The sequence below is a fragment of the Ursus maritimus genome, unplaced genomic scaffold, assembly GCF_017311325.1.
Source record: "Ursus maritimus isolate PB19 unplaced genomic scaffold, ASM1731132v1 scaffold_5, whole genome shotgun sequence".
In the NCBI taxonomy this organism is placed as follows: domain Eukaryota; kingdom Metazoa; phylum Chordata; class Mammalia; order Carnivora; family Ursidae; genus Ursus; species Ursus maritimus.
Genome location: NW_024426663.1, coordinates 78,266,649 through 78,337,496, shown reverse-complemented (window position 1 = coordinate 78,337,496; position 70,848 = coordinate 78,266,649). Strand labels below are relative to the sequence as shown.

The following is a 70,848-nucleotide window of genomic DNA, read 5'->3' as shown; positions in this document are numbered from 1 at the left end:
CTTCTGGTTATCTGTTTTTTGTTTCCTGGGATTGGGTAGATTGTATCTTTCAAGAAAATTTCCCATGTCATCTAAATTGTCAATTGATTGGCATGAAGCTGTCTGTGACATTTCCTTATTATTCTTTTGATATCTTTAGAACTTGTATTAATATCCCCCTCCCATTTGTGATATCGGTAATTTGTGTATTCCCTCTTTTTTTCTTGATTAGTCCTCCTGGAAGTTTATTAAATTGTTGATCTTCTCAGAAAATCAGCTTTTTGTTTCATTGTTTTTCCCTATTGTTTTTCTGTTACATAGATTGATTTCTGCTCTGAATATTATTTTCTTTCTTCTGCTTATTTGGGTTTCATTTACTCTTCTTGATCTAGTCTCTTAAGGTAGAAGCTGAGGTCATTGATGTGAGTATATGATTTGAGATCAATTTTTTCTAATATAGGCATTTGCTGCTGCAACATTTCCTCTAAGTATCATTTTAGCTGCATCCCACATATTTTGACATGTTATGTTTTCTTTTTCATTCAGATCAAAATATTTTTAATTCCTTTATTAATTTTTCTGTTGCCCCAATAAGTTATTTAGAAACATATTTTTTCGTATCAAAATGTTTGTTAATGCTATCTAGTTTAACTCCATTACGGCCAAAGAATGTACTTTCTATGACTTGAATGCTTTTAAGTTTACTGAGATTTTGTTTTATGGTCCAGAATATGGTCTGTCTAGTTAAATATGCATGTGTATTCTGCTGTTGTTGTGTGAAGGGTTCTATAAATATAAATCAGATTAGGTTACTTGGTAATGTCCCAATGTTAAATATTCTTCCTGACTTTCTGCCTACTTGTTCTGCCCATTATTGGGTAAGAGGTGTTAAAATCTCAACTGCAGTTGTCATTATGAAATGACCCTCTTTATCTGTTATAATATTCTTTGCTCTGAAATCTGTTTTGTCTGATAATAATGTAGACATACCAACTTTCTTTCCTTTTCTCACCTCTTTACTTTTAACCTACTTGTCTTTATATTTAAAGGGGGGTTCTTGTAGACAGCATCTGTGTGGTTCTTGCTTTCCTATCCAATCTGAAATTTTCTGGCTATTGATCAAGTTGTCTAGACAATTTATATTTAATGTCATCATTGACATTTCATTTAAATCACCTTGCTATTTATTTATTTTTTAAGATTTATTTACCCATTTAAGAGAGAAAGAATGGCAGGGGAAGGGCAGAGGGAGAGAGAATCCCAAGCAGACTCCCCGCTGAGAGCAGAGCCTGACATGGGGCTCAATCCCACAACCCCGAGATCATGACCCCAGCCGAAGCCAAGAGTCGAACGTCCAACCAACTAAGCTACCCAGGTGCCTCATATTTTTTTATTTGTTTCATATGTTCTTTTTTCCTCTTAGCTTCTTTTTCTGACTTCTTTTAAATTAATTGGGTATTTTTAATAATCCCATTTTTACCTCTTTTGTTGACTTATTAGATATATTCTTTTGTTGTATTATTTTAGTGCCTGACTTAGGTATCATAATATACATTGTATCACTTTGCTGCTGCTGCTGCTGCTGCCTTAAACATTAAACCAATCTGAGGAGCATAAGACAATAAATATCTATTATTTTAGAGTTTCCATGAGTTAGGTTCTAAGGACCGCTGAGCTGGGTTCTCTCCTCAGAGTTTCACAAGTCTGAAGCTGGGGTCTCCCCTGAGGTTTAGGGCCCCCTTCCAAGCTCATGAGGATGGTGGGAGAACTTATTTTGTTGCAGCTATAGCTCCCATAGCAGCTTACGTCTTCAAGGACCCCAGCAGAGCTGTATTAAAAACACCTTCTTTTAAAGAGCTCACCTGATTAGGTCAGGCTCACCAAGGATCTTCTTGATTGGTTCAAAGTCCCCTGATTAAGGGCCTAGTTAAATCTGCAGAATTCCCTTCACCTCTGCCACGTGACATAACCTAATCACGGGAGTGCCATCGATCACACTCACACTCAAGGAGAGGGGATTACACAGCTGTGGGGATCTGGGGGAGGGGCGTGCCTCCTCGACTTCTTGCCGCCACAACATTTTTAACTTACTGCAGTCTTCCATCAAGGGAGATTGTACTACCTCGGATGTAGGACGAGGACCTTATGCTGCGTGCTTCCGTTCTCCCTCCCAACCCCTGTGCTCGCACGTGTTTCCTAGGGCTGTGTAACAACGCACCACAAACTGCGATGGCTTAAAACCACTGACATTTCTTCTCTCACAGGGTAGAAGTCCAAAGCCAAGGTGCCGGAGGGCCATGCTTCCTCTGAGCCAAGCCTTCCTTGCCCCCCTCCTTGTTTTCTTAACCAGAAGTCTTCGACATTCCCCTGCTTGAAGCTCCTATCTGTCCCTTCAATGTCACCCAATGTTCTCCTGGTGAATCGGTGTCTTCAAATGGCCATCTTCTGAGAAGAACACCGGTCATATGGGATTAGGGGCCCATCCTACTCTAGTATGACCTCATCTTCGCTGATGACACCTGCAGAGACCCTGGTTCCCAATAACGTCGCATTCTGAGATACTCGGGGTTAGGACTTCAACATATTTTGGCTGGGGGGCGGGGGGGGGACACAATTCAACCCATAACGTTGCTATATTGTTATTATATATTGCTGTCCACGTATTTACAAACCCCACACTATGTTATTTTTGCGTTAAACAGTTATATGTTGAAGATATTTAAATGAAAGTCTTTCTATAATTTACACATGTGGTTCCCATATTCTTGATCCTTCGTGTAGATCTGGGTGGGGCTGAGGCTGAGCGGGCCCGGCGCACTCCGGGCAGCTGCCTCCTGACCGCCAGCGATGGGGGGGTCAGAGAGAAGCCCGAGCCCCTTGTGCAGCCGACCGCAGCCACATGGGGCCAGACATGCAGGGCCCGGCTCATCTCTCTCCTGTGTTTATTGCAAGTGTCTCTCTGGGGACGGCCTGTCTCAGGCTTTGGGTTTTTCAACAGCGATGGTTTCCCTACATGGTGATCCCTCTTCCTTTTTGTGTCTGTCCAGATGAAATTGAGGGTTAGTGAAATTAAGAAGCCCAGGCTGGACTTCTGGGGAGCTGGAAGCGTGCTGTTTCTCCACCTGGGTGCTGGTGGCACAGGTGTGTTTGCTTTGGGAGAACTCACCTGGCCACCCACCTCAAATGTGTGTGCATTTCAGGATAGCTGCTATATACTTCAGTGAAAAGTTAAAAAAAAAAATCAAAAATTGAAACAGGGGCGTCTGGGTGGCTCAGTCGGTTAAGCGTCGGACTCTTGAAATCAGCTCAGGTCATGATCTCAGCGTCCTGGGATTGAGCCCCACGTCGGGCTCCGTGCTCAGTAGGGAGTCTGTTGGAGGGTTCTCTCTCCCTCTCCCTCTCCCTCTGCCCCTCCCCTGCTTGTGTGCACGCGCTCACTCGCTCTCTCTAAAATAAATAAATACATCTTTAAAAAAACACGAACAAGCAACTCACTAAGGCTGAAAGAGAAGCTGAGGACCCCAGAGGCCCTGCTTGCGCAGGTGGACTTGGCTGTCCACTGGCAGCCAACGTGGGACTACCACGGGGCCGGGACTTAGCTCCCTGAGCCTGTGGGCAGGGACCCAGGACCTAGGGGTGATGACATCTGTGAAAACTATCTGCAAACTATAAAGTGCTTGCACGTGCCCATCTGAACCCCAAATGGCAGTCTGTCTTCCGACTACTGTGGGTTGTGGAACTCACGTCCGAGAGCAGTGGCAGCGGCTCTGGTTTTAGAAAACAGGCGGCCTTGCAGCTGTGTGGTGTGTGTGGAGGCCACAGCCAGGCCACCCTGGACACCAGCCTCTGCTTGGACAGATGACTTGGAATCCGTCATCCCTGCCTTCTGTGAAACCCAAATACGCCCTCCATGCTTCTGCATGTTATTACCTCCGCAGGCTGACAAATGGCTACAGAGAGATGAGACTGCGTGCATTGCCTTTCAGTGGACATGCCTGGTTCCTCCCCCTCACCCCCACCCAGCAGCAGACAGGTGCGGCCCCAGCAGGTGGCCTCCTCCCGCAGGGTGCCCAGCACCCCGGCCCACCCGCGGCACCACACTTCACACCCACCCTCGGTTTGCTTTCTCCTTTGTTTCTGAAAAAAAGAAAGAAAGAAAAAATTCAGAAATGCAGAAAGGGGTAAAGCAGAAACTAAAACCGCTCCCCTGCCCATGAGATGATTACAAGAATCCCAGTCGTCATGAAAATCCTAACGCATTGTCTCGGGGCGCGTGGAGGTATCATTTTCTTTTGCGAAGATCTGTTCGTATTAAGCAGAGCCTGAGTTATAACTGGCTTTTCTCACTCCGTAGCTGGCAGACACCCTCCTTGGGATCTCTTGCCTTCCTCTGACAACCGGTGGTGTTCCCTTGAAGAGCGGACCCACACTTTGTTAACCAGCACCCTGTTTTAGGCGCTCCCCATTTTCAGTGCAGGGCGGTGCTACTGATGCTTATACTGGCCCTGGATTGGGTCCCGAGTAATCGCTGGGTCTAAGGTCAAAGGCGTTGATCCAGGCCGGCTTCTGCCTTCATGCCATCCACCAGCTGCTCTTCAGAGGGTCCTCGAAGCCTCAGGCATCACCCATGGAGTCACTGCCTTGTGCTCCTCTGCCCCTCTCTGGACCCAGGGCCCACTGATCGGCCCTTCCGTCCTGCACTGCCCCGGTCTGGGCCTCCAGGACCCCTTCCCCGAGCATTCTCCTGCTGTGCCCACCTCCCCCTAACCCCCCAATCTCTTCTCCCTATAATCTCCCTCATCCTCATTACGTCCCGCAGGAGGTCCAGTGCTACCCGAGTAGCTGAGCGCCCTTCCCATCGGCGATGCCCCTGCCATCCAAACACCAGCATAGCCTGTGGGCGTCACCTTCCCGATCTGTCCAGAATGCAGCCACTTCTCTCCACCCCCTGACTCCAGCTCGGTCCACACCCCTGGCTCTCCCTCCACCCACTCTTCTCCCAAAGTCAGAGACCCTCCAGGGATAATCCTGCAGCATCTGACCAAACCCGCCTCCTCCACAGCCCAGGTCCTGCCTCCCCCTCCTGAGCCCCATGGCGAGAGTCCTTGTCACCCTGCTACAGCCACAGCAGCCTTGCTCTTCTCGGCCTGCTGCCTCCTCTGGGCCTTGGCGCTAGCTGGCCCCTTACACACACCCTCCTCCCACTCCCAGGATGTCCCCCCCCCCATGGCTAGTTCTTCCTGTCACTGAGTTGGACCAGGTGTCACCTCCACGTGTCAGCCTGGGAGATGTGGTCATTAGACCCATTTTACAGACAAGAATGTGAGAAGGAAAGTTGCCTCCTCGGGGTGTCCCAGGCAACAAGGACCAAGTCCACATCCGCCCTCTGGTCCCATAGCCCATTGCCAATTCAACATAGCTCCTGCCGGCTGGTGATGGCATAGTCCGCCCCTGTCAAGAGTCTGCGGCATTATGATTCTTTCTATTACACGTGCAGAAACTCAACTCATTCAGACTTAAGCTCAAAGGGAGAATGTGTTTGTGTCTGTAAATTAAAAGCCCAGGGGTGGACTTCAGGCATGGCCAGATCTAGGACACAGTCTTAGTCTCTCTGCCGCTCAGCTCTGCTCTCTCCATGTGGGTTCCTTTTACAAGGAGGCCCCAGTAGCTTCATACGTATTTCCTATGCTTTCCTCAACCTGAGCAGAAAGACGTGTTGCTAATGAATCATCGAGCCTTACATCGGAAACCGGGGAAAATAAATAAATAAATAAATAAATAAATAAATAAAAGAAAGACGTGTTGCAATAATAAATGTTAATAAATGTTCCAAGAACTGAGTCTGGGTAACATGTCTACCATGAACCTGTTCCAAAGGTTAGAGGGATGAAATGCACTGAGTGGCCAAGCCTGGGTCCTATGCCCATCTCAAACCACTGTAGGCCAAGGCAGTTCTGCCCTGGGGGGCTGGCTACCAGGGCCATGTGCCCTTCTACCCCAGGCAAGGGAGGGAGGACAAACTGGGTTTTATTAACAGAAGAAGGAGGGACAGATGCTGGGCAGGAAGAAGCCGCAGAGGCTGGTGACCCTGGGCAGCTGCTGCTGGGCCAGCCTTGGCTTGGAGCCCAGAGGCAAACCCAGTCTCCCCCTGGCACGTCAGTGCCGGCTGTGCCCTGGCCTCGCTCTGTCCACCTGCTGCAGCTTGGCCAAAGGGATCGTGCAGGCACTCACCTGAGGGCCCTCACTGGGGCTGCCGGAGCTGAGATGAGGCTAGAAATGGAGCCAGTTAACACCTTGCTCCCTTGAGGAAATTGCTAGGCCAGCAGAGCCTAAGCCTTCAGTGCATTCAGCTTGAGTAATAAGGGACTCGGGCAGACCAGCCCCTGCGCCAGGTGGGAGGCAGGCCCCAAGAGGGACAGGATGAGGGCTGCTGAGCCAAGGGGTCTGACGTGCAGCTGGCCCCAAAGACATCCTTTCCCCTTAGTGGATGTTTCTGGAAGTAGCCCCATTCACTCTGTGGCCCTTAGGCCAGCCTCCCCAGCCCTGCCTCTCACCCAGCCCCTCCTCCTCCTCACTGTGAGTGTCTCCCCGCCCCTCACCCTGGCCCCCACTTGCTGGCAAAGTTGCCATCCCCGGGCAGCCCCCTCCTCCAGGAAGCCAGGTGGACCAAGGCGAGCCGGGAAGAGACGCGGGCAGGACTGGCTTCTGCCAAGCCCCGAGGGCTGCTGTTCCCAGAGCAGTCACATTTTCACAGCATCTGGGGGGCTGCAAGCCCGAGAAAGCCAGGGCCCCCTGTCCCCGGAGCAGTGGGGCCCATCGGTAGCCAGCAGCCATTCTTCTCTGGTGCAGCTGGACAGGACGAGGAGCTATGACAGGTGACACCTGGCCTGGCCTGCAGCCCGGCCGAGCCCTGATGACAGGAATGATGGCAGCCCAAGCTGAGTCTTTGGGAAACTGAAGCAGGCACTCAGCATGGCTGGATCACCCAGCGCCCTCATCGGCTCTCCGTCTGCAGGAGTGCACAGAGAGTGGGGAGGGCTGCAGGGGGCGAGGGGGGCGGTATGGCCTTGACCTCAAGGGCCACCTGCTGCCTGAGGGTGTGACCCGCTGAGGCCCAGGCTTCCTGCCAGGCTCAGGCGTGTGAAGGAGCCGTCTTGCTTTGCCTAAGAGACCGCAGGGTAGGAGGGCCCGGGATCTACCCCACCCGACAGCCATGTGTCCTTGGGAGCCAACGATGTGCCCTCTTCGGCGGAATGAGGATTAAACACAGCAATGTGTTCGCTTGCCGTTCAGTTATCGTTACGTGTGGATGTGTTTATTGTAACATTTTAAAAAGCATATAGCCAGCACATTAGAGCCATGAGGTCGTAGATATTGTTGGTAAGCACGATGCTAATTTGAAAACGTGAGTCGGTATGAGGGACGTGATTAGCCAAGAGCTGCCCTGGGAGCAGTGGGCCTTGCAGTATCCTGAAAGTGACCCTGGAGTGCCTCGTTCAACGACAAGGACATGCAGGGTTTCCTGCCCCAAAGGCCCTGAGCCTGAGGCCGGGCTCTTTCAGGGACCCGAGGGGCTGCCCAGGACAGGGGCGGCACCCACCAGAACCTGGCATACAGGTGTCCCCGGTCTCGGGAAGGCTGCTCCTCCTGGGGGGTGTCCTCGCTCCTCCAGCACCCTCGGGGACCCTACAGGCCGATGCGTGTGGCCCAGAGCGGGGGTGAGCTGGGCTCTGGGTCACACTCCACCACGGCCCGGCTCCCTCGTGGGCAGGGTTTCGAGTCACCGTGGTTGTCTCCTGGGAAACAGGCAGGAGAGCAGCTGGGTGCAGGTGGACAAGGACTGAGCGAGCCCGCACAGGGGACAGCCAAGCCTGGGGTCACACGAGGGGACGCTCACGATTACCTCCCCCTCACGACTGCTGGAAGTTCTGCTAAATCTGGGAGGGAGAATGGGCCGTCCCCTTTGTGCCAAGGCACCGCTGTGCTTTCCGATAGTCACGTGTTCATGTGTTAACCGTGCTTGGACTGGGGGTCTTGCTGGGGCAAAGTGGCCGGCTCACGCCCGTACCCTCCCCTCCACCGCGTGAGGCAGCACGCTGGTGTCCGCTTGATCCGGAAGCTCTGCAGGGGCTCCGTGGGTGCGGGTGGTGGAGCAGGTCTGTGGGTCCTCAAATCAGGGACTTCCCTGCATGAAGGATCCTGCCAGCCTGAGCAGGGGAGGTATGTGGACTGACCAGGAGCTGAGGCATCTCTGAACCCCCCTGGATGCGGAGAGCAGAGGCGAATGTCCAGCGCCTGCAGCTGACCAGCGGCGAGCAGTCCTGGACTCCGAGGCGGGGGCTCGCTGGCTTGGGCAATGGTGCACGTGGCCACGTGGCCTTTTAGGCAGGGCTTGGGGCCTAGCATCATGGCCTCCTTGCCCGTCTTTCCGCAGGGTGGCTGGGGAGACCTCTATTCTGCCCGGGTCGCTGGGGTTGACCCTGCGCAGTGGGGAAGGCCCTAGGGTCTGTGGTTCGCGTAGCCTGCCATCCAGCCAGGGCCCCTCCGTACACGGGCTGCCTGGGTTCTCCCTGCGGAGACCCTCCCAAGTCAGAATCCGTCCCTGCTTCGGATGATTCCGGACCCATTTGCCAAAGATGGTAAAAGCACAATGATCAGTTTGAAAACTTGGATGCAGTGGGGGCCATTCTGTCCGCCCTCACCTTCTAGCTGGGTGACCCTAGCACAGGTCAGGTCCTCTCTCCGAGCCTCGGTTTCCCCTTCTGTGAAATGCAGATAAGAACAAAACTGCTTTTGGCCAAGTCTCAAGGGAAGCCGATTCACAATGGTACCTTTGTGCACACGAAGCCCGGGTGTGGGCCGGGGATGACGGCCCGGCTGTCCCAGAGGCTGCGGCCCAGGACGGGGACTGAACCCACAATCGCAAGGGGAGCCGCCAGCCTGGGGGGTGGGTGCAGACACACATGCACACATCTTCCCAGCCTTTCCGACAACGGCCTTTTCTCTGTCTGCTGGATGTTCCTGCAAGCAGCCAGAGAGAAACAGTATGTTTCTTTGTTTTATTATAACACTGATGACTTCATCGTCCCTTGTTCTTCCCAGAAAAGACGATGACGAATTTGTTAAAGTTCAGCAGTGAGAGCCCCCTCTTAGAGCAAGAATGAGAAGTATTTAAAGGCAGCTTCTTGCATCTTGGAGTTGTTTTCAGACAAGTGGCCCCGCTCGGTGTCCCTTGGTCCCCCCTCGGGCTCACGGGGAAGAAGGCCGGGAGCACCTGTCCTGGACCCCCAGCTCCCCGGCCCTCCGGGACCACCCCCCACATCTGGGCCCCGCACTTGTGTCCCAGTCACGGGGCACTGTGAACAAAAAGCTGGGCAGTTTTCAACTCCCCCCAGATTTCCAAAGTGAGGGCAGAAATGAACTGATTTCTCTGTCCTGTAAGATTGTCCAGACCCTTGACAGGCATCTCCAGCCAGAAGGAAATGAACGGCTCCAGGAAATGAAGGCTGTGCAGCCTCCCCTCTGTACTCACTGGTGGCACCCCTGCACCTCTGGCCCCACGTCCTTAGCCACCCTGTGGTCCCCGGGGCCCTGACCGGGACAGCGCCAAGTGCATGCATCCAGGCTCTGAGAGAGGACAGAACACGAGTGGCGATGGAGGGCCGGGCAGGCTGGGCTGGGGGCAAGTCCTGCCTTGGGGGCGGGGAGGCGGGGAAGCAGGCTGGGGCGACGGTACAGCTGTCTGGGCGTGATGAGGGCCTCAGTGTTCCCTGTGGTGGAGAGGGTGGCTCCCTGGTCCTCCTCGGCCCAGCCTCAGGTGCAGCCGGGCAGCGTGGGGTGTTGTGGGCAGGACTCACGGATGTGGCATTGACTCTGCTCCCAACCCAGTAGGTGGGGTATAATCAACCCACTTTACAGATGCGGAAACAGGCTTGGCCAGTGAGCACTCCCCCACCCGCCACAGAGCCAGTCTCTGCCGCACAGGCTTGCCTCCCCAGGCCATTCTTTGAAACAACCCCCAGGAGCTGCAGGGAGAAAACAAAGCATTTATTTTTGCCAACTGTTCCCCCTCCCTGAACGCGCCTGAGAGGTGTTTGTCAGGAGGTGTGGGTGACTCATGCAGACGCTATTTTTGCCCCAGACTCCCGCACGCCTTGCGCAGCATCCCTGGGGGGGCGGACGGGTTGCCCAGGCTGACCCACCGCGGGGAGACGGGGCAGTGGAGTCCATGCGCCCTGTGCCCTAAGCATTCCTGAAAGCAAGTCCCCTGGGCCCAAAAGGCAGGCTGAGTTCGCTGGGGGTGCTTGTTGCCTCCAGGGCTCCTGCCCTCCCAGGGGCGATGGGGGCTCCAGGCTGCGGAGGGAGGACTGTGGACCCGTTCCGCCTTTCTGCAGTGTCTGAACGGAGGCACCCCCTGCCCTGCGCACGGCAGTCTGCGCCCCCAGATGGCTCACACTCTCTTCCAGACCCGCCTCGGCCGGGTGGGTTTGTGGGCGCAGCTGTGGGACCCCAAATCCCCAGGCTCTTGCAGCTCAGGACCCACACAACGTGAGCGGAGAAGAGGTTTTCTGCCCTGGGCCCCACGGGTTGCTCCCTCCCTGAAGAAGTTAAGGGTGTGCGTGCCTAGATTGCAGGGTCATGGCCAGGGTCTCACTGTGCGGGGTTGCGCCACATCCTGGAACCAGGGCCATGGCCTTCTGACCCCAGCTGTCCCCCGTTTTCTGGGACTCAAGGGCTTCTTCAATGTGGAGAGGCTTTGTGGTGCTTCCAAGAGCCCCTTCGCTCCAAGCCCCCACCAGGCAGGAGCCACGGGGAGGGGGGGATCATCCTGACCCTACCGGCACACTGAGGCTGGACTGGAGACAGATCCCACAGCTGCCGACACATTGGAGACTCAGTTGTGAGGACGAGGGGAGCAGGAGAGGAGGGTGACCTGTGAGCAGGTGCCACACAGGGGCTCGGAGCCAGAGGAGGCAGGCGGCCTGCAGGGCAAGGGGAGGGCGGGGCAGGGGGAGGTCTGGGTGGCCCTGGTACAGGATGGGGAGGAGGGACAGCACCAAAGGAGGGCTGAGGCCATAGGAGCCCACGCAAGGTTTGGCAGGAGAGGAACCTATGAGCAGCTGACCCTGGGTGCTCGCAGGAGGGTGGAGAGCCCAGGCAGGGCAGGGGTCCCACAGGGAGGAGGCGGGCAGGGCTGGCCCAGTGGCCTAGCAGGGGGCTCAGGGAGCTGCAGGAGTCTCATCGGAGGAACAGTTAGTGCTTTCATCTCTGGTGCCCCCTTCACAAGTCTCAGTGGCAAATGTGTTCTCCACACATCTGGTATTCGTTCTCCGCGGTAAATAAGACACTTGTGTCCCCTCACAAAACAGGCCATGTTGGTCCCTGGCAGCTGCTGCCGGGCTGGCCAGGCCACCGAGCAGCCTGGCCACCACTGTCTGCCTTGGCTGGTGGCCAGACACAGCCGAGCACTTTCTCCACCCTCCTCCGTGCTCCCAGTGACTGTCGATCCTTCAGCCAGCCAGCCAGCCTTCCACCCAGCCAGCCTTGATTGACTGAGCCCTGCTCCAGATGCTGGGGGCGCAGCTGTGAGCAGGAATGACAGAGCTGTGCCCCGGAGGAGCTCACGGCTCCGTGGGGGGACGGCAGAGGAGCAAGTAGATAAAAGACACGTGATAATGTCAGTACTTGGATAAATGGCGCAGGACATGAAATGAGGCCTCGGGTGCAGTGAGTGGGCAGCGGCCAGGGGAGGCTCTGCTGGGGGGTATCAGGGAGTCATCCAGGGGAAAGCCTGGAGGACTGGCATTCCCAAGGGAGCACAGCAAGCACAGAGCCCCGGGGTGCAAGTGAGCACAGCCTGTGTGAGAGGGGAGTGCAGGGAGTGAGGGGAGAATTACAGACGAGGTCAGAGAGGTCGTCTTGGAGCCCAGTCGGTGGGACCTCACGGGCCATGAGAAGGACTTTAGGGAAGGGCCTGGACCTGTCACGGGATGTAGCCGATGATGGTGCTGACCAAGTCCCAGCACCATGCTGGGCACATTCACTCACAACCTCTCTGAGCTGACACAGGCATGTTAGCCCCCTGGTGCGTGGGGGGAAACTGAGGCACAGGGAGGCGCCTGCACACTTCCTTGCTGCTCACATCCACCTGCCACGGCTCCTCCTCTCCCAACAGGCCAGCCCTCGGACATGTCCCCTTCTGGGACCCATGGCTCAGAGGACCCTTTCTGCATCCTCCCAATGCATTGGCCCCAGCCCCCCGTCTGCTGCCGTTCTGAAGGTCTCTCCCAGGAGGGGACCCTGCAGCTGGGCCTCCAAGGGGACCAGGAGAAGGGTGTTCTAAAACAGAAGAGACAGTGAAAAGCCTGACTCAGAGGAGGCAGTGCAGACGGCATGTCTGGGGCACAGCAAGCAAGCAGATAGGTCTGGCATCGTCTTGCTATGGTTTTTGTTTGTTTGTTTGTTTGTTTGTTTGTAAAATCAATTCATTTATTTAAATGAATATATTTTGTGACGAAATTTTATGTAACGGGGTGCCTGGGGGCTCAGTCGCTTAAGCATCTGCCTTTAGCTCAGGTCATGATCCCAGGGTCCTGGGATCGAGTCCCGCATGGGGCATCCTGTTCATCAGGGAGCTTGCTTCTCCCTCTGCCTCTGCCCCTCTCCCTGTTGATGCACACGTGCTCTCTCACTCTCTCAAATAAATAAAATCTCTATAAAAAGTTTTTTAAATTCATGTAACAAAAATAAGTATTAATTTTTTTTAAAGAGTTTATTTATTTATTTGACGGAGAGAGAGACAGCCAGCAAGAGAGGGAACGCAAGCAGGGGGAGTGGGAGAGGAAGAAGCAGGCTCCCAGTGGAGCAGGGAGCCCGATGTGGGGCTCGATCCCAGGACTCTGAGATCATGCCCTGAGCCGAAGGCAGATGCTTAACGACTGAGCCACCCTGGCGCCCCTAATTTTTTAAAAGAATAAAATTACAGAACAAAATATAAGCACCAATGTTCCGGTTCTAGGTCGGTTCCGCTCTACCTCTCCCACTGAACACAGCTAAAAATCTGACAGAAGGCACGGAGCAGCTATTTGGGCACTTGGGAAGCTAAGTCACTACAGGCAGCCTGGGGAAGAAGAGCACAATTTGAGGCACCACCAAACTGACAGTGGGTTCACCATTTTCCCTCTGTGGGTGCTCCCTCCACCGGAAACCACGGAGGGACCTTGGTGCCAGGAGAGAGCTGCAGGACAGACCCTCTGGTTCTGGCTCAAAGAGCAGGAAAGGGGTCTCTTATTAACTCAGACAGAGTCTGAAAATCTGCATTCTTAAATATCTTTCTTCCACTTTTTGAGACTCCCAGTCCCGGGGAGCATTGCCTGGGTTCTGCAAGAGCCTGACCCCTAAAAGAAAGGAACCTTCCTCTCCCAGCACAGGAGCTGTTGTCTTCCAGAAGGCACAAGGAACCCGCTGCCTTTCTCGCTCTCTCTGTCCTCCTACCACTGGATGCAGGCATAGTTATGGGGAGTGCACAGCAGAACGGGGTGAATAAAGCCCTAGCTTTCTGGCTGGCCGACCGAAAAGGGGAGCCCCCGGAAACTGCAAAATACCATAGAGTTTAGAAAGGGGGTGCTCAGAAAAGCAAGGACCTGACATTGCTGATGACCTCAAATCATAGAAAGCAAAGATATATAAACAAGAATATATAATACATATTTAATCAAGAATATATAATGTAATTATATTTTATGTAACATATAAAACGTTTAATCAAAACATATAAACAGAAGAACCTCTAGACACTTAGACATTAAACAGCACGTGTCTAAATAGTCCACAGAGAAGAAAGGAAGTCCCAGGGCGAATTGGAAAACATTTTGAACGGAATGAGAATGAAAACATAACGTTTGAATGTGAGAATTTGTGGGATGTGCCTAAAACAGTACTTAGAAGAAACTGATAGTATCCAATTCTCGCATTAGAGGGGGAGAAAGGTCTTATATAATTACAAATTTCACCTTAAGAAGCTAGGGGAAAAAAGAGCAAAATCGACCCAAAGCAGGTGGAAGGAAGGAAATAATAAAGATAAATGTCAAAATCAATGGCATTAAAAACATATCGGGTCATGGGCTGGAACACTATCATTTCTCCCCGAATTCATCTACACGTTTACTGCAGTTCCGGTCCAAGTCCCAGCAGGGTTTTTGGTAGATCGAGACAAGGTCATTCTGAACCGTATCCGAGAAAGGCAGAGGAATCAAAATAGCTTAAAACACCAACACGTGAGTCGCAATAAACGTACATCAGCTTGCAATTGCACGTGCCTGTAAAAAAGCACGCTCGCCCTGAGCGAGACAAGGGGCATCACGTATCCAACTCACTAATGAGAGGCCGTCTGGCTCTGTTGCTCAGGGTGGCACAGAGGGGATCGAAGTCAGGACGAGGGTTCCGTCCTCTGGCTCTGAGAATCTGAGACTCCCTCTTGTGTCTGCTCTGCACACTGGCCCGTGGGCTGGGGACCCTCGGGGCTGATGGCCAGGGTTTGAGCATGCAGTGCAAATATCCGGATTTTTCAGGAAGCAGGCAGGGCCCTAGCACTGGAAGCCAGGCCTCAGTTGACTTTGGACAGTCCTTGTGCCCCTCGGCAGACCAGAGCCAGACAGCCCCCCCCCCCAATCTTCCCAGCTCAGTCCTTCGAGTTCAGTGAGGAAATGAGGCCCAGAGAGGGGAAGCGAAATTTCTAAGGCCACACAGCAGTGACAGGCACTCACTGTCATGCAGGCATTCACCCATTCCGACGTGTTCCAGACGTGTTTTGGGGTGCCCACCAGGCACAGCCCAGGCCCTGGGGAGGCTGCAGTGGATATGATCTCTAGGGAGACAGAAGAACGAAGTAAGCTAACAGACTGAAAACCTCAGCAGGGGCAACGATGTGATATGGAGGGGCCACCAAAGGTCGGTCTGCGAGGCATGACCTGAGAGGGTCACTTCCCACCAGCCGGGCATCCACGGTGTGACTCTGCGCTCCCACCATCTGCCTGGAGACAGGGTCAGACCCCAGGGGTCAGGGGCTCCCTCCGCCCCACAGGGCTTCCCCCAACCCCCACCACCCCCTGCTACAAGTCAAAGTCCGGTTTGCCACCATGCTTCTGATAGACTGACTATATACATCAGAGGTTCCCCTGACACCCACCTCGGGTTCAATTAACTTGTTAGAGTGGCTCCCAGAACTCAGAGAAACAGTGACTTACATTTACCTGTTTACTGTAAGAATATGGGGAAGGGTGCCCACGAACAGCCAGGTGAAGCCGTCTGGGCAAAGTCCCGCAGGTTCCTTGCTCTGCCCAAGGACGTGACTGTCCCAATCTCTGCGTGTTCACCAGCCTGGAGGCTCTCTGAACCCTGTCCTTCTGGGCTTTATCGGGGGCTTCATTATGTAGGGATGATTCATTAAATCATTGGCCCTGCCGCAGCTGGTTCAACCTCCAGCCCTTCTCCCCTCCCCCAGTGGTCAGGGGGCGGGCCTGAAAGTTCCAACTCTCCAATCACAGGGTTGGCTCCGCCGGTGAACACCGCCCCCCACCTCCTTGGGCACATTTCAAAGGTCATCTCATTAACATAAACCAGGTGTCGTTGAAAGGGGTTTATTGTGATGATCTCAACACCTGTATTGCTCTTATCACTTGGGACATTCAAATGGTTTTAGGAGCATTGTGCCAGGAACTGGTACGAATATATCGCTTATTAGAAATGACCATATCATAGGGGTCCTCTCTGGGAGAGGCATCCCGGCAAGCTCCGAATGATGGGGAGTCCGCCAGGAGAAGTGAGGGAAGGGCGCTCCTGGCAGGTGGTGTTCTGAGGTGAGGCCAGACAGGGTCTGATTGACCTCCTTTGCCCTCCAGCTGTTCTTCCGAGTCCTGGAACTCCCCACCCTCCTGGGAGAGCAGATCCGGGTCTGTATGGACATCTGCCCTCCCAGGCTGCATCCAGGACACTGAAGTGTGGGAAGCTAGGATCTGACACTTAGTGTCAGAGGCCCCTCAGGCTGGGGATGCCCGTGGCCCCATCTGGGCGGTGTAAGTGAACCACGATTCAGGCCCCACGGTTCTCTGCACCCCTCCCTCCCTGCAGCCGTCCCTCTCCCCCAACTGCAGCCCCTCCCCCTCCCCCAAGCCTGGGAGAGTCCCTTTCTCTGCTTCTCGGCTCTCTGCGGCCACTTCCTTCCCTGGGCTCAGCACACAGGCTGGTGGGGGGATGGGGGCCGCAGGCAGGGAAGGGGACACTGGGGAAACTGGTTACTCTCTTTGGTGATGCCCCTCCTCCTTTCAGTATCCCCGACTTTCCAGGCGAGGGGGCTGACCTGGCAGGTCCTTAAACTGTGGGTGGATTATCGCTGCCCTTATGGAAGGAGTTATTTCTTCTCAAATCCGCCCCCCCCTTTGTGCTCCTAGCTAGAGGGTAACTTTCTGTTTGTCAGCTTTAAAGGCATTTTTAAAACCTTTCCTAACACCGTGTCATCCAAGACAGGCATATTGTATATGGCTTATCTGCAGTAGGGAGCCAGGTTTCTTCTTCACAGAGACGAGGCTGACCTGGATGATGGGGACAATGCTGGAATTGTATTAGGACGGGAATCTGCGGGAGGGTCGCTTGAGGGCCTTTAGCCAGGTGGAGGGGCCCCAGGTGGCCAGTGTGAGTCACCAACACAGAGGACATTCTTCCCAGCATGGAGCCTCCCCCTTGCACAGCCTGGAGAAAGAGGTCTCAGCCCACAGAACGACATGCCCTGTTGCATGGGAAGCAGGGGGTGTCCAGTCTGGAGGCACCAAAGGCCAACTGTACATGGAAGGAAGGGGTGCCCTGGCTGGACCCTGGAGCCCTCACTGACCCCTCTCTGCTCCTCGGGCCCAGGCCACACCACATGGCTTCCTGCAGTTGGGACCTGGTGGGGGGGCGGCGGTGGATGGAGCCACCAGTAACTAGGGGGAACCTACAGGAGACCCCTCCAAGTTAGCGAAGAGTTCCCCTGGTACGTCCCTGCCACTGTGGGGTAAAGGAGGCCACAGGTGGGCAGTCGTGAGCCCTGAAGGCAGGAGTGTTCACTGGAGCAATGTTTTGGTATCAAGATTCTTTCCGCTTCTGGTGACACAGGCCCAGGTCAAATTGGCCAAAACAAAACCAAACAACAAAAAGGGAATTTACTGTTTCACACACAAAAAAGCCTACCAGCAGGGCTAGCTTCGGGTGCAGCTGGATCTCAAACACTGCGCAAGGCTTTTCCTCCTGCCCCTCTTAGACTTGCTTACCTTGCTGGGGCAGGAAGGAGCCTTCCCAACAGCTCAGGCCTTCATCTGTTCAATCTGCCTTCCTGCTGGAAAGAGAGCATCCCCCACACGGAGACCGCCACTAAAACACAGCAATAGGACACTTGCTAAACGCACACACATGGACAGGGAGAATAGTAGCCACAACAGCAAGAAACTTCAGGAAGCTGGAAAACAGGTTGGATGAGTAACCAATGATAGAGTAGCCTGAGAGGTCAAACCACAGCCCGCGGATTACGTAAGGGGGTGGGCTCCAGTCAGGAGTTAGGCCTACAGCTCCTCTTCCCAGCCTTAGTATCAGAGTGCCTCCCCCAGGCAGCCCACCTGGATTTCCCCCTCCACCCCGCTCGTCCACAAGGCCTGCCCTCTCCCTCAGAGTGTCCAATCAGCTTCTTAGTCTCTATCTGACAGCCAAGGATTCCCAGACACCCGGGGAATCCTTCCAATGGGGCACATGTTGACCCAAGACAAAGGAGGGGGAACGGCAAATTGGGGCAAACAAAGGCAATGCAGGGGAGAAGAAAACTTCTGATAAGACGAGGTTACTGATATCCTCAGGTGAGAGAAGATTTTACATCTATGAGAAAAGAACAGAGCTTCATACATTTAAAAAGGAACCTTCAAAGGAAAAATATCTCATAGAAATTAAAAACATATCACCAGGGGTGCCTGGGTGGCACAGCGGTTAAGCGTCTGCCTTCGGCTCAGGGCGTGATCCCGGCATTATGGGATCGAGCCCCACATCAGGCTCTTCCGCTATGAGCCTGCTTCTTCCTCTCCCACTCCCCCTGCTTGTGTTCCCTCTCTCGCTGGCTGTCTCTGTCGAATAAATAAATAAAATCTTTAAAAAAAAAAACATATCACCAGAAATAAACAATAGAAGGTTCAGAATACAAAATTGAAAAGCTCAGAAAGTAGAGCGATATGGTTTTTTTGGGGTTTTGTTTTGGTTTGGTTTGGTTTGTTTTTTTACTGGAAAATAGGAGAGAAAGGATAAAAGAATTGGAGGACAAGCCCAGGAGGTCCGACATGAGTACTAAGAGTCCCAAACAAAGAAAAGAGAGGAAGTCTTCAGTGAAATCACTTAACTAAATCTCCCAGCAGTGACGGGCATGAGTTTCCCACAGAAGATGCTGGAAAGTGCTCCACACAAGGGATGGAAATGAGCTGTAGCAAGGCGCATCATTGTGAACGTTCTGGACACTTAGGACTGCGATGAACAACCATCCGGTTTGCCTGGAGCTGAGGGGTTTCTTAGATATGGATTTTCAATGCTAAAGCAAGGATGGTCCTGGGAAAGTTGGAATGGCTGGTCACCCTACTGGGATCCAAAAAAACCTACAAAGCTCAGAGGGAAGCCAGAAGACCATGCCTTCAAAATTCTGAAGAAAAGTTATTTCTAAGTTAGAATTTTATACCCTGCTGAGCTTTCAATCATATTAGAAAGTGTGATGGTAAAGTGAGAACATTTCCAGACATGTAAGGTCTCAAAAATTTTTTTCCCAAGCATGTCTTCTCAAGAGGCTATTGGAGGACGTGCTCTTTCAAAATGAAAGAATAAGCCACGAAGGATGAGGAGACAAGATACAGAAAGCAGGAGACCCAACACCAGAGATGCGGAGGGAATCCCTTGGAGGATGACGGAGCGCTCCCACGATGGCAGCTGTGCTCCAGATGTGGACAGAGCTGAGCCATCCTGCAGCCGTGTGACCCCAGAGACAGCCGGTCATCACGAAGACCCCCCCACTTCCATTGGGCCATCTTCTTAAACCAAGGACAGAACACCCAGGACAGCTTGGTCCAGATTCTCATCCGGACCCAGCTTGTCTTGACCATGAGCTCCCGAGGGTCTCTCCCCTGATGCTCTGCTGAGGGCACGCATGTCCCTCACAGAAGTTCTCAGCTTTTCCCTGAGAGTGGGAGGCAACCCCTTCTCTCTGATGGTCCTTCCGCCCCATGTCCCGTGCCTGGTCCACACCTCAGTCTTGCTAAGTGCCCAAGTGTCAACTCCCAGGGAAGAGGAAGTCAGACCACCACGCAGAGACTGTTCCATTCACCTCCTCCTAGACCCTCTGTGCACCGTGCCTGCCCTCTGTTTTTCAAGACTAGATGGCATATTGTCTGGGATAGATATGCAGGTAGAACTATAATGAAAAGCAAGGAAACAATTAGCAGAAAAGGATGGTCACCAGCTGGTGTTGAGGGCTGAGATGTCAGCTTGATTTGGGAAGGTGCCTAAGGATTTCAGGGTACTGATCATGCTTTTTATATTAGCCTGGGTGTCAGTTCACAGATGTTCGTTTAGTTGTAATAATAAAGAATTATTATTATTTAAATTATAGATGTGTTTATAGACTCTTTTGTGTTTAATTTTTGTTAAAGTACAGAGAGGAAAAAGTATCAAGGGAACATGCTCTGGAGTGATCTCCCAATAAGGCCCGGGATTTACTGATTGGACAACCTGGGTCCCTGGTCAGGGGCAGGAGGAGGGGATGCTGCGCTCTCACTGGCCAGGATCAAGTTAGCCCCCACCCCCACTCTAACCAGGGTTCCAGCCAGTGGGGAGAAGGGGGTTCCAGGAAGGAAGGAAGCATGATGGTTGGGAGCCTAAAACACAACCCTTCACTGTGGTTCAGGGGAGCAATTGGGAAGTATATTTTGATTCCCTTGAAAGGACTGGCATCCTTCAGCCCAGTGCCTCTCCTTATAGAAGTCTGTCCTTAAGAAATAACTGAGGACAGAGACCAAGAGTGAGGGACCATATGGGTTATGGAGCAGGAGAGAAGCTGACTTTTCCCCCTTTGAAAAGCTCTATTTTCAGTTACCGGCCTGTGGTGGGTCTTGGTGCTATCGACCTGCACTTGGCAGATTGGCTGTCAGCTGGGCCCTGAGCTCTCAGAAACTGGAGCTTCCTGAGATCTAGAAGCAGCAGGCTCTGTCAGCAGGAGCTGAGGGCCATATGGCACCTAAAAATAACTCAGGCCAGTCCTTCTGTCCCTCTGTCAGGCCAACTCTGTTGGGTGGCCTCCTGAAGGAAAGGCCAGGTGCATTTCCAGCTCAGACAATAGAACCCCTGGGCTCAGGCCTGGGGGGAGGCCCCTAGTGCCATCACAGCATCATTTCAGACACCAGGGAACAGAGAGGAGACCTTCATGGGACCCAAATTGGAAGAAGATGAATGTCTCAGCCCCAGGCTTTGTTGAAGAGGGAGAAGTGGAGGACCACAACATTTTGCGGCTCTTGACAAGATGCTGCCACTGCTCAGAGCACCAGGGCATGATTTGGCATGGTCCAGGGCCCTACCCAGGGTGGCCTGTAAGAGTAGAGAAGAACTTGGCTATAGGCTCAGGTCTCCTCTTCCACTGAGTCCACTAGGGGTGCTCAGCGGAATCCCTGCTTCCTGAAAGCCAGACCATGTTGGGGTTCCTGGTATTCAGGTTGCCCTCCCCAAGCTCCTAGTCCCTGAGCCCAGCAACCTTGCTGAATCTCTAAGCCACTTCAATCTCCCACTCAGCCTTTGCCAGTTTCCCCTCCCAGGGCCAGGGCCAGGGCCAGGGCCAGGAGCTGGGCCTGGAGTCAGGAGCCCAAGGGTCTGGGGTACTAGTCACCAGCTGCTAACCTTGCACACCCCACTTTACCTTTCAGGGTCCAGGTTTTCTCATCTATGGGGTGGGCAATCATTTCCATATGGTTGTTTTAAGGACTCAATGACGTGTGACAACAAAAGACACATAAAGCACGACACATGTTTTCTCTCGAGCTGAAACCTCTGGGGCATAGAAATTGTCTGGGTCAGGTGGCACAGGCACTGCATCCAAGACCCTTGAAAAGGCCCCAAGTTCAGCTCCCCACCACCCCTCAAGGGCACAGGGACTGTCCCTGTTCCTGCAGAAGCAGTCCCACGCAAAGATGCCCATTTGGCTCTTTTAATAATGCCCTGATCTGGCTGAAGTTCCGGACCCCCTACCTGGGGAGCGAGTCTGGTGTGGACCCTGCAAGGAAACCTATAATTCAGGCTTCTTCCTGGAGCTCCTGAAGGCTCTGCATGGATTGCACAGATAAAAGTAAAACTGGACAAGGCTGAAACATGGGCTCTGAGAAGGCCCACCTGGACTGGAGAAGGCACTCGTTCTCATGACGGGAAAAGGAAGAGACCTGGAGTTTTCAGGACACACACAGAGCCAGGAGCTGTGTGGCCCCAGCTCCTCTCAAAACACTGCAGGGGCACTAGGAACATCACCCTAGAAGGGCTCTCAGCTCAACCCCCAGAGCACACCTGGCCCTGATAGAAAGATGGAACAATGTAAAGTGCTTATTCTCCCCAACAGTATTCTCCTTGTTTGTCCTAGAAAGTTCTGTCCAATGCATTATGACAAGAAAAGTGTGTGGGGTTTAACCACCAGAAAGGAAGAGATTAAATCACCATTCATTGTAGACATGATTGTCTTCTGGAAAAACAAGACTGTTAGAACGAATGAGATCTAAAAATCCACATATAAAACCCAGTAGCAATATCCAGGTGAAGATACAATGGGGAGAGGAGGGTATCGGGAAAGAAAGTGGAGCAGGAAACACCAAGACTCCACCACCGGCTAGACAGCTGAACTGGCAGAACCCATCTGATGTAACTATCATAGAACTCCGGAACCTATTCAAAGACTTTCAGCTTCTGGAGAAAGGCTTGGAAAGTTTCAGTTACTTTTGGTCAGTTTAAGCTCTTAACACAGTAACATCTACCCGCCCTCCACCCCCCAGCCTCTTGGCAGACAGCCATGCAAATGTCCCTGGAGTAGCTTACCCACAGCTGCAGGAGCCAAGGTGGGCAATGAGGGCCTTGTCCTGCAAATACTGGGGCATCTGTGTCCTGATGCTTATTGCTGTTTCTGATCATAGAGGGGCAGATAGGGAGGCAGGCCACCATTGCTGCGATCTGTATGGGCTGAAGAGGATTCTGAGGGATTTAAAGAGCCAGAGCCTGTTACTTTCTCCCAATCATTCTTCCCTTTCTCCTCTTTTGGGAGCCAGACATTTAAGGATTAGGATATTCAAAAGCAACCACGGATACAAAGGAATTTAGAAAGTTCTTGCACATGCTCAGAGAAAGTTGTAGGCTCAGAGAAGACCCAAAAGGATCTTAAATTTATACCTCAGTCGGATTCTGCCACAGAGGCACCTTACAAAAAAAAAAAAAAAAAAAAAGAACCCCCTGCAGAAATTCGATTTCTAGAGTTACTACAGTATAAGATTCAAATGTCCCATTTTCAACAACAACAACAATAAATCACAAGACATACAAAGAAATGGAAAAGTATGGATTGTTAAGGGGGTGGGGGGAATTAATCAGAGAAGCCATCCCTAAGAAAGATGAGATGATGAACTGATTAGCCAAAGACTTCAAAACAAGTGTCTCAAAGATGTTCAGAGAGTTAAAGGTGGTTAGACAAGAAAACTATGTATGAACAGAGGTGCCTGGGTGGCTCAGTCGTTAAGCGTCTGGCTTCGGCTCAGGGCGTGATCCCGGCGTTCTGGGATGGAGCCCCACATCAGGCTCCTCTGCTGGGAGCCTGCTTCTTCCTCTCCCACTCCCCCTGCTTGTGTTCCCTCTCTTGCTGGCTGTCTCTCTCTCTGTCGAATAAATAAATAAAATCTTAAAAAAAAAACTATGTATGAACAAAATAGAAATATCAATGAAGAGAGAAAGAACATTAAAAGGAACCCAGAAGAAATTTTAGAGCAGAAAAATACCACGCCTGAAATGAGAAATTCACTAGAAGTTTCCCAAAGCAGATTTGAGCAGACAGAAACATCAGTGAACTTGAAGAAAGGACCATTGAAATGATTGATTCTGAGGAACAGAGGGAAAGTGACTTGTCACGTACAAGGAATCCTCAATAATACGATCAGCAGATTTCTTATCAGAAACCTTGGAGGCCAGAAGACAGTGGGTTAATATATTCAGAGTGTCAAAAGTAAAAAATGGTCAACCAAGAACCATATATGCAGCAAAACTGTACTTCAAAAATGAGGGAGAAGTTAAGACATTCTCAGATGACATCACCCTCAATGATGAAAGACTGAAGGCTTTTCCTCTAAGATAGGGAACAACACAAGGATGCCCGCTTTTGCCACTGCTACTCAACAAAGTACAAGAAGTTCTAGCCAGTGCAAAAATAAATAAATAAAGCCTCTCAAATCAGAAAGGTGGAAGTAAAATTAGTTCTTTGCACACGATATCTTATATGGCAAACACACATACTCTCACTCACACACACACACCCCTATTGAACTAATTAACATTCATTTAACAAAATAACAGGATACAAAATCAACACCAAAAACCCAGTTGTGTTTCTACACACTAACAATGAACAATCAAAAAAGGAAATTAAGAAAGCAATCCCACTTACAATAGCATCACAAAAATTAGACTTAGGAACTTACAGTTAGGAATCAACTCAGCCCAGGAAACAAAAGACTTACCCGGTGAAAAGTATAAAACGTGGCAGAGAGAAATGAGAGAAGATGCAAATAAATGGAAAGACACCCTGTATTCATGGATTGGAAGGCCTGATATTGTTAAGATGTCAATCCTATCCAAAGCAATCTACAAATTTAATGCAATCTCTATCAAAATTCCAATGGTGTTTCTTGCAGAAATAGAAGCATCCACCCTGAAATTCGTATGGAATCTCGAAGGACCTTGAAAAGCCACAGCCATCTTGGAAAAGAACAAAGTTGGAGGAATTGAACTTCCTGGTTTCCTACAAAGCTACGGTAATCAAAACAGTGTGGTCCTGGCATGGAGACAGGCATATGGGCCAACGGAATGGTATAGAGAACCCAGAAACAAATCCCTGTGTATTGAGTCAAATGATTTTCGACAAGGGTGTCAAGACCATTCAGGGGAGAAAGGACAGTTTTTTCAACAAATGGTGCTGGGAAAACTGGATATCCACAGGTAAGATAATGAAGTTGGACCCCTATCTAATAACACATACAAAAAAACCGAACTCAAAACAGATTACAGACCTACACGTAAAACCGCAAACTATAAAATTTCTGGAAGAAAACAAAGCTTCATGACCTTGGTCAATTCAACGATGAGCCAACAATTTGCATAGACATTTCTCCAAAGGTTATATATACAAGTGGCCAAAGAGCATGAGCAGACGCTCGCAGTCCCCAGACACTAGCAAAATACAAAATCGGAATCGAGGTTCACAATGAGATATCACTTCCCACCCTAATGGATAGCTGCTACCCAAAATACAAAAAGACACCATCGGCCTGGGTGTGGAGCAATTGGAACCCTTTTCCATTGCGAGTAGGAATGAGAAATAGTGTGGCTGTGCGGAAAACAGTGGGACAGAGGTAGAAACTATTCAAATACCCGCTGGCAGATGAAGGGATAGAGAAAACTAGGGTATGTGTATATATATATATAGGCTATAGGATATGAACTGAAATAAGCCAGTCACAAAAGGACAAATACTATATGGTTCTGCTTGTACAGGTACCTAGGATAGTCACACTCAAAGAGACAGGAAGTAGACCAGTGCTTGCCAGGGGTGGGGGAGGGTACGACGGGGTGTGATTGCTTAATGGATACAGGGTTTGAGTTGGGGAAGATGAAAAGGTTCTGGAGATGGGTAGTGATGATGTTTGCACAACAGTGTGAGCAGACTTAATGGCACGGAAGTGTACCCTTGAAAATGGTTACAATGGTAAATTTCATGTTAAGCATCATTTCCCAGAATTTTTTAAAAAGAGGTAATGGGGGGGTGATGGGGTGAGGATGTAGAAATGTGTAAAATTCTGCTACCTATTCAGGAAAGGGCAGAAGGCTCTGATTTGGCATTGGGGGCATACATCAGCCTGCAAAGCTGAATCGGCAGTGGGTGATAGCCACTCTCAGAAGCTCTAAGCACAGGGCTGGAAGAACAGGGTAGAGGGCTGTCCAGGCCTCAGTCAGCTTGGAAACCCCAGTAAATCGCGGGAGCCCAGAGGACAAGTCTTCCTGGCCCAGAGCACCGTTGGAATGATGACTCGTGTTGTGGTTCCAGGTCCTGCAGGTGGCGTGGGCCCTTGGGAAGGACTGGCCTTGGTGGCCCTTTCTTCACCATGGCAGCTCTGTGCTGGGTGCTTTCTGCACTTAATCTCCAGATAAACTGAAGAGGAGGGCTTCTTCTTCCTCTTCTCAGCACGTGAACGCACTTGAAAAGCCCACGCAGCAAAGGGTCATCCTCTAGGCGTATCCTCTGTCCACGCCCAGCCGGGGACGGATGCCTGGGAGCGCATCTCTCCAGCCCCCAAGACACGCCTTGCTGACCAGCCAAGTGCTTTTCCACTACAGGTTTTATACGGCTTTCCGTGCAGGTGTTTGAATGCCAACCCGCATTACCAGGGACAGTGATAGCAGAGCGGCTGTTGGAGACTGGCCACCTGGGAGCTAGAGATTTGTTTCTAAATATGCTTTTGGCCCACGCTGTGGCCCCCATGGTGGCTTTTTTTTTAATAAGTTGAATTGCCATCTTTAAAATCAGAGTACCTGGGGCACCGGGGTGGCTCAGTTGGTTGAGCCTCCAACTCCTGGTTTCAGCTCAGGTCATGATCTCAGGGTTGTGAGATCGAGCTCCGCGTCGGGCTCCTGGGCATTGAAACTGCTTGAGATTCTCTGTCTCCGTCTCGCTCTGCTCCCCCCCTCTAAGAAAAAGAAAATAATAAGTAAATCAAATCAGAATACCAAGCATACAAGTCAGGAGTCCTGGCATTTCTTAAACTTGGAAGGTCTGAGCATGTGGTCAGCCTCCCCAGGAGCCCAGTGGAGCTGAGCTGCCTTTGTTGCCACAGCTCTGGGCTCTCTCTAGGGAGCTCACCCTGGGGGGAACCACAGGGCCCTTGTCAGCCTCTTCCCAGTGTTTTTGTGTTGTCCAGTGAAGAGGAAATTTAGCTATTTTGGGTACATGCATCTCTGTCAAACGTTAGGGAATGAGAGAAAGGTTATCCTCTAGGTTTGTACCTTCCCTGTAATTCCACCTGGTCCAACACTTGTCCCTGCAGACATTTCCCCCTGTCTCCCATACCGGAGTTAGGCTTAGGCCACATAGGCCCAAAAAGTTGTGCAGTCCTAGACCCCAGTGGCAGGTGGTCTCAGGTTGTGACAGTGCGAAACCCCAGAAGGAAGGGTGCCCACCTGCAGGCACCCACCTGGGCTTCCTGGGGTGGGGGGGCTCCCCCGCAGACACAATGCAGACTGGCTACCTGCGTAACTGTCACGGGAGCCCCAGGACTCCAGATGCTGGGGCTGGAGAACTAAACACGAGCAGACAGATGCGCCTGATGGGTGGGGGCTGGGCAGCGGGAGTACGGGGCGTGAGCAGAGAAACTGAGGCAGAAGCTCATGCCTAGGAAGGGGGCAGCTGTGACTCGGAAGCCAAGCGCTCCCAGGCCTTCCTCTTCAGGTCAGGTCCCCTTCAGATGCATTTTTCAGGTGGCAGCATCTGATTGGCCCAGCCTGGGCTGGTGCCGCCCCTTGGCCAGGTGAGGGCGGAGCTTCCCTGAGGGTCTCTGCACCAAGGTCTGTATTCATCGGAAGGCGTGGTTATTGCGGGAACAGCCGCAAAAGCCTGGGGTTCTGGCCCCAAGAAAAGGAAATGGAGGCCAAGGAGGCAGACCTAACAGATGGAGGCACCAGGGGGATGGGCTTGCGTCCGGAGACAGGGTCTGGGCTGGGAAGGAACAGCGGCGCCGGGCTGGTGCCCACCAGCCAAACGCCTTGCGTGGGAGGGCTGGCCTGTCCCAGGAGGGGACGCGGTAACCCCACGCCAGCCAGCACAGGCTTCTCTCCTCGCATCCTGGCCACCGCTGGTCACACATCAGGAGTCTGCCCACCTCCCCTGGAGGCTGTGGTTTGGGGATGCCAGCATCACGGCCCAGCTGGACTGGGGGACAGGAGCAGGGCCTGGGGCTCAGACACACCGGGCTCAAGCCCCAGCTCAGCCAGGTACTCAGCGTGGGAGCTTGGGCGCCCGCCTTTCTCTCCGAGCCTTCCTCTCCTCATCTGAACGATGGGAGGGCTACGCGCTGGGATGAGGGGTCAGTGTGCTGGCCAGACCCCGGGGCTTCTCCCTGCTCCTTGCTCCCGCTGACCCTCCTGCTGGAAAGCCTACAGGGCAGACGCATAGCCCGGTTCAACTGTCATCCGAGGCTCCCCCACTCTCACCTGCACGGCTGAGTCAGTTGAACACCACACACCTTGACCGAGCACCCACTGTGCATGTGCCAGACCTTGGCTGGGGGGACCCTGGGGGGCAGCAGTGAGCGAGCCAGGCCCCTCCTAAAAGACATGAAGCGCAGGGAGACACAGGCCAGCATGAGGCCTAGGGACTGGGAGGCCACCAGGCCGACAGGTCCAGTGTGCGCCAAGGCCTGGGGAGTGGCTTGTCCTGGGCAAGGGCCCCTCACCTGGACAGGTCAGAGAGTGGCCTTTGCAGTCCCAGCTGCAGAGAGTGGCTTGGCCACTCTTGGTTGTGCGCCAGCACAAGGCCCTAGTGCCCCCTCAGTCGCTTTGTCCCGGGGTGGACGTGCCCCCGAGCCCACCACCCACTGCAGCCCTGGGATCTGTCCAGGTGTCCCTGGGGCCTGTCATCCTTGAGACTTTGTGCGATGACAGAGCTGGAAGGAATGACACTAAATCACAACAGGGACAGTAGGGTGGTGGGAGGCACACCCGTGACCCTTTTCAGTCCACAGTGTAGCCTTATCTGCTCCAATAAGCAGATGGCGCTCCGTGTGCGGTTTTCTCTCCTTTAGCACTGAGCCTCCCTCACCACCACCCCAGTGGCAGCAGGCGCCCCGCTAACAGGTGCACGGGAACGTCCTTGTCCGTCTCCTTTTGTTCGCGGTCTGGGGCGCTCTGGGTTTCATGTGCTGCTTACAGTTTCTGCCGAAGCAAACTCTTTCCTCTTTACCTCCTTAGATGATTTTCTTGGGATACATTTCCAAGGATTTGATTGAGGTGCAAGGGCACTAATCGAACATAAGGCCATTGGCACATCGAGCCAGACCTTGCACAACATAAGGGGCCGTGACCAGGCACAGCCCTGCCCCGCGGTGTTTAAAGGGCAGCTTCAACACACCTGCTCACACCGGGGGTTTGTAACGGGGGCAAAGCAGAGGCCTACTGGAGTCCTACTGTGCACGCGGCTGCACACACACGGAGCCCCGTGCCCCCAGCACGGCAGAAAGAGAAAGAACTTGAAACCGCTCTTCAGAGGGCACAGGCAGGGTCGCCCTGCCTGCTGGTCCCCCAGTGTCCCCATGTGTGGTGAGCCCCTCGGGCTCAGACCCCGTCTCTGCCCGCCCAGGACCCCCAGCCCCCCACCCCCACCCCTGTCCTGTGCGTGGACACCATGCAGGCTGTGTTCGCAAAGACACGGATTGGAAGGCTTCCTGGTGATTTCAAGGACTTTCAAGGGAAATTGTGACAAGAAACCATTTTCCCATCATCACTGGCTTTTTGTGTGTGTGTGTGTGGTAAAATTGTGGTCAAATACACATAACATAAAATCTACCATCGTAGCCATTTTTAAGGGTACAATTCAGTGGTATTAAATGCATTTGTATCGTTCAGCGTCCGTCCCCACCGTCCATCCCCACCACCCCTTACTGCTTGCGAAACTGAAATTCTGTCCCCGTTACATACTAACTCTCCCCCTCCCCCCACCCCTGGCACCACCATCCGCTCTCGTCTATGAACGTGACTGCTCTAGAACCTTCTATAAGCACAATCACACAGTGTTTGTGTAGCCCGTGTCAGAATCCCCTTCCTTTTCATGGCTGAATACTATTCCATTGTGAGGATAGCCCACATTTCGTTTATCCGTTCACCTGTCGACGGACACTTGAGTTGTTTCATCATTGGCTTTTAAAAATTACCCCTGAACATCCAAACCATGGACTACCATGAGACCGTTAAAAAAAAAAAAACAAAAAACACAAAGACTCTCTGTCCTTCAATGGAAAGCTCTCCAAAATACATTGTTAGGGAAAAGAGCACAGGAGAACATGTGCAATGTGCTAATAAAGACAGAAAAGGGAGAATATGTATTTCTACTTCTTTGTCCTTGCGTAAGGAAGCTCTGGAAAGATAGGAGCCGAATACAAGCAGTTCCTTGTGGGACGGGGCGTATGAGGGTGGGGGGCTCTATCTTCACGTGGCTGTGTTTTTGCACAACGGGCATGCAATGCCCATACCACCCTGCACTCTCCCTGATCCCCTGCTCGGTCCCTCAGTGCTGTCCCTCCAGGACACACAGCCTGGCTCCTGCCACCGGAGCCCACACTCCCATGATCACAGCATGCTGCCCCCCACCCCGCTTGGCTGAGCTTTGGTACACGCTGGGCCCCCTGGCCTGGCAAGTGTCTAGGTAGACTGCCTCCTGCCCTCAGTCCTCCGCACAGACCGCAGCACCCCTCCTCCAGCTGGAGGAAGAAGGGGGCTAGTCTGTGCCTCCAGGGGTCCCCACATGGAAGCCAGGGATGGGCTCCCGTGGCCCCATGCTTATCAGCACACCTGCAGCAAGGGGCAGGCAGATGGGTGGGCCAGCACCGCACTCTGACCACACCTACCCTCTCTAAAGGGAGCCATTACCACCCTCTCCCCTCGCCTGGGCGCACCCTCAGCGCACATGTCTCAGTGGGACAGTCTGTCTGTTCACGGCAGCCTGAGTGCTGTCCGCATCCCACCACAAGCTCTGAGAGATCCTGCCCGGCCCATGGTACCTAGAATGGAGTCAGTAGCCACTCCACACAATAGCCCAGGGAGGGAGGGACCCAGAGACTGCAGCAGGAGGACAAGCCCATCCACAGAGACCCCGGCCGGGGCCCAGCTGGGGATGCCATGGGTGGCTGGAGGCCGGAGGGGTGACACCGGCAGCCTGCCCGCTCTTTGGGCATCCCTTGGATCGCGATGGTTCTGATCCCCAGCCCCACTCCAGCCTCCAGCATGAGCCTGTCGCTCCAGAGCAGGGCTGAGTCTGAGCCCACCCCCTCCCCATGTGCCCAGCATCCCGCATCCAGCCCCCAGCAGCAGGCCAGGCCTTGAGGTGTTCTGGGGGCCTCCCAGCTCATCTCTTGAAGTGGTAGCATCCTGACCTCCCCAGAGAGGCTTCTCCCACACTGTCTGGTAGACCACCCTGCCATGCAGAGAGGTTTTCAGAATCACCTCCACCCGAGCTACTGGCTCGTCTTTGAGAAAATCGGACTAGGATCCAGGGCAGCCCCAACACTGCAGAGAGAAGGTGCCAGGTTCCCAGCAAGAGACACCACCCTTTGCCAGCCTCGCATGGGTTCTGTCTTATGCAATTAGGCTCAGACTCCGGGCCCAGGGCATGAGTCCCGCCCCCCCAGAGCCGCCCACCACTCCCCAGTGAGCGCAGGCAGCCCCCCGAGAACCCACATGCACAGCAGCCTCCCCACCAGGTTTGCAGAAGGTGGTTTGGTGACATTTTACAGTTTGGTCAGCTGAAAACTGAATACTTCCAGCTTTACCAGGGAGGGGAAAAAAAGTCGCCGCTGTCCCTGGGGCCAGGGCTGTGCAGGCTGCCATCCACACCAGTTCCCATGCTGCCCCCCATGCTGTGACCCGGTCCTTGTACACCCTCAGGACAGCCCTCCTGTGGGCCCCCTCCAATCCCCAACATCAGCTCTGACTCTGCACATGCCCGTCTCCACTTTGAGAGCCAGGGCACCAGGGGTCAGGAAAGACAGAAATGGACTGGGTCCCCCGTCTGCCATGGGGGCAGCACAGGCAGAGTGAGCAGGGTGATGGGGAGACTCTGTCCCCGGAAGGTCCCTGTTGTGAGCCTGCGGGACTCCACGGTTAAGAATGTGGGGTGACTTCAATGTCATGGGGAATGCTGGTTAGACAGACACAGGCGTGGCCAGGACTCACTGCCATGAGTGCTCTGAAGGCTTAGTTCAGGAAGACTTGCCCTGGGGGATACGTGGGAGAACCCACGAGAGGAGATGCAGGTCCACAGCCTGAGCTTGGAGGCGCGCCTGCTGTGGGCCAGACCCCTGACTGGGTGCCGGCTCCAAGTGTGTGCCCCGAGCCCTGCCTTGAGGAGATGTGGGTGGAGAAGTCACCCTACAAAGAGCCATAGGCGAATTGTCTAAGCCATGTCAAAAACAACCTTCCCTGGGGGTAGGAGTAGAAAAAGTCAGTCCCTAAGTGACTTGGACCAAGAGTGGAGGAGGGTTGGTTCCTGGGGATGCTGTGCTCGGGGGCAGGGATCCCTCACAGCCCTCCCAGGAAGCGATCACTGGGCTTGGGTGGGTACCAAAGTGCCTGGAGGAGGCGGAGCCCACCCAGCCAGGAGCCCAGAGGACTGGCGGGCCCCAGCCCAGGTGTGCCTCAACTGCTCCTTTTACTGCAGACAGGCATGCCCCGGACACTGAGCGCCTCCGACATGGTCACCCCCAGCAGCCTTGGCCCACCCCCCACCGAGCCCACGGATGGCGAGCAGGCCGGGCAGCCCCTCCTGGATGGAGCTCCGTCGTCAGCCTCCCTGGACACCCTGATCCAGCAGCTGGTGCCCACGACTGACTACTACCCCGGGGTGGGTGACCCACCCAGCAGGGGGAGGGGCATTAGAGTGGGCTGTCTTCCACCACGCATGGGGGAGACACTAGGGCTGGGGCTGGGCTTGGACCCGAGGGCACAGCCCTGCCGTGCCTTTGTGAGCACACGCTGCCTTTCTCTGTGTCCCCCCAGAAAGCCTACATCTTCACCTTCCTCCTGAGCTCCCGCCTCTTCATCGAGCCCCGGGAGCTCCTGGCCCGGGTCTGCCACTTGTGCATTGAGCAGCAGCAGCTGGACCAGCCGGTGCTGGACAAGGTGAGGGGCAGGGTGGGGGGCCCCCCAGTGTACAGGCACTCCTGACACGCCCTCACGCATCAGCCTCTTGGAGTGGCAGTGACTGTCCCCATTCTCCTGAGCAGGAGCCTACAGGGGGTTTCTGACTTGTATGAGGCCCAGAGCTAGAAGGGACAGAGTTGGAAATTTTACCCAGGTGCTGTTTTCCACTGCCCTGTGGGAGCCCCTGAGCTCACAGCACCCCGAGATCCGGGCCTCCAGAGCCCCATCAGTAGGACCCTTGCCATCTGGGATGGTCCTGAGGTATCTGCTGGGCTTTCTGCCCTCAGCACACTCTGTTCCACCCTCCCTTCCTCTGTGGGGTCCGCTGATGGCCTAGCCTTCCTCTGTCCCCGGCCAGATCCCATGGGCTGTGACTATTTATGGGTGTGCCCATCGGGGTCTGATGCTACAGTGATACAAACCCAGCTTCAGCTGGCCTAAGGCAAAGGGACTTCACTGGCTCATGGAACTGCGAAGTGTCGCATACCACGGGCCCCTCGGGCTCAAATGACCCCCACGGAAACGCAGTCTTTCTTCCTCCGACCCTCTGCTCCATTTTCCTTGGGGCCAGCCTCACCCTCACTCTGGCAGGTTCTCCCTGCCCAGGGACAGACGGCCTCTGCTCCTCCAGGCTTACCATCCACTCTCCCCAATTCCAGTGGCAACAGCAAGCCGCGCTCTAAATAGGTCCCGAGAAGAGTCCCGATCTCATTGGCTTAGCTTAGGCGACATGCCCATCTGTGAGCCAATCACTGTGCACGATAGGGGTGTGCCATGTTGTCATTGGCCAGCACTGATCTGGGCTCCTGCCAGGGGGCCTGAGGCGAGGTAAGCTGCCCCTGAACCCCAAGGGCTGGGAATGAGGGAGACGGAAACCCCCAAAGCAAACTGAGATGTTATCACCACAGAGAGGGAGATGGGATGCCCAGCGGGCAAAAACAACATAGGATCCTCCCCCAAATCTGTGTCTGTCCCCCTCTGTTCCCCTGTGGTCAGCCCCCATCCCTGTGTCACGTCCCTGGCACCTGCCACAGACCTCCCTTGGCTGCCAGCGGCGCGGCCCGGGTAGCGCGACCCCGACAGAGCATGCGCAGTGCGTGGTTGATGCAGCGGCTGATGGGGCCCCGCCTCCAGGCACCTGTCACCTTGTGCAGACGCTCCTTGGCTTGCCTTGCAGGCCCGGGTCCGGAAATTTGGCCCCAAACTGCTCCAGCTGTTGGCCGAATGGACGGAGACATTCCCGCGGGACTTCCAGGAGGAGTCGACTATCGGGCACTTGAAGGACGTGATGGGCCGCATTGCCCCCTGTGACGAGGTAGGCAAGCCCAGCGCAAGTCCTACACCCTGCCTGCACCCCTACACCCGGGACCTGAGCCTGTTCCTGGGGCCAACCTCAGGGTCCTCATCTCCCTGTCTGTGCACTGCAGCCCCTCTAAAATCGGCCCCTTTCTGCCCCATCAGGAAATCAGGCCCTATAGAGCTGGCAGGGAACCCAGGCCTCCGGTTCCAGGCCTGGTCTCTTGACCTCTCTCCTGTCTTGCCTTCATACATGGCATCGGATGGCAGGCAGGAAGGACCCACTCACGGGCTCTTGCGACCAGGCCCTTGGCCAGTGACCCATTAGGTTGGCCTGGAGGGCCCTAGTTGGGGCAGAGGAGGAAAGAGCCCCCCCCCCGCCCCCCGTGGCTGAAACCACATCCCAAGGTAAAGCAGCCCTTGTGGCTTGGAAAGCAGCCAGTGGGGTAAGCATCAGGCACCCCACATCCTGCCCTGTTCTCCCAGCTGCCTTACTCTGGGGAAGACACTGAAAGGTCAAAGGCAGACAAACATTCCCACCTCTCAGGATTAGGGTCAGAACACAGAGAAGGACCCTGCAAAAGGGATGGAGGTCTCCTGGTAAACTTAGAAGGGGCAGGTTTATCAGAATCTCTGGAGTAATTCTGTGGCCAGCACTGATGCTGCTTCCCTAGGAGAGAACGTTGAGGGGAATGCAGGTCAATTGCCCTGGGAGCTAGTCATGTGCCTCAAAGTGGGTCCGAACACAGCAGAGCCTGGTGCTTGTGAAACAAAGGAAAACTGCTAAGGCAGGATGGGCCATAGAAGCCATAAAGCAGAGAGGAAGACCTTGCCCGTGGGCCACTTCACATAGCAGACAAGTGACTTAACCACTCTGAGGGCTCAGTGAGATGAGGGTCATCTCTTCCCCCTCCTTTTCCTCCTTCTCCTTCTTCTCCTCCTCCTCCTCCTCCTCCTCCTCCTCCTCCTCCTCCTCCTCTCCATCTCCTCCATCCATCTGGGGATCCTGACACTTGGCTTAGGCTGCAGCAGGAAATGGAGTCAGAGAAGGCTCAATGATTGGATGAATCAGGAGGGACAAGTAGAAGCAGGGAGGGAGATGCTGGCGGGCTGGATGGTAGATAGTTGGCTACCTTGATGGATGGGTGGAGGGGGGAAGAGAGACATTTGAGTATTCGGATAGGCAGGTGGATTTTTAGTATGAGTGGATGTGAAAAGATTGATGGGTGGGGGGTGGATAGATGGACAGATGGGAGGATTTGGAGGGTGGGTGGGTGGATGGATGAATATGGATGGATGGATGGATGGTTGGATGGATGGATGAGTGGATAGATAGATGGGTGGGTGGTTGAGAGGTTGGGTGAATAAGGACAGACAGGTGAATGGATGAATAAGGATGGATGGGTGGGTGAATGAATGAGTGAATAAGAATAGATGGATAGATGGGTAGACGGATGGATGGATGAGTGGATGAATGGACGAGCAGATGGATGGATGGATGGATGGATGGATGGATGGATGGATGGATGGAATGGATGGATGGATGGATGGATGGATGGATGGATGGATGGATGGACAAGTGGATGGATGGATGGATGGATGGATGGATGGATGGATGGATGGAGTGGAGGGTATGCAGGAGGAGGAGAAACCAGGCTCCTGCTTCAGCCCCCTCACCCCAGGAGGTCTTCAGCAGAATGAGATCTGAACCACTGACAAGACAGAATCATCCACGCTGGTCAGTCCTATCTCTGCCATTGGCGGAGCCATTTCCAAGGCTGACCCTGCCCTTCCAGCTGCAGTGGTGGGGATGGGTGTAAGTCCTGGGCTGGTTTCCTAGGGAAACTGGGCCTCCTCGCTGACCCCTTGAGAAGCTGTCAGGCCTGCCACCAGGGTGTGCCGGGAAATCTTTTCTAACCACCCCATGGATGAGGAATGAGCGAGGCCTAGGAAAGGCTGTCGAGAGCAGCCATCCGCCAGGTGTGGGTTTTCAGAGCAGACATAATTCACTTGAAACATTCTCATTCCTCCCCTTGGGATCCAATCAGGTGTGCTGAGCAGTGTGGGCTGCAACGAGGGTTCCCTGGCCCCCACCCCACCCACCCAGGCCCAAGTTCCTTGTGTCTTTGAGATCCTCAAGTTGCCCTTGCCCAGAGAGCAGCCACTCCAAAGGGCATGTCCTCTGGGTGCTGCCTCCCCTTTCCCCGAGGCTGCAGGTGGACAGTGGGTTGCTCCCCTCCCGGCACAGACGGCCAAGGGCTCGGCCCGGAAAGGAGCTGGTGACTGGTCTGACCAGGCAGGGCCACGATAGGACTCGGAGCATGGGGTCTGGATCAGAACGCCTGTGCCCACTCAGACCCCGGCTCAGAAAGCACAGCTGTGTGACCTCGGGCAAGGTGCTTCACCTCTCTGAGTTTCAGTCTCTTCAACAGCAAAACAGAAGACAATCGTTACCACCACACAACTTTGCAGCGAAGAGTCCCTAAAGTCACATGCGTTCTTGTTTTGGCACTTGGTAATTGTAAGCTATGATGGGGAACAAATGATTCCCAAAATTCAGGTGTATGGGGCTTATTTTTAACTTTTGTGGAGTTTTTATTGTGGATCATACCAAGCATTCACAAACACAGAGAATAACAACCCTGAACTCCCGTGTATTCATCACCTAGGCTCAACAATTATCAACATTTTGCCAAATTCACTTCTCCTGTCCCTTCACACACTTCCGCCTCCCTCCAAATTATTTTTAAATATTATATCTTTGGCTCCAAGAACATTTCAGCATTTTCCTGTAAAAGATTTCTCATACAGGGACCGGATCAAATGATATAAAGTGCCCTGCACGAGTCAGTGAAATGTTTTCAGAGCTGTGTGTCTTTGGGCAAGTTCCTTAGCCTCTCTGAGCCCTGAATGTCTTTTTATAAAGAGGGAGGGTGATAAGGGCTGTGAGATAACAGTGGGGCTCAGGGAAGAAGAGAAAACAGCACAGGGCCAGGGGCAAGGGGGCTTCCCCATGGAGGGCCGTGGAAGGTGGCACTTCCGTCTTACATGCTGCTCCCTCTCCCGACCCCCATGGTCTCCCTGCACTGCTCACCACCTCTCAGCATCTGGGAACAGAAGGCCAGAGAGGAGCTGCAAAGGCCCTTCTCCATGACTGGACATGGAAGCCTTCCCAGCACCCGGCCACTGCACCGAGATACCTGCTTGGGGCCACCCCGGGCTAGCCAGGGGACCCCGCCTTGGAGGGGCTACCGGTAGGTTGGACTCAGCAGTTTCGGCTCAGGGAGGCCAGGGCTGAGGCTGAGGGGGAAGCCAGGGGAGGCCCAGAGGTCACAGCTCCAGTAAAGGGCGGCTGCAGAGGAAGCTGATACCATGGGCCCCCCCGGGGATGGCCTTGCTTTCCCATTCCCACGACTATCTGCTGGGCCAACCCTGCTGCCCTCGGAGGCTCCCCCCCCCCACCGCCCAAGGGCACAGGGGATGGGAAGCTAGCAGGGACAACAAACTGGTGGCAGGTGCGGAGCTCCCGCCCACGCAGGGTGGGCTGAGCCCATTGCAAGTCAGCCTGGGCTGGCTCAGGTGGGATTTTCGAGAACTCCAAAGAACAGCAGCCCATGACTGTCCAGCCAGAGACAAGGTCTAACCATGGATGGCCAGGAGGCACCTGGAGAGCCACAGCCTTCACCTTGGATGACCTCTGACTTGAAACCCAGCTCCATGTATGGGGCAGGTGGCTCCGCAGAAACGGGTGGCCTCAGGCAGGCTATGAGGGGTGGAGCTCTGCTGCACTTGGCATGCCCCCGTGCTCTGGAATGTGCCTTCCTGACAGGGACAAGGGACAGCCTCAACATTCTCAGAGCTGGGTCTCTCCGTCTGCTCAGACGAACCCAGATCTCTCAGCCTCTATCCACAAGGGTGTAGGAATCACGAGAAAATGAGAGAGGAACCACCATACCATCCCCCTGTTCAGAGGGGCGTGCAGAAGATTCAGGAAAGAACCAACAGACGAGCTTGAGGTTAACACCGCCGGGTGAATTCTAAAGGAATTAGCAAGCAGAAAATGATCGGCATTTGGAGTGAATATTGGTTCAGTAGAAACAAGTCTTGTGAAATCATCTGCATATTTTTAAAGTAGGGTAAGCCCGTGGTTCTATCAAGCTCTAGGCACAGACACGCTGCACCTTTGACTTCAGGGGGGGCTCCGCGGTCTACACCGGCGAGGCTGACCAGCTAGAAGCCGGTGAAGGCCACGTCCATCCAGTCGGCACATCATGTGTGAGCCTCTCCCGTGTCCTTCACGCTGGGGATGAGCAAACAGTGACCCGGTGTAATCAGGAGGGTCAGTGATGGCCAGGAGGGGTGTGTGGGATGGGGGGCTTGAGGATACCCCTGGGCCTGTGCGCTGGGCGCAGGCGCTCCGGTCGCTGAGACAGGGATGCGGACAGAGAAGGCAGCTCTGGGCAAGGGGAGTGAGACGGCTACTTGCACACGTTGGGTCGAGGGGGCCCCTTGGCCGTGTGGCTCTGGAGATCCGAGAGGAAGCTGCACGTATAAAATGAATATTGTCCAAACACTGAATGACACTCTGGACATGACCCAGCATACCCAGGACCAAGGGACAGACTGAAGGGGAGGGGGCCAGACGGAAATGAGGAGGTGATCTCCAGCACGGAAGGATGGAAGGCTGACAGGAATGGGGCGGTGGAGGGGGCGTGGGGGAGGAGGGGACATGACGGCAGCATAGCCGCCCAAGAGAGGACAGGCTCAGTGTCGAGAGAGACGGGGGCCGGGGCAGGTGTTGGGGCTCACAGGATGGACCCAGCTCCCTATTTTCCCAGCACACAAATGAAGACCCCACTTTTGGACCCCGCAGAGCTGAGACAGGCTGTTCCTTCCACAGGCATTGGATGGAAGACTTGGACCTCAGTTTACCCACACACTGTCCAGCTGACCAGTGGGCCTGGCCCCCAGGGCTCCAGGAGCAAGAGTTAGGGTTCGGGTTCGGTTAGGATCACCAGGCTCCTGGCCTGGTTCCTGGGTCCTGAGGGCTCTGCCCATGGCCACTTGAGAGAGAAGCACTTCCATGAGTGGCAGGTGGCTGCTGACTTGGTCACCAGAGCCCGGGGCACCACCAGTGCTGGACTTCGATGGCCCCCGGAAGCCCTGTCAGACTTGGGGAAGTGTGGGGGCCCCCCCAGTGCACACTCGGCCCGCCATCCTCCCAGGCCCCTGGGGCTGCCGGGCACCCCGCCTGCCAGCCTGGTGGCTCATCATTGCCAGGAGGCCGGCCCCAGACACCCTCCCCTGCTCCCGAGCCAGCTCCTTGCCTTGTGGGGTTGAATCAACCTCTGGGGGGGGGGCGGCCATTGGCTGACAAGTTCGGGGGCTCCTTCTGTGGATTACTGACCAACCCTTTGGGAGCGGTGGCTCTCAAGCTTAGTAAACACAGCCAGTCTGATGGTGCCCTCCCTGGAAACAGCGGTCTCTAAGGGGAGAATAATCAGTTTCCCTGTGGGTGTGGGGGGACAGGTGCCCCTCCAGGGTGGGGCCATGGCCTTTCTTCCCTGCACCCCATCCAGGGCAGCCCAAAGCAAGCATGCATCTGTCCGAGCTGCGCGGTGACACTTTTGTCCGTGGAAGTAGTTATTAAAGGCCCACCATGTGCCCAGAGCCAGGCCCTGCTCTGCCAACACAGAGAGGGGCACACAGGCCTTCCTGTCCCCCCCCAGCCTGTCATTCTAGCGGGGCAGTAAACAATCCCGGGCATCTCCCACAGTGGTCCTGTAGGGAAGTCACATAGGGTGACCTGGACCAGAACCATTGGTGCCCAGATAGGAAGGCCCCTCTGAGTCAGGAGAGAGGAGGACCCCCCTGGAGGGGCCCCCAGTCTCCCTGGCAGCCCTGGACCCCGGCCGCCCTCCCTGACAGGTGCTCTTCTCAGCTTTCACTGGTAATCCTGCAGCCTCTCCCCGCCGCCTGGGACTGGGTGCTGCTTCCGGGTGGGGACAGGGCCCGGCGCAGGTAGCCACAGCTCCCACCCCGGTGGTCCTGCTCCGGCATGAGCGCATCTCCTCCCGCCCCCCTGCAGGCGTACCGGAAGAGAATGCAGCAGCTCCTGCAGGCTCTGCACCAGAGGCTCGCCGCCCAGGGCCAGGGCCCAGAAGGCCTGCTGGGTGCCGACAAGCCCGTCTCCTACAGGACCAAGCCGCCAGCCTCCATTCACAGGGAGCTCCTCGGCGTCTGCAGTGACCCCTACACTCTGGCCCAGCAGCTGACCCACGTGGAGCTGGTGAGCAGGCCCGGGCCGTCCTCTAGCCAGACCCAGAGCCGGGAACCACTGAGAACCGGCCATCCCCGGCCCCGCACCTCGTGTCCACGTAACCCAGGGCTGGAGCCTGTCACCACAGGGCCAGCCGGGCACCTCCAGGATGCCCAGGCTCTGGAACAGTCTCTTGCCATTCCAACAGGAGGGCCGGACGTGCTAGGCCTGCCCAACTTGGACCCCTGGGCTGCCTGAGAGTCTGGACCCAGGACAGAGGCGCTGGGTTCAAATACTGGCTCTGCCACCACCCACCACTAGTGCCTTCCCCCACTAGGCCTCAGTTTCCCCATCTAGGACTCCCAGACACACTGCACCCACCCTAGCCTTCCAGAGAAGTCCAGATAGGCCTTCCTGCGTGTGAAGGGGATACCCCAGCCTAGCCTCCAGCATGTTGGCTTCCTTGTAGATGCAGAGGCCAAGGGGCCTTCTTCCGAGAGAAGGGAAGTGGGGTGTAGGTTTCTTCTCTTTTAAACCTCCCCCATTTATGACTCCCTTACTGCTTTCTGGCACTATACTCACAACTTCATGTGCCCTATCTCATTTCATCTTCCCACACCCTGCCAGGTAGGTGCAATTATTATTCACTTTGCACCAATGAGGAAACTAAGGTCCAGAGAGGTTAAGAGACTTGCCTGAAGTCACACAGTAGAAGGGACAGAGGCAGGATTTGATTCTGACCCAGACCTCCCCTGGAGGGAGCAGGTCATTTCAATTACCCAGTTTCGAGCCTGGTTTCCTGTGTATCACACCTCCCAAGCACTCCCTGTGGGGATCTTGCCTCCTGCCCCCCATGAACGTCAGCAGCCCCTGGGCATGGGAAAAGAGGGGTGCCTCCTTCAGGAGGATTTCAAGCTCTGTGACAACCCAGAATGGGGTTGTGGAGCCCTAGTGAGAAGGGCAGGTGTCCAGAGACCGTCCTGGGGTGGGCTGAGAGGCAGGGAGCCCGCAGGAGCACCATGCCAGGACTCCCCGGGGTCACCCCCCTCTCCCTGCACCTTCACCCCTTTCCCTGACTCCTCTTCTCCCTTCTGGTGCAGGAACGGCTACGACACATCGGGCCTGAGGAGTTTGTCCAGGCTTTTGTGAACAAGGACCCTTTGGCCAGTACAAAGGTAGAAGGCCCTTGGACAGGCTGTCCCACCAGCGACCCCCGCCCACTGGCCCCTCTGGGGAATGCCACGAGTGTCACCTGGGCGAGCTTCGGAGGCGCCCGGAGCAGAGCAGATGGGCTTTGAGGGGCTGTGTCCACTCCACCCGGGCCCCTCCAGCCCAACAGCCCTGAGTCCTGGGGAAGCCAGCTGGTCACCCACCCAGCGAGCGCGGAGGACAGGGTGAGCGCGGAGGACAGGGGTGAGCGCGGAGCCGAGGCCCCGGGGTCTCACGGAGAGCGGAGCGCTCCCCAGGCACTCCCCAGACCCCCAGGCTCTCCCCCAAGCGTTTCGGTGGGCGCTGGTGCCCTCCAGCGGCCACCCGGGGTAGCGCGTGTGAGTTCGCGCTGCCCAGGGAAGGTAAGGGCGCGCTCTTCCCGCTAAGAGGTGCCGTGGGCCCTGGGCCACCGACGGTGGACAGCGCCCACACACGGGATTTCGGGTTTGCCCCTCCTAGGTCAGAACCCAACCAGTAGGGTGCCCTGTGCTTATCAACCAGGTTCAAGTCGAATCAGAACCGGAAACATTGTTGTCTTCTGCCCTCTGGCGTAATAAAAGAAGAGCAACTAAACTACGAATGCATTTTCACCTCGGATAAGCAAAGATAAAACACCGTGGGTGTGTCGGGAAAGACACACTCTCATACATGGCTGGTGGGGGGGATTGGCACAACGGCTTTGGGGGCGCAGTTTGGCAATAGCATCAACACTTGAAATGTACCCCCTTGACCTCAACTTTACATGCCTAAAAATTTGTCCTATGGATATACATACCCATATACACGAAGATGTATGCACAGAGATATTTGGGGTGTACTGTGGCTATTATGGCCAAAGGATGGACGCAAGCTACCTTAAAAATCCATGGGGGCTCAATTACAGGTTATAGTACACCCACACGTAGAATGCTATGGCTCTACTACAAAGAGTACGAGTGGCTAGAAGTAGAGAATAATTACCCAGATCCATTGTAGAGAGAAAAAAACTAGACCAAAGATCAGGGACGAAGAAGATGTGGCCATTTGTGTAACAACAAAAGGAGGGTGTGTGATACCTGTCTGTTTGCACAACACACGCGTGTAGACAATCTCTAGGAATACTGGTTACTCTTGGGGGCCCGGCACGAGGGTGGGGGTTGGAGTGGGAAGGAGTCTCGGCCACTCTCAGCGGGTTGTTTTTTAGGTTTGGTTTTGGTTTTGGTTTTGGTTTTTGGCCATCTCCAAGAATTCCTTTCTTATTGTCAAGTACATCAGAGATTGCCCGTGACCCCTCTTCACCCACTCTATGGTAGACGAACATTTGTGGTTGTTTCCAGCCTCTGGCTATTATAGATACTGCTGCTTCGAACATTCTTATACGTTTCCATGTACATCGGTGCCTATTTCTCTAGGGCATCAGTTCTCAAATGATTTTGGTCTTAGGACCCCCTTAAAAATCAGGAAGGACCCCGAAGAACTTTGGGTTATGTAGATCGTATCTGCCAATATTCACCATATTAGCCATTAAAACTGATAACTTTTAAAGATAATTATTTATTCAAAATAGCAATAATAACCTATCACATGTTCACATCAGTAATATATTTTATGGAAATAACTAGATTTTCCAAAGTAAAAAAATTACTGGGAAGGATGATATTGTTTTACAGTATTTTTAACCAATCTCTTTAATGATCAACGTAACAAAAAGAGAGTTGGATTCTCTTATCTGCTTCTGTATTCAGTCTCTGGACATACATTATTTGGGTTGAAAAATCCAACCTTTCACAAATATGTAGTTGGAAAAGGGAAGAGTATTTTACAGCCTTTTCAGATAAGTGAGTATTTGTCTTTGATACTAGGCTAAAACTCAGCAGGTGGTAGTTTTTTTTAAGATTAGTTGCAATTTGGAATCTGAAAATGTATCAGTGGACTTTCTGTTACATTAAAATCCATTGGTCCATCTTGCATCTTGAATGGATCTTTTACCCATGCGTGATTTTATAACATCATATGGTGGTCATTTGGAAAATATAAGTTCACCAAACCAGGCAGATCTTCCAAATGTTGGTACCTTTCATTACACAATATATTTTTTTAAAGATTTTGTTTATTTATTTTGACAGAGACAGCCAGCGAGAGAGGGAACACAAGCAGGGGGAGTGGGAGAGGAAGAAGCAGGCTCCCACTGGAGGAGCCCGATGTGGGGCTCGATCCCAGAACGCCGGGACCACGCCCTGAGCCGAAGTCAGACGCTTAAGGACTGCGCCACCCAGGCACCCCCTCATTACACAATATTTAAAAATCATATCCACTGATATCATTACTGATCTCATCCTTCCAAAAAAAGCCTTTCGGTATTGGGAAACTGTCAAGGTCACGGAGGGGGTTATATGTCTTCTTATAAGTTTCCAATTCTCTCTTGAAACTTTGAATTTTATCAGTGGTAACAAATACTATCAATTACTTCCTTGAAGGGACAGGCTTATTTTGTTGATTTTCAAGAAGATGTCAACCAGGGCACCTGGTGGCTAAGTCGAGTAAGTGTCTGACTTCGGCTCAGGTTATGGTCTCAGGGTCCTGGGATCAAGCTCCATGGTGGGCTCCATGCTCAGCTCTCCCTCTGTCCCTCTCCCACTCATGCTCACTCCATCTTTCATAGAAATAAATAAAATCTTGGGGCGCCTGGGTGGCTCATTCATTAAGTGTCTGCCTTCGGCTCAGAGCGTGATCCCAGAGTCCTGGGATCGAGCCCCGCATCAGGCTCCCTGCTCTGCTGGGAAGCCTGCTTCTTCTTCTCCCACTCCCCCTGCTTGTGTTCCCTCTCTCGCTGGCTGTCTCTCTCTGTCAAAGAAAAGAAAAGAAAAGAAGAAAAGAAAAGGAAAAAAAAAGAAAAGAAAAGTCTTTAAAAAATACATATCAACCAAATACTAAAGTCTGAAAAAACCATAGTTGGTCAGTCTTTCTTTTGAGTAGAAATGGTGTTCCATGAGAAAAGTGGCCAGTTCTGCTCACAAGTCAATCCCACTAATGCTTTTCCTCAAGACCTGACTTCAGTATGCCCCAGAAATGCTTTTGTGTACTGCTCCGTCACACAGAATACTAACTAGATGTGTGCACAAGGATTGAGATTTCATAAGATTGAAAAGTTCGTCTCCTCGAGGACATTCTGAAGTCACACTCCATTTTTTTTCTTTGACTAGGAACGTGTGGTAGTGAAGAACGCAATGACCATGAATATTATTTGGTGACTGTGTTTGGGGCTAAGGTGGGAGCAATTTTACCCACTTGTCTTTTACACATCAGTACAAATGTCAACACAATGAAAGGACAATGACATTGTATGAACACAAAACTAGTTGTGCCCTTGGAGAACTGTCACTCCACAATATACCCGGGATGGAAGTCACAGGTGGGGCTGGGTGAGGCTGCCAGCAGGGAGATAATCTTTTTCAGCATCCTCAATGACACTTGAAATTGTCAGACTTTCAAATGTTTGTCAAACTGTTCAAGGGAGCATCTTCTCCTGTGTTTTGGACATTCCTATTTTCTATGAAATGCCATCCAGTTTCCTATTGGTGGCTTGGTTTTTTCTTAGGGATTTTAAAGAGGTTTTTTGGTGGGTTTTAAAAATATATATATGTGTGTACTAGATGACTAATATATATGTACTCAATGACTATCCTTTGTCAGATGAACTGCAAATTTTCTCCTCCTGGCTTTTTTGCTTTTCTTTCTCGTTATTCTGTCTTTGGATGAGAAGGTGTTTTTAATTTTAACCTAGTCAAATTGACTAACCTTCCCCTTTATGGTTTTTTGGGGTGGGGCGGGGGTGGGGGGGTGTTAAGAAATCCCTCCCTACTCCCTACCCAGGTCATAAAGATCATCTCCGATGTTTCTTCGAGAAGTTTTACTATGTTGCCCTTCACATTTAAGCCTTGGATTTGAAATTCACTTTGCAGCTATGGCTTGAGGTGGAGATCCATTTCACGGTTTTCCATACAAATTGCAAGTCTTCCTGCACCATTATCTATGGATCGTCTTGCCTGCCTATATGCCCTGACAGTTCTGTCATTGTCATATGTCAAGTCTGATCTACACGTGTGGGTGTCTGTTCTGTCCACTGGCCATTTTTCTGTCTCTGCATCAACATACATGGTCTTCATTATTATGGTTGTATGCTTGGTGTCTTTTTCTCCCTATCTGGTGGAACAAACCCTCCGGTTCTTCTTTAGGAGTGGTTTGGCCATTCTTGGCCGTTTTTCTATTCAAAATTTTATATCCCTTGCCAAATTCTGTGAAAAATCCTACCAAGATTTTTGTTAGAATATATGAAATATGGGGCACATGGGTGGCTCAGTCGTTAAGCATCTGCCTTCGGCTCAGGGCGTGATCCCAGAGTCCTGGGATCGAGCCCCACATCAGGCTCCTCTGCTGGGAGCCTGCTTCTTCCTCTCCCACTCCCCCTGCTTGTGTTCCCTCTCTTGCTGGCTGTCTCTCTGTCAAATAAATAAATAAAATCTTAAAAAAAAAAGAATATATGAAATATGGACCAATTTGGGAAGAATTTTCATCTTCATGATACCAAGTCCCCCGACCCATACAAATGGTGTGTCCCGCCATTTACTTAGATCTACTCCATAATACCTTTCTAATGTTTTATAACTTTCTCCATAAAAATATTAAACAGATTGTTAGATTCCCCCCCTGGGTTCCATATGCATATTTTTGCATTATTTATGGCATCTTCTATTGTACTTATTTCTGAACTGCTTACGTAGTTTAAGGAATGTCATTAACTTTTATGTATCAACTTTGTCTGACGATATTGTACATTCTTGTTAATTCTAACAGTTTTTCTGTGTTCTTTGGTGTTTTTTACATAGACAATTACATCATCTGGCAATAATGACAGTTTTGTTCCTTCCTTTCCAATCCTTATTCTTTTTATTTCTAGGGTAGTCAAACAGAGAATCCTCCACTGATATGAGACGCACATGAATGACAGATGGGTCCTGTTTCTTAAATCTCTGAATGTTGGGATTATTAGTTATTGCAGAATAACCCCACTGGGTCTGACCGATAGAATTTCTTTTTCTTTTTCTTTTTTTTTTAAGATTTTATTTATTTATTCGACAGAGATAGAGACAGCCAGCGAGAGAGGGAACACAAGCAGGGGGAGTGGGAGAGGAAGAAACAGGCTCATAGCGGAGGAGCCTGATGTGGGGCTCGATCCCAGAACACTGGGATCATGCCCTGAGCCGAAGGCAGACGCTTAACCACTGTGCCACCCAGGCGCCCCTAGAATTTCATTTTCTTGCTTCTTGTGCTAACTAGTACCTCTGGCAAAATGTTAAATAGAAGTGTTGCTAGCTGGCATCCTTCTTTTGTCCTGATTTTAAACAGAATGCTTTTAACATGACACAATAGAGTATGATGTTTACTATGAGATTTTTTTTTTTTTAGATGCTCGTTATCAGTTCAAAGAAGTCCCTGGTCCTACTTTGCTGAGAGTTCTTATCATGAGTGGTTGTTGCATTTTATGGACTACTTTTTCTGGGTCTATTAGCCTTATGTTCTCTTCCCTTTTAAACTGTTTTTTTTTTTTTTTAAGATTTTATTATTTATTTATTCGACAGAGACAGCCAGCGAGAGAGGGAACACAAGCAGGGGGAGTGGGAGAGGAAGAAGCAGGCTCATAGCAGAGGAGCCTGATGCGGGGCTCGATCCCGGAACGCCGGGATCACGCCCTGAGCCGAAGGCAGACGCTTAACCGCTATGCCACCCAGGCGCCCCTTAAACTGTTAACTGATTATTTATACAGTAGTCCCCCTCCTTATCCATGGCGTATATGTTCCAAAACCTCCAGAAGATGCCTGAATCCATGGATGGTACTGAACCCTATATATACTACATTTTTTCCTTTACACACATACTTATGATAAAGTTTATAAATCAGGCACGGTAAGAGATTAACACCAATAACTCATAATCAAATAGAACAATTGTAACAATGTACTCTAATAAAAGTTATGGATATGTGGCCTCCTCTCTCAAAATATCTTTTGACATTGTACTCACCCTTCTCCCTGTGATGATGTGAGATGAGAAGACACCTACGTGATGAGATGAAGTGAGGTGAATAACATAACCATTGTGATGCAGTGTTAGACTACTACTGATCTTCTTGCTTCTGGACCGTGGTTGATGGCAGGTAATTGAAACCACGGACAGCAAACCATGGATAAGGGGGAACTATTGTATTAGCCGATTTTTTCTTTTTCAGTGTTGAGCTAACCTTGCATTCCTGGAATAAATGAAACTGGGTTGCGATCCTTATCTTTTTCCTACATCCTCAGGCTCAGTTTTCTCTTGTTTTGTTTAGGATTTCTGCAACCATAATCATACAATGGACCTTTCATTTTCCTTTCTGTCCCTGTTCTTGTCTTGTCTTTGTTTTCTCTCTCCCTGTTCTCTGTTCTGTGTGATAGACTGAATTACCTGTTCCTGGGACCATTTGTTAGAATTTGCCAATGAAACCATCTGAGCCTGGTCTTTCCTTTTAGGGAAGACTTTTATGTACCCATTCAAGATTTTCCTTGTTTTAGTAATTATAGGACTATTTAGGCTTTCTATTTCTTCTTTACTCTACTTTTTAATTTCTATTTTTCCAGAAATTTGACTCAGTCTTCCTTCTTTATAGACACAAAGTTATTCACAATACTCTCTAGTTATCTTTCCATTTTTCACCTTCATATTTACCTCAATATTCTTTGTATTTACTTCTCTCTTTGTTTCTTCATCTTGCTAAGTGTTCATCAATTTTATTCGTCTTTTCAAATAAAGAGCTTCTGGCTTTGTTGATTCTCTGTGTTGCGTCTTTCTTTAGTATTTCAATTTTTTCTCTAATCTTTATTATTTCCTTCCATCTGCTTTCTTTGGATTCTTTTTTGTTATTCTTTTTTTGTTATTATTATTCTTTTTCTAATTTTTTATGTTGGACATTCAGCCCATTTTTATCCTTTCTTCCATCCTAATAAAAGTATGAAAGACTATTCATTTCTTTCTAAATATATTTTTTATTTGCACCCTCAAAATTTTGTTTATCAGCATTGTCATTTTAATTTCTGTGACTATTTCATCTTAGACCCATAGATTATTTTAAAATGTGTTTTTAGATTTCTGACTATTTGAAAAGAATACCCATTCTCATATGATTGAGTGCTGGCAGGCTTCTATACTTGTCCGTTAATTCAACTATGTAAATCGTGTTGCTCAATTTATATTTATACTGCTTTTTTAATCTCCATAATCTATGAATTGCTGCCTTTGTGTTAAAATCTTCCATTGTGGCAGTAAGATTTGATTTCTCCCTATAAAGGAGTTTACCTTTCTGACTATATTAGCTCCATATTTTGAACCGATGTTGTTAGGCACAAGCAAGTTTAGATTTGTGACGTATTCTCGATTAATCAAACCTTTTATCATTATGTGGTCACCCTTGAATCTCCTCTGATGCTCTTTGTTTTAGAGTCTTTTTCTTTTTTTGCCTTAAAATCTATTTTGTCTAATATTGGTATAGCTATGTGGTATTCATCATATATATTTTTCCATTTTTTTACTTATATGTCTTTGGGTTTGTGGGGTGCCACTTGAAAATAGCAAGTAGCTGGAGTTTTAAAATTGAAGCAATTGTAATTACCGACTTATATGGATTAGGTTTTACTGCCTTCACTTGTCTTCCCACCCCTTCCCTGTCTTTTCTCCTCCCTACTTTACTTCTTTTGGATTAATAGATCCCTCTGTCCATCTTCCCCTCTACTTACTGAAGGTCACACTGGCGATCTCAACATGGATATTTAAGTTAACTTAAGTTTAATCCTTTAAACTCTCATGCATTTATGCAGTTGAATACTCTACAACAATTGAAAATTTGTATTTCCAAAGGATATTTTATGGCATGTGAAAAGGTTCATGTGGAAAATATGGAAATATATATAGTTATATATAGATAGAAAGGTACACACATACAGTTGACTCTCATTATTTAACATGATTATATCCCATTATATTGACATGGAATTAGCAAATACCACTGCTCCCAAGGGAAATACAGAGTTAGGTTCCTTGCAAGCCTCCCACCACATTTGCATCAACCAGTCCATATATAGCCTTGCGTTGTGTGTGTTTTGGCTCAAAGACACCTTATTTAATATATCTTGTTCTTCCAATGACATTGAACTCATAGCCAGCAGCACCGTGACTCATGTCTGAGTGAAGCTTATCTAACACATATTTTCTCCGTAGGGCATATCACAGCCCTCGTGTGCTTAGGAACTGCAGAGCTGTGCTTGGAGCCGCTTTAAGCAGGGGACTCACCATCGCACTGAATAGACCACAAAAAAAGACAGTTGTTCACAGTATGGGAGCTGAAACGAGAAGGCACGTCGTCACGTAGCTCATCCTTAGCTGGGAATACACAGGCGCTTTGCATGACTCAGATTTTTTTGCCAGCCTGCACATATCCATGAGTGACCGTGAAAGAGACCTAAGTAGTGATTTGGAGTTACAAATGAATTTTTAGGAAGCAGGCAGATTCACAAATACAGAATCCATGAATAGTGACAACCAACTGCGTGTGGGGGGGTGTCTATACATACGTACTTACATATCAACATCATATTGAATTACATCTTTGCATGTATAGGAAAAAGACTGGAAGGATGCACATCAAATCATTGGTATTTGTGGATGGTTTTGAGGTTTCAGCATTTTCCAGATTATCTATAAGAATGAACGATGAACTGACTTCGTGTCCAAAAGTTATTGACAGAAAGACTGAGTGTGGTCCTTGTGTCTTTCCTAGCCTTGTTTCAGTGACAAGACTAACAATCTGGAGGCTTACGTGAAATGGTTCAACAGACTGTGCTACCTCGTGGCAACTGAGATCTGCATGGTGCGTAGAAAGCTGGGGGACATGACCCAGCATAGCCAAAGTTGGCAGGGGTCAGGGGGAGACCACCTGGAAGGGAACCAGAAGGGTATCTTGAGCCTGTCGGTGTCCAAGCCCAGGATCAAGCTGGGCACCTCTCTGGAATAGCAGGTGTCACCCAGCTTGCCGGCAGTGACATTTCCCCCTGGGTAGAGCCTAGCACGGATCCACTGGACTCCAACATGGGGCATCAGAGACTGCTTGCCAAAGGTGTGGGAGGCAGTTTACTGCTCTGCTGCGTGGCTCTGCTCCCTCCATCTGTGCCCGTCTGCCCTGGGTGGCCTGGGCCTGGCCTGCAGCCACACTGTGCTTGGCTCTCTCAGCATTTAGAGTAGAAGTGACCCAACCTTTAAGAACTGGGAGATTGCACATGCAAAGCCCAGGTCTCCGACTTCTCCTGGAAAGCAGGAAGACTTGTGAGCCCTGAGCCAGAGGCCCGTGTCCCCAAGGCATGGTCCCTTGGAGCCAGACCTTGTCTACCCTCTTCTTTTCCTTGGAGTAGAGGGAGCCTCCTCCAAGCCCCCTCTCGCCATCGGGTGAAGCCCTGGGGCCATTGGTGCCAGGGAAACATCAGAGGCCACATAGGTAGCGGGTGGGGCTGTCCGGGAGTAAACGCTGAGATAGAAATTGGAATACCAAAGAAAGGGCAGAGGCAGGGCCGCTCAGAAGGAGAAGCTGGTCTGCGATGCCTCAGTCTCAGGAGCACTTCCTGCTGAAGGTCCACAGCAGGGTGCAGTGCTCGACCTCTGGCCCCCTCCTTGTCCGGCCATTGCTGTCACTGTGCAGGCTGCCCAGGAAGGGCAGGAAGGAGCACAGGCAGGAGGTTTTCCGAAGGGGGTTTGGGCAGCATGTCTCACATGTCTTGGTAAAGACCACCGCTGCGAAGTAAGCACGCAAAATCCAAACGGGAAGAACGCAAGGGTTCCAGAGGCCCCCCTGCTTCCTGCATTTCCCTCTCTGGCCTGGCAGCTCACATGGGCAAAGCTGGATTGAACCCTCCTGGGAGCTGGGCAGTGCCTCCATCCAGGACGGCCCAGGGGATGGACAGAGTTTGTTTGGGGCCATAGGAGAAGTCACAGTCCCAAGCAGGTGGCCATAAGCTGGAGCTAAGATCATGCAGTCATTCAGCAGAAAGCAGTGCAGGGGCTGCTCCAGGGACAGGGCCTGGGTCCGAGTGTGGCCCCGAGTGTGGGGAGAGCGAGCGTGGTACAGTGGGGACCGGTGAGAGAGCCATGCATGGGGGGTGCTGGAGCCTGGCCTGGAGGGCAGATTGGTGTCTTGAGCACTGCAGGAGGCTCCCACCCCCCATGGAGTCCTGCCAGGCCCCCCCTGAGCCCCCCAGGGCAGTGCACTCTGCTGGCCCTGCCCAGGACGTGCGGAGCCGGGCTGCACGCCGCCCCAGCATCAGGCGTCTCAGCCATGAACTGGGCTGGGAGAATGTTGATGAGGGACTGGCCCCATGACGGGGTGGGGACGTGTCACCACTGAGACGCAGGTGCCCTATCCCCAGCCGGCCAAGAAGAAGCAGAGGGCCCAGGTGGTGGAGTTCTTCATCGACGTGGCCCGTGAGTGCTTCAACATCGGCAACTTCAACTCTCTGATGGCCATCATCTGTGAGTAGGCCAGCGAGCCCCGGGCCCCGCTGAGAGAGCCCCGAGAGAGGCTGGAGCAGGCCCACATGGGCAGGCGGGGTGCAAACCAGGGCGCTCCTCGGAGCAGGATGGGTGCTGCTGGGCCCGGAGGTCCTGGAGAGGTGCCCCCTTTAAGGAGAGATTAGCCCCTCGGGGTGCTTCGTGAGGACTTGGTCGTGTGTCCCCAGATCCAGGGAGAGCAGTGATCCAAAGCAGACCCTGGTCACAGTGCGCGGCCAGTGTGGTGGGGAGTGGGGCAGGGGCTGCACACATAGCGGCCGGGCCCGGCCGGACACAGTGCCCACCAGCACCCACCCACCCACCATCCGGCCATCTGCAGCACGTTCAGCCTTGGTCAGGTGTAGCCAGCGGGGCTGGCCTACTGGGGCCACCCCCAGGCCTCCTGCCCGAGGGAGTAAGCAGACTGTGCGGCCCAGAGATGCCCCCCCAGCTCGACCCTCCCTCTTGCAGCTGGCATGAACATGAGCCCCGTCTCCAGGCTGAAGAAGACCTGGGCCAAAGTGAAGACCGCCAAGTTTTTCATCCTGGAGGTGAGCTAGACTGCTGGGCTGCTGGCTGGCCCTGGCCGACCCTGGGACGCAGCTCCCCAAATGCCTCCGTGTCTCCTTCTAGCACCAGATGGACCCAACAGGGAATTTTTGCAACTACAGGACAGCCCTGCGAGGGGCCGCCCATCGCTCCCTGACCGCCCACAGCAGCCGGGAGAAGGTAGGTCAGAGGCTTGCCTGGCCTTCAGAGTTCCTCCCTGCCCCCTACCTTGGCCCCGGGTGGGCTGTATCAGAGAGCCTGGATGCGGACTCCAAGGTCACCTGGTTGAACCCCCTGCCCTTCTGCAGCATCTGTATAGACAGCCATGCTCCTTGCATGCCTCCAAAATGGGGAACTCACCACCTAACAGATCAGCCCGTGCCCACGCAGCTCTCACTGGTAGGAAGTGCTTCCTTATTGGGCTGGGGCTGTTCCCTCTTCCTTTTTTTTTTTTAAAGATTTTATTTATTTGTTTGTTTATTTATTTATTTACTGAGAGAGAGAGAAAGAATGCACGAGCAGGGGGAGGGGCAGAGGGAGAGAGATTCTCAAGCAGACTCCTCGCTGAGCACGGAGCCCGATGCAGGGCCCGATCTCACAACCTTGAGACTGTGACCTGAGCCAAAATCAAGTTGGAAGCTCAACCAACTGAGCCACCCAGGCGCCCGCACCCTGGCTGTTCCCTCTTCTGCCCACCAGCCCTTCAGTGCCCCCCAGGCCCTCTCCTCCCTCCAAAGTCTGCAGCCCACGCCTGCCCCCCACCCTCCGCCGTACTCCAGTCTCCAGTCCCCTCCTCACCTGGATCTCTTTGGTCCCTGAACAGTTGCATTTGTCAGAGTCCCTTCTGTTTCAGATCAAATCGTCTCCAAGCACATAGGGTCTTCCACCTCCTTACTCTACATGCAAGACCTTCCCTGCCGTAGCCTCCGATCCCAGGCACGTTTTTGGCACTGAGTGAACCAAGCTTCTCGCTCACTGAGACTGCCTTTTCCCAGGCTCTGTTCTTCTACATTTGCTTTTGGGGGGGGGTGACTTCGCTGACCCTGATAAATTTTACTGGTCTCCCCAATTGTCCTGCTGGCCCCCCACATAAGAAACCATGCCGTGGGACCACAGTGAGCCTCTGACTTAAGACCTGTTACCAGCCTGATGATTAGGGATGTCATCTCCATGGAGAGGAGACCCTGAGGCTCACTGTGGGCATGAGTGGCTAATAAGGCCTGGGGAGCAGGCCGAGATGTGCACACTTGTGCCCTCTGGGAGGCCTTCCAGCTCTGCACCCCCACCCAGCACAGGGGCTGCACAGGGACCCAGGCCACACTGGTGGCCATGTCCTATGCAGCTGACCTTTCCTGGTCAGGTTGTGAGCCCTTCGGCAACTCTGGGTCTGAGAAGGGCCAATGCCGGAAAGCAGCATTCAGTGAGGCAATACCTCAAAATCCAGGGCAGGCAAACCCGTCCCCCCAGGAGCCAGGAAGCTGGAAAGCCAGCGCGGCAGGGACAGCGACCTTACCTTATTGAGCACCTACCACCCGAGGGCCACTTGACTCTGTCCCCGCCCCCGTTTAATTCTGATGACGGCTGATGGGATGGAGTCTAGCAGTGCCATTTCCCAGATTGGAAGACTGAGTCTCAGAGAGGAGCTCTCCCTTGTCCAGTCACACAACAAGTAGGCAGCAGAGCCAGGAATCAGACTTAGACTCTCCGGCACACCATGGGCTGCCTCCCACTCCCGGAGCACGGATGCCGTGTGGCAATCACAGAGCTACCAGGCTGTGGCCCAGGAGCTGGCCTGCAGGGTGGGGGTGTGCAGAGCCAGCTGCAGCCTTTGGTCTGAGATGTCCACTGTGGCAATGGCTTTTCTTGCATCCGTGCTGGCCAGGTGGCCGTGGGGCAGACTGGGACGTCCTGTTCCTGCACACTGAGCCCCCTCCCAGCTCGGGGGTGCGGGGATGCCATGGTTTAGGTCTGGGGCTAGAGGTGGGTGATTTACGGAGCTGTGTGTTTATTTCATTTCACCGCATTCTCTTCTAACTTCCAAAGAGATATGGACCATCGGCTGGGCCCACAGAAGGTGTTTCATCAATGGATGGGAGACTGGAGGATGAATGGATGGGTGGATAGAAGGATAGAAAGATGGAAGGAAAGAATAAAGGAAGGAAGGGAGGGAGGAAGGGAGGAAGGAAGGATAGAAGAAAAAGAAGGATGCTTACAGAAGCTCTCCCAGTTTCTGGCTGCCCCCAGCTGAAATTTTGAGGCCAGGAGGCTTCAGTGGTCATGGCATTCTATGCTTTTTTCCTGCCTGTGTTGGTTCCTGTCTGCCCCTCCCTCTCCCCGCCATCTCTGCAATGGGGCCCACTCCACACAGGCTTCTTTGGATGACCCCTAGAAGGAACTGCTCAGCTCCAGAAAGCAAGGGCAGTGGGTCACAGTCCTGCCAGCTAGGATGCTAAATCCAGATAGAATGATAGCCTGGACCCATGTGGACAGGCAGAAATGGTGAGAAGTTCTCAGACATGGACCAGCCCCAGTACCCAGCCTTTGGGAAGCCTGCCCTGGGCCCCCGAGGAGCTCTCTCTGTCCCAGAGTCCCACTGCCCTTAATCCCCTCCCTGTCCTGGCCGATCTCTCCATTCCAACCCCATGCCACCATCATGCACCAGCCCTGGGCCTGGGGCTCAGCACCAGTGGTGGGGGTGGGGGAGAGGCGCAGTGACCACCTGCCCTCCTGGCACAGTGAGGAAGCCGACAGGACAGGGGCTCTGGACCCAAGCCTCCTGGGTCCTAGTCCTGCCTCTGCTACTTACTGCTGTGTGAGCCTGAGTGAGTTGCTTCATCTTTCTGGGTCTCGGCTTCTTGACCGTAAGGTGGGGTAATAGAGCCCTGCTTCACAGAACTTGCTGGGAATGAAACTCTGATCCCCGTGCATGGAATATTTGGCACAGTGAAGCCCTCAGGCCCAACACCAGTGCCGGTGACAAGGGCGTGAGGGAGGACTCTTGAGCAGCACAGAGGGGGACTAAACCCAGCAAAGACTTCGCGGGCAAGGCTCATTGTGCAGCTTTTCCTGTGACTGTCTCCTGCTACACTGGCTGAATCCGACACCCCTCACTCTCCCAAGCCCCGGCACCTGGCGCGGTGAAGAACTGAGCCAATGTCTGAGCATACATTGTTGACATACATCTAAGGTGACCAGTTTGTCCCAGTTTCCCTGGGACTGCTCCAGTTTGAGCACCGAAACTGCCTCCCAGGGCCCTCCTCAGTCCTGGATGAACCAAGCAGCTGGTCTCCTCGCTAAATCTGGCTCTGGTCCCGGCCCCAGTGTTCGGTCGCGGGTGCCCTTGGGCCAGGCCCTGCCACCCTGTGGGCCTCAAGGTCCCATCTTCTCTGCCCCGCTGAGCCATTCATGCTTCTGTACTGTGCAGTGTGGTCATGCCCAGGTCCTCACGTCAACGCTCTTGTCATCTTGGACGGTGGCGGGGAGAGAGAGCCAGAAACGTCAGGGCCTGGAGCCCAGTCCCAAGGCTGATGGGCTGGAGGCCAGATGCCAAAATCAAAGGTGTCAGGTCCACGCTCCCTCCAAAGTGTGGCTCCTTCCTTGGCTCTTCCAGCTTCCGATGGCCCCAGGCATTCCTTGGCCAGTGGCCAGTCACTCCCACCTCTGCCCCCATCTTTGCATGGCTCTCTCTGCTGCGTGCGCCCAAATTGCACTCTTTTCTCAAGGTCCTTGGTCACTAGAGTACAGCTCCTCATGCCCAGCGTGACCTCATCTCAACTCAATGCCATCTGCCAAGACTATCTCCAAATAAGCTCCCGTTCAAAGGGACCAGGGTCAGGATTCGAATATGTCTTTTTGGGGGACACTGTTCAACCCGCAGCAACAGCAGCATTCACCCAGCCAGCTCCCCGAGGGTCGTCTGCGCTGTCAGCGGTCAGGGTCCCTTCTCTGGGGGTCGGCAGTTGGCTTGTGCGGAGCAGGGAGGGAGAAGCAAGGCATGCAACAGTGACCCACAGACGCCCCCCTTCTCGCGCTGAGCTCAGAAGTCGGTCCCCTCAGGCACTGGAGCAGGGATTCAGCATGGGGCAGAAAATGACAAATCATTAAATATATATTTTTAAAAATTCTGGCTCTGGTCCCAGAATTGTGCGACAGATGATTCACATTCATATGTACTTCATGGCGGGCTCAGCACGCAGCTGTGTTCCTCCTGGAGCCCTTGAACCAGGAGGCCTAGGTCTGTGGATCCCTGGATTGTGGGGACAAACTGCCACAGCCTCTCCCAGCAGTCAGTGGGAGAAGAGGTTAAGGGGCACTGGGACCGTGCGTCTTTCATCCAGCCCCAACACAGGGGCAACAGCACCATATACAGTAGGTGCTCGATCAGTGCTGGAGTCTGATGGGGCCTGAGAGGAAACAGTCTAGCCCCTGCTGACTGAGGGCTGACCCACGCACTTTCCCCTCCAGATCGTCATTCCCTTCTTCAGCCTGCTCATCAAAGACATCTACTTCCTGAACGAGGGCTGCGCCAACCGTCTCCCCAACGGACACGTCAACTTTGAGGTAGGGTCCAGGGGCTCGGATGGTCGAAGCCCCCGCTGGACAGGGGCACTGGACGAATGGGGACTCGAGGCAGAGTGCCGCAGTTTACAAGACACCAGGGCGGAATTACCAGGGTCCCCCCCCCCACACCCTTTCTACAGGAAGAGACTGAGGCTCATTGATGTCCCACTCCCCACCCACAGGTGAGACAGACTCATTTTCAGCCCTTGAAGAGCACCAGGCTAGGAGAAAGCCCCATGGACCCACGGTGACAACGGGCAAGGTGCTAGGATGGGGCACGGGGCATGGGTCAGGGGAGGCCTCCCAAAGGAGGGTTCCTGAGCACAGAAGGAGGTGGTCAGGCAGAGTGAACAGAAGGAAAGAAAGACTTCTGCTCCCTCTGAAGTCCCCTCCTCCAGGAAGCCCCCCTTGACCTCCTAGGCAGAAGGAGGCCTGTGCCAGTGGGCTGGGCATTCCTCAGTCACAGCACTCCAGTCCCCAGGCTCCTTAGAAGCAAAGTCAGGCTGACCTCCCACACGGGACCACCCAGTACACATGTCTTAGAGTGGCTGGTGGGCTCGGCATGGTGGGGCCAAGGCTCAGGAGCCCTGAAAGCACCAGGCAGTGATAGCAAGCAGTCACTGAGTCAGACAGACAAAGCATGCCATGCAGCAGGGGCACCCCCCCAATCTGCAGGAAGCACGAGGCTCTTCTTCTGCGGGAGGGCTCATGCATCCAGCCTCTAACACCAGGGGGCAGTCAGTTCTGGGCTGCCCCGCCCCCCCCCCAGCTTGCTCTGGGCCTCAGTCTCTCCCTCTGTAAAGCGGGGCTTTAACCACAGCTGCCCTGCAGGTGTCCCCTGCTGGTGGGGCCCCCACCCCATGCCTGGGCCCTTAGGCCTGGAGCTGCGTGTGCTGTGGGGTCTCACACAGACGCAACCCCCCACCCCCCGCCGCCGGCAGACCTTCATGTGCTGCGTGCAGCCCTGGTTGCCTCTGAGGGCCTGCAGAGCAGGGCAAGTTCCGTCCAGTAGGCAGCCTGAGCGGTGCATCCTGGGGGCAAATCCGGGCTGGAGGTGATATGGAGAAGACTGGGCTTGGGTGAGCCTGCAGGGGCCCCGGGGGCCAGGGACTGCACTCTCCAGGAGAGCCTACACATCCCAGGGGTGGGAAGCCCTGGATCGGGCCCTTCTTGAACTGGTCCTCAGAACCGAGGCCGAAGGACCAAGGGATGAAAGGCAAGACTACAAGGTGCTCCTGTGGCCCCAGATGGGGGGCACGGGCAGTGGGGGCTGGAGCCGGCCGCCAGGACTGATCAAAGGCTGCCACAGAGGGTAGGTCCCACCCAGTCATGACTTGGTGCTGCTATTCATTTGAAATGCTTCTTTAAGTTAGCACAGTTCTTTTTAATTTAAATAAATTTACTTAAATTCTACTTAAATAAAATTCTACTTAGATTTACTTAAATCTTCCTTAAATATGTTTATGTAAATTTATTTGCATCATTCTCTAAATAAACAAACTTAGAGGGATAATCACAAAAATAAATAGAAGGAAAATGGAGTAATAATCACATCTAGCTGGGTGCACTGTGTGCTGATGACCTAGTCCTAGCTGCTCTCTCCCCAGATTCCTCAGAGGGAATGAAGAGATGTAGCCAACACCCAGCATTCCTGATGGGGGCGGGGGAGGGGGGATTCTGTCATTTACTGCCTAGTGCTTCGCCCTCCCCTCCCCGGAGGTGGGCCTCCCTAGGAGAGATGAGTGGGGCTGGCCCACTCTCACAGGTGACCTCCAAGCACCGGGGGGCTCCCATTTTGTGTTTGTATGACCCTGGCAGAAATTTCTGGAGCTGTCCAAGCAGGTTGGAGAGTTCATCACATGGAAACAAGTGGAGTGTCCCTTTGAGCAAGATCCCAGCATCACCCACTACCTGCACACCGCTCCCATCTTCAGCGAGGATGGTAAGGTGGTCCCATGGCCTCTATCACCCCCAGCCCTGGGACTCTTGGGTGGCTCTTAGTCACGTCTCCATTTGGGGCCCCTGCTCTAAGCCCATGTTTACTGGATCTGAGAGGTAGCAGAGAAGGCTGCATCCCCCAGCTGGATGGTTGTCACCCCCAGAGCACAAGACAGGGCCCAAGTTGCTGCAGGTTAGGACCTCAAGGGTCCCCAGGGCCAGGTTCCCTTTGGACACGGAGTGGATGTTGTTGGACATCATAAATCTAAACCATCTGTCTGACCAACTTTCTTCTTGGTAAAGTTGGCATGATGATAAGAACTCCCCTCCCAGTGCTCATGTGAGGAAAGTGGAGCCCTGGGCTCACTGTGGGTCTTTCCACAGCTGGGTGTGTGTGTGCATGCATGTGTGTGTGCACACGTATAATGATATGAGGCATCTTTTCTCCAGAGTGCCATTCATGTCTGTCCCCTCCAGTAAATCAGCATTCCCATCTGATCATTTATCAAATATGACAAATTTGCTTGTGAATTTGCTAAGCAAGCATACTCCAGGAGCCCCCGGTCATCTGGGCTTGTTGATCATCCCAGTGGAGGCAGTGTGGCCCCATGGTTAGCTGCTTTCTGTATCCAAGACCCTCAACACACCCTGGGAAGTCCCTGCTCAGCACAAAGGAGGCCTGGCTCCTCATCACAGCAAACATTTTATGAAGGGTTTCCCCAGTCATGCTCAGGAGAACATTTTCTGCCAAAAACAAAAACTTAGGGGAAGGATTATTTTAATGGTTTTGCTTGTAATTGTTAATACTTTCAAGTTTGCCATTTTATTTTTTATGTTTTGGAGCCAGTAACCTTTTGGAGGGGTCCTACCTGTAACTGGAAGCTCAGCAGCCTGATGGATAAACCAGCCTGAGCTGCTCCCACCCCAGCAAGCTGTGTGACCCTGGGCAGATGCCTCACCCTCTCTAAGCCTCACCTGCTGCATCTATAAAGTGGTGTAATGAGAGAACCTACTTCCTAGGCCACCATGAGAATTACTTGAGTTGGCACAGGCAAAGCCCACAGGACAACACTCAATTGATACTAGTTGTGTTAGTTTCCTATTGGGCCTGTAACAAATCACCACAAACATGGTGACTCAAAACAACACTATTTACCCTCTTACACTTATGGAAGTTATAGTCCAAAATCAGTTCCACTGGGCTGAAATCAAGCTTGAAAACATAACAATAGAAATTATACGATCTGAACAACAGAGCCTCAGGGACCTGTGGGACTACAACAAAACATCTAACACTCTTGTCATCAGAGTCTGGGAAGGAAGGGGACAAAACAGGCAAGGTTGAAAAAAATCACCCAAGAAGTAATGGCTGGAAAGTCCCCAGATTTGGAAAAGGTATAAACCTACAGACGCAAGAAGCTGAGTGAATTCCAAAGAGAATAAATCCAAAGAAACCCACACCAAGATACATCAGAGTCAAATTTCTGAAAACCAAAGAAAAAGAAACAAATTTTGAAAACACTGAGAAACGACACTTTACCTATAGGTGCAAAACGATTTGGATGACATTAGATTTCTCATCAGAAACTACGATGGCCAGAGGCAGTGGCATAGTTTTCAAGTGATGCAAGAAAATAACTGCCAACCCAGGACTCCATATCCAGCGAAAATATTCTTCAGGAATTTACTACAGATAAATCAAAATGGAATTCTAAAAACTGTTCCGGTAGCCCACAGGAAGCTGGTTCTTTGAAAAGAACTGTAACATTGCCATCCTCCAGCAAAGAACCTCTTGACAAATTAAAAATAGAAGAGAAATTGCTACGATCAAGACTGAAATGGAGAATATCACTACAGACTCTGCCAACATTGAAAAGATAATAAAGAAATACTATGAACAGCTCTATACTTATTAATTTGACACACTGGATGAGATGGGTCAATTCCTTAAAAACACAAACTACCACAAACTCAACGCAAAGTAGGTCATTTGAATAGCCCTATGGCCATTAAGGAAATCGCATTTGTAATTCTAAAACACCCCAAAAATGAAATCTCTGACTTCGGACGGTTACACTAGAGAATTCTGTTAAACATTTAAGGAAGACTGAGTACTGATTCTGCACAATCTTTTTCAAAAAAATAGAAGAGGAAGGGACTTCTCAACTCCTTTTATGAAGCCAGTATTACCTGGATACCAAAACCAGACAAAGAGAGAAAGAAAAGAAAAGAAAGTAAGTAAAGACCAAGATCCCTTGTGAATATAGACGCAAAAATTTCTTAACCAAATTTAGCAAATAGAATTTGGCAATACCAAAAAAATAATTATATACCATTACCGAGGGAGTTTATTCCAGAGATACAAGGCTGTTCAATACTTGAAAATCAATCAGTGTGATCTACCATATTAACAGGCTAAAGGAGAAAAATCACTTGATTATATCAATTGATACAGGAAAAGCATTTGACAAATGTCAACACTCACGCGTGGGAAAAACTTTCAGAAAAATAAGAATAGAGGGGAATTCATCCATTTGATAAATTGCATCTAGAAAAACTTTTCCACTAATATGTTTAATGGTGAAAAGACTGAATGCTTTCTCACTAAGATCAGTAACAAGACAAGAATATCTCCTCTCACCGTTTTTATTCAAGATAGTAATGGAGGTCTAGTCCATGCAATAAGGCAAGGAAAGAAAATACAGATCAGAAAGGAAGAATTAACATCGTCCCTATTTGCAGAAAGTGTAAAAAGTCCCAAAGAATCTGCAAAACTCCTAGAATTAAATGGGTTCAGCACAAGTTGAAGAATACAAGATAAAGATGCAAAAACCTATTGTATTTCTATGTGCTAAGAATGAATATGGGGACACCGAAATTAAAAATACAATCCCATCACTCAATATAATCACTCAAATCACCAAATACTTAGGTGTAAATCTAACAAAATATATGTTCAAGGTTTGTATGCCACAAACTGCACCATGTTGATGACAGAAATCAAAGAAGATCTAAGTATGGAGCACCTGGGTGGCTCCATCTGTTAAGCGTCTGCCTTCGGCTCAGCTCATGATCCCAGGGTCCTGGGATCGAGCCCCACATTGGGCTCGGTGCTTAGCAGGAAGCTTGCTTCTCCCTCTCCCACTCTGCCTGCTTGTGTTCCCTCTCTCGCTGTATCTCTCTCTGTCAAATAAATAAAATCTTTAAAAAATTTTTTTAAATAAAAATAATTTAAAAAATAAAAATAAAGAAGATCTAAGTAAATGGAGAGACAGGATGTTCATGAATTGGAAGGCTCACATAGCAGAGATATTCTCCTCCCCAAATTTCAGTACGGATTTAACGCAACTCCTATCAAAATCCCAACAGGACTTTTTTGCTGATAAAGGCACGATTGATCTAAAATGTATATGGAAAGACTAAGGAACTAGAAGAGCTGAAACAATTTTGAAAAGGAAGAATAAAATGGAAAGGATCACTCTCCCCACTAGTGAAGCTGATATATGGTCTTCAAGGCCATGTGGTGTTGGTCAGACAGGTACAGGGATCAACGGGACAGAAGAGAGAACCCAAGAATAGACCCACGCAGATATGCCCAATGATTGATGACGGAGCAAAAGCAATTCAGCAGAGGAAAGACAGAACTTGCCAAAAACGGTGCTGGTGCATTTGCACATCCATAAGCCAAAAAGCGAGCCTCGACCTCAACCTTACACCTTCTTCAAAAAAATTAACTCCAAGTGAATCTCAGACCCAAATGTAAAATGTAAAACTATACAACTTTCAGGAAGAAGAAAAGCAACAGCACATCTTCAGGATGTAGGACTAGTTCGAGTTTCTCATAAAACGAAATATGCAACTACTGTCTGACTCGGGCATTTACTCGTCCCAGGAAAACGAATCCTCGTGTTTGCATGAGAACCCGCACTCCAGTGTTCATAGCAGCTTACTTTGTTCTAGCTGGACCCTGGGAGCAAGGCAGGTGTCCTTCAGTGGGTGAGTGGCTAGAGACACTGTGGTATGTCCATGCCATGGAATACTCTACAGCAAGGAAAAGAAACGAAGTGGATACACAGTAACTACAGCTTCGATGAGCACCGGAGACTCTCCCGGTGGAAAGAGCCCATCCCAAGTGTTACGGACTGAGCCCGTTTATATCACATCCTCAGAATGACAGCATCTGGACATGGCGAGCCAATTAGTGGTGGCCAGGGGCTAAGACAGGGCTGGGATGGAGGGAAGCGGGTGGGCCTTACGAGGGCAGCGCAAGGGATCCTGGTGGTGATGAGGACATTCTGTGTCCCGACAGTGTTGATGTCATCATCCCGCTGGTGGTCCCGTGCTGTAGTTTTGCAAGTGGTTCCCGTGGGGGGAAGCTAGGGAAAGGGTGCACTGACCTCTCTGTATTCATCGGTTCGTACGACTGCACGGGAGTCTACGAATTCCCTCACAGCTAGTTTAATTTAGGAACCAAAAGCAGGTCAGACTCCGGGTGTAGAGCAGGTTATAACACCGGCTGTAACTGTGTAATTTCACCTCGCTTCCTGACTAGGTCTTTATTTGGCTTCTTATGAAAGTGAGAGCCCAGAGAACCAAACAGAAAAAGAGAGGTGGAAATCTCTAAGGTGAGTCTGTGAGCCAAGACAGGGGTGGGGACGGGCTGGGGGGAGACGGGTGGATGCTTGGGGCCAGGCCAGGGCCCAGGGGCTTTGTGGATACCCAGGTCCATGGGGAGCAGCAGGTCAGGCCAGGCTCTTAGGGGTGGGGACAGAACTCAAGTGCAGGGGTGGGAGGGAGGCTGGGATTGCAACCGCCCCCCAACGCCCGTGGCTGGAGGCTGCCCCCGTGGGCCATCAAGATGTGTGTCCAGCTCCAGGAACCCCCAGTCCATAGTCTTATGCCAGCAAGTGAGGCAGCCCCTCCTGCTTGTTCAGCCCGCAAATGCAGCCGAGTGGAGTCTGGCGTGGCTCCGCGGCAGCAGGCTCTGGGGCGGGAGTCGCCTGCCTAGCAGGTGACACGCAGAGGGAAGTATAATCACCAGCCTGGGCATGTTTAAATCTGCAGATCTTCTATTTTGGGGAAGACGTGAGAAGCACTGAACTGGAGGAGGAGGAGGAAGAGGGGAGGAAGTCAGCAGAAGCCTTCCACAGCCCTGCCTCAGCTGGCCCAGCAGGAGACAGAGGTGTTGGCACCTCACTGCTTTGCAATCCGTGACCCCATGACCTGGCACCCGTTCCAGCGACTACACAGCACGGGAGACCTTTCTCCACCTTTTGTGGAACTTCAGCCCCGGCAGGGCCCAGGGCCTCCTGACCTGCGGGTAGCACGTGCCTCGGGGGCTCTGCCTTCAGGACGTTGGGGGGGGGGGTCCACATCGCTGGCCAGTCTGTCCATCCTCGGCAAGGACATGGCACTGCCCCAGAGCATTGGGTGACTGCGGTGTCACTCTCCCTGGGTGATGAGTGCCGCAGAGGCTGACGCCCCGTCTGTCCCCAGGTGGCCTGCGAGCCTCCACATCTCCAGCAGGCACCGCGCCAGTGGCCCCTGTCGCTCTGCTGATGGATCCTACCCTGCCCCCGCCCCCCGAGATGGGCTGGTTTCTGCAGCCCAGTTCACGCCCCTTTCCGGATCCCGCTGGTATCAGGGGATAGCTTTCTGGTGACAGCTGTGACACAGGTCACAGGACAAATTTGAGTCACAAAAATGACAACATGTACAGTACATTGTAAACATTAGAGTTGGTATAAACACGTGCATACACCCTGCATACCCACGTCCACACTGCTTCTCACTCGTGGGCCTGGGAGAAGCTTCTGTTAGGATCCAGGACAGTCTCCCAGCCCAGGCCTGGGGATGCTGTGGCCTCGGGTCAGGAGGGGGACGTGGTGGCCCCTCCCACTCCCTAGACCCCATGTTGGGCTACCAGGGCCTGGCGAATGGACACCCACAGCCCTGCATGTGGCCAGACACCACTCTTATTGGGGTGGGGTGGGGTGGAGCTGAGGAGCCCTCCAGGGGGCTCCTCCCATTGGGCTCCCCCCGCCCCTGGACCCTCACACACCGAGTCAAGTTTCTGTGCTGGGAAGAAGATGGGCCTTGGAGCTGCTGAGCCCCCATCCAGCACGTGACCAGGTCACCCAGCTGGGAAGGCAGGAAGTATGATGTGCACCCCCTCTCCTGGCCAGGGCCTGCTGGGCAGAGGGCATTGCGTGTGTTGGGGTATACTGACCCAGTGGGGTACACTCGGTGCCAGACGTGGCTGTCCGGGTGGCATGGACTTGGCCCCGTCCGAGCGACAGGCAAAGACAGAGCAGCCAACACTTCCACGTGCCTCCTCTGACTCGGGGGATTGTGCCCAGTGATCCCAGGACCTCAGCAAGGCCCCAGAAGGCATGAGAACGTTCTCCGCCCAGACCAGCCCACCCCCTTTTCATCTGAGACCCCAGCCTGGGCTCCAGCCAGACTCAGGCTCCCGCCCTGCCTTACACCAAGCTGGCTAGAAGCCCCTCCTCCTCTCACCCCTCCCTCCTTGCCATCCCTTGGGCAACATTAGACAGGACCTTCTGCAGACAGCGGCAGGCACTGTCCCCACCTCCTGGTCACACTGAGTACTGCCCGTCAGAGGGCATCACAGAAGGAGACACATGATGGCCGGCCCGGGGCCGGTGCTGATGGAGCTCAGGGAGGCCTGCTCAGAGTCCAGTTCCCACCAGACGGTGTTGTCTCCTACCATAGCGCCAGGGAGACAGAACACTCTGGAGCAGGCTTCCCACTCACCCCTAAGGGCCCAGCCTTCGCCACTTACCTGGCTCCATCTCCCAATTCCTGAGCAACCTGGGACAGGAACCCCAGGACCTGTGAGGACACCCTGAGTGCTATGCTCTGGGGGGGGCGAGGCCTGGGGGCAGCAGGCCTCCTACAATCCCTCGCCCAGGCCCAGGGTGCCAGCTCTTTCTCCAAAGGCAAGCCCGCAAATGCCTCCCCACCTCCATGCCTCCCTATAGCCAAGGCCCAGCTCGGTCCCTGCTCTCTCCCGCTCAGAGATGGCAGCAGCCTCCCCCCAAGCTGCAGGGAGCGTGAAGACAGCATATTGGAGAGAGCAGAACAGCCCCCACAGTCGCGGCTCCAGTGGTTAGAGAGGCAAATCAAGCTTGTCGGTGCCCATAGAGGGGGCTGCGGGCCCTACCACCACCAGGCGTGGGGCCCCAAGGCAAAAGAAACACTGCTCCCTGTTTCCTCCTCTGTGACTTCGTACATGCTGTTCCCACTGCCTGGCATGCTGTTCCCCACCTTGTCGAACCAGTCAGAAGTGCAGCCTCCGGGGAGGGATTCCTGACACGCAGCCCTCGTCTCCATGCCTGCTCCCTCCAGCCCCTCAGTGGCTCAGTGCAGAATGGGTGTGGGGAGGATGGCAGGGGGAGGCTGGGACTCACCCCGCGCTGGGCAGGTGAGAGGGAGGCAGCTGGTGAGGAGCCCCACAGAAAAGGCAGGGCCCAAAGGGGCTCCGGCTGAGCGCGTTTGTGTCTCAGGTTCACCCAGGGAGCCCCTGAACCTGCTCTCCAGTTCTCTGAGCAGCTGCTGGGTCGAGGCCCCGGTGCAGCCAGGAGGAGGGCCTTCCCTCGGAGACCTGCCTGGCAGCCCCCCAGGTGAGAATCATGGTGTCCCTTCGCCAGGTGCAGCCTCAGAGCCCCGACAGGGATGGCGCCCTGCTGACAGTCACGCAGACAGTTCCTTAGCCACATCCCCGCATGGCCCTTCCCTGCACAGGCCCCTTTGTCCTCCTGCTGACCTGGCCTCCGTCCTTATGGCTGGGTTTGATGACCCGCGGGGGCCCTGAGGGGCAGGGCCTACACCTGTGGGGCGAAGGTCAGCAGCCTAGGTGGTGCCCAAGGGGCTCAGCCCAGGGCCAGGTGACATGGACCCCCAACACGCGGCCCAGCTCAGCCATGAGGCATCAGGCCCTTCGAGCTCCAGGGCAGCCGGTGGCCCCACTGTGCCCAGGAGGCCAAGGAGAGGGCATGGCTGTGGTCTCTTCTCGTGCTTTTTCTCGAGGCTTCCCGAAAGGGAAAAGTGCGGGAGGCCAAGAAGACCTCCCTGACTGGGCTTTGCTTCAGGGTCCCCTGGGCCTGGCCGGGCTTCAGAGTCCATGGGTGATGCACGGGTCTGCCGAAACCCCTGACCCCACAAGGCTGTATCATTGCAGACATACCCCACATCCCCAACCCCCCACAGTTCCTGGGGTGAGGGCTTCTCCATCACGACCCGAGATTCACCGCAGTAACCTAGCCACATCCAGGCCTCGGCAGAAGCCTGGTTATCCCACCCAGTAGCCCTCCAGGGCAGGACCCCAGAGGTCCTCAAAGGTGTGGCCAAAACTGGCCCAGAAGATATGACACACAACGCCCCCCTTCCTTCCCTAACAACTCAGGGACAGATGGCCACCAGCATGGCCCTGGTGCTGGTGCCTCAGACCTCTCAGGCGGTCATCAGATCTCGGCCCATTGCATCCCCCAGCGCCGCAGGCCTCATATGAGGTTCTTGACGAATGGGCGCCCCCAGGCAATGCCCCGGTCTCTAACTCCCAGCTGCTGACACAGCCGTCGAGGGGCCAAGCCTGGAACTCAGAGGCTTCCGTCACACGGGCCAAGCCCCAAGCCTGGAGCTTTACATCCAGCCTCACAAACCCCATGGGGTAGGTGCTGTCACCGTCCCATTCGGCAAGTGACAAAACAGAGACTCAGAAAGGCAAAGCCACCGCCCAAGGACCCTTGGCTTACGGGGACGACGCCTGCACCTACCAGAATCCAGCAGCCTCTAGAACTCTGCTCCTGAGGGTATGGAGAAGCCATGGGGACAAGGGGACTCCGGCTGGCCTCCTGGTCTTCCTGCCCCGGCCTTTTGCGGAAGGTCTGCGCCCCCTGGTGGCCCTGCTGTTCAGGGGAGCCCTGCTGTTCGGGGGGAGACAAAACCTCCTGCCACCTCCAGCAACCCTCCCCGGGCCCTGCTGGGGGGAAGCCGTGCATCATCCCCAGTGGCAGAAGACAGAGGCCTCACCCCCATCACATCCCCCGGATCACCAGCATGCATGCTGTGAGGTTCCTGTCCTGCTGCCTGGCATCTCCACTGAAAATGGCCCCATTTCCACTCCCCAGGACTCACAGAGGAGACCTGGGGCTTGGGGTCAGGAAATAGATCCGAGAGGGAAACCTGGAAACCCACGCACGACATACTCTTGGCCAACGCTGTGCCCTTGCCCGTGGTTGAGCGAGGTGCCTGGCACTGTCTTTGTCTGGCATCTGACCCTGGGCCTCCAGGCAGGACCAGAGAGGGTGGGAAGATTCACTGGAGATGAACAGGCCTGAGGCATGAGCTAGAGCCCTCAACAAGCTAAGAGAACAACAGTTCAGAAAAGAGGAGGGAGCCGAAATCCAGTACGTCTGGGGTGGAGAGCAATGGCAGGAAAGACCAGCAGAGGCCGGACAGTGAAAGACTGCCTGCAGGGGGGGGGGGGGGGGGGGGGGGGGGGGCAGGCACTGAAGAATTTTAAGGAGGGATGTCATGGCTAATTTGATGTGTCAATTCCACAAGGCCATTGGGTATCCAGATACTTGGGCAAACATTTTTCTAAGTGTGTCTGCGAGGTTTTCTGCATCAGATTCCCATTTGAATCAGTCCACTGAGTAAGTAGATTGCCCTCCCCAACGTGGGTGGGCCTCATCCCATCATTTGGAGGCCTGAAGGGAACAAAAGGTGGAGGAAGAGAGACTTTTCTCTCTGCCCGTCTTCTGCATCTGGATTGGCATTTACACCATTGGTTCTCCAATGATCGTGCACTCAGCAGGTCTTTAATTCCATGAGCTAATTCCTCATAATAAATCTGTCTGTCTATCTATCACCTATCTCGCCTTTAGGAAGATCTCTTCGATACCTTTTAACTCAGTAATTCTACTTTTGCAATTTATCCCAAGGGAAAAAAAATTCAAGATGACCACAGTATTTGCATAACAGAAAAGTAACGAACGGTTACATTAGTCCTGTTCCTACAGCAGAGAGCAGGTGGATTCAGCTCCCAGCCCAGCCCAGCCCTGAGCCTGGACAGCCCCCACCTGCTGAGGAGCCACACCTGAACCATTTCTTGGAACCCACGGGGGAGACTGGTGCATTCTCCTGGCCTCGGCGTGCGCACGGGTTGAGCTAACAGTGAGGCACTAAGTGCTCCACTAAACTCAACGCAGCCTAGCAACGCAGAAAACTTTCCAATCGGCTTATTTACTCCTATGGCTTTATGGACAGTTACACCCTCTTTATTTCAATAATGATTTACCTCTTTGGAATATGGCCATGTGGAGCACAGTTTGGGTTTCAATTAAGATCTCTTCACGCTAATGTACACAACCTCTCTGGGTAGGTCTGCCTTTAGAGTTCATGGTTGGATCTCCCGCATCCCAGCGCTTAGCAGGGAGACCTGCTAGCAGGTAATGGGGTTGAAAGAAGAAGGTGGGTTGGGCCGGGGTGTGGCAGCGGAGGTGGCCAAAGGGGGCCAGATGTGGGGCTTAGTTTGAAGGTAAAGCCAACAGGATTTTGCTGAGGACGTGCAGGTCAAATGTGAAAGCCAAGGAGAGGTCAAAGCCAATTCCGGGGTCTTTTGGCCTCAGCAAATGGAAGAGTGACATTGCCATATCCTGAGATGCAGGAAGACAGGGAAAGGAGCAGGAGCGCAGAGGAAAATCGGGAATTTGACACAGAGCATGTTCTGTTTGAGATGTCCATTAGACAGCCCAGGGAAGACAGTGAGTATGGACTGGAGCCCATGATTCTGGGGTTCAGAGGGAGATCAGGCCTGGATACCTGCATCTGGAAGGCTTCTGTGTGCAGGTTGCTTATAAAACCAGGGGCCTGGGTGATGCATCTAGTGAGTAGAGAGAGATACCCAAGCTGTGGGCCACTCAAATGTTCAGAGGCCAAGAAACAAAGAAGAGCCATCAAAGGATGTTGAGAAGGAGTTTCTAGAAGTTAAGAGAGAAACCAAAGAAGAATCTGAAGCTGATACAGGTTCAAGAAGGAGAGGGTGGTCAGCTGTGTCAAGTGCTGCTGAGAAGCCGTGAGACAAGGACCAAGAGCTGGCCGCTGGGTTGTCAACACGGATGTGAACGGCAGCCTCACATCTGCCAAATCTGACTAAAGACGGTCCCAAAGAAAATGGAGTGTCCTGTAGAAGAATAAGCAGGAGATGAAAACAGTTCACAGAAGAGAGGTGAGTGACTCAGACACATGAGAAGATGCTCATGGGTCACAGGGACGCTCACCTTTGCACCTGCCACGTTGTCTCCCTCCAACCATGGAGCTCCTTCTCCCGGTCCTCAGATCAATGTCCTGGGTGTTCCAAGTGATCTGACCTCAATACATACCCAGGACAAGGAAAGCCCGGGTCCCCCTACTGCTCTGCCATCTTGACTCCTCCCCCCAGGAATGCTCACCTTCACTCTGAGGAAGACCACATGGGTATACCATTTTTAAGTCTTAGATTGACCAAAATAATCGTCTTCATCATCATCACCATCATCATCATCACCATCATCATCACCGCCATCATCATCATCACCATCATCATCACTATCATCATCACCATCATCATCATCATCACCATCATCATCACCGCTATCATCATCATCACCATCATCATAATCATCATCATCATCATCATCATCATCATTGTAACACCATGTGGGCAAAGCCTAAGAAACAGGCAGTGCTACGTTGCTTTTGGGGTATAAATTGATAATGCCCCTACAAAAGTGAGTCTGGCAGTTTCCATCAAGATTACAAGTACATGCGCTCCATGATGCAGCAATCCCACCGCTGGCCATTTTTCTTCCCATCATGCTCACACACCGCCAAGTGAATGAGCCTGCATTAGGCTATTCATTGCGGCACTGCGTGACAGCAAAAGACTGGAGAACAACCAAGTGTCAATAAATAGGAAACTGGTGAAATCAAGCACCGCGCAGCCTAAGCATAGGACGCTGTGCAGCTGTAATGAGGATGCTCTTGATGCACTGATATGAAAAGGTACCCGTGAGACGATACAGGTAGAATGGAACATGAAGAGTAGGTTAGCATTTGCATAAAAAGGGACTGGAAGGAATGTATGTTTACATTTGCTTACGTTGCATTAAAAATCTCTTTAAAACTTTAAAGACATTTAAAAATGCACA

The 70,848-nt window shown here is 52.7% G+C and overlaps 1 protein-coding gene across 1 annotated transcript; it reads left to right on the top strand.

Annotated features, from left to right (window-relative positions):
• Window positions 1-31,744: 31,744 nt before the first annotated feature.
• Window positions 31,745-64,376, top strand: RASGEF1C (RasGEF domain family member 1C). Its single transcript, XM_008709517.2, has 13 exons — window positions 31,745-31,921; window positions 32,077-32,199; window positions 33,398-33,535; window positions 39,605-39,805; window positions 40,876-40,950; window positions 49,830-49,919; window positions 51,466-51,568; window positions 52,058-52,137; window positions 52,220-52,315; window positions 56,600-56,695; window positions 58,514-58,637; window positions 63,186-63,258; window positions 63,698-64,376. The coding sequence occupies exons 1-13, from the start codon at window positions 31,745-31,747 to the stop codon at window positions 63,720-63,722; spliced, it is 1,401 nt and encodes a 466-aa protein (XP_008707739.2). The 3' UTR covers window positions 63,723-64,376.
• Window positions 64,377-70,848: the final 6,472 nt, after the last annotated feature.

Excerpts from the sequence above, each read along its gene's own strand:
- RASGEF1C (XM_008709517.2), top strand. The coding sequence starts at position 31,745 with ATGCCCCGGACACTGAGCGCCTCCGACATGGTCACCCCCAGCAGCCTT. Across the intron at positions 39,806-40,875 it reads AGCTGACCCACGTGGAGCTG|GAACGGCTACGACACATCGG; the intron begins GTGAGCAGGCCC and ends CTTCTGGTGCAG. Across the intron at positions 40,951-49,829 it reads ACCCTTTGGCCAGTACAAAG|CCTTGTTTCAGTGACAAGAC; the intron begins GTAGAAGGCCCT and ends TGTCTTTCCTAG.